The sequence below is a fragment of the Gossypium hirsutum genome, chromosome A06, assembly GCF_007990345.1.
Source record: "Gossypium hirsutum isolate 1008001.06 chromosome A06, Gossypium_hirsutum_v2.1, whole genome shotgun sequence".
In the NCBI taxonomy this organism is placed as follows: domain Eukaryota; kingdom Viridiplantae; phylum Streptophyta; class Magnoliopsida; order Malvales; family Malvaceae; genus Gossypium; species Gossypium hirsutum.
This window is the reverse complement of record NC_053429.1, coordinates 43108213-43180301: the sequence shown is the minus strand read 5'-3', so window position 1 is coordinate 43180301 and position 72089 is coordinate 43108213. Positions and strand designations below refer to the sequence as shown.

Here is a 72089-nt window from a genome sequence, read left to right as displayed (position 1 = left end):
TGTTTCTTTCCAAAAACTGAAAGAGAAGAAGAGTTGGGGAGAAAGGAGACTTTCGGTCATTGAAGGAGAAGAAAGGTTAGTGAAAGGTATTGGATTTTTGAAATTTAAGCTTGTTGTAGGTTAATCATCTTGTTTCTTACTTAGCCCATGCCAAAAAAAAATTGAATCTTGATGGATGAATGGCACATTCGGTTATGGTTAATGAGGAAATAATTTGATTTTAGCCTTTAAACTTTGAGGAAGAAATTGTTGTTGCAAGAAGTTGGGCTTATTGATAGTATAAATTTTTATTGCACTTATGGTAATAGCCGAACATGTAGTTGTTTAAGGTTTTGAACAAGTGCCGTTTAGGTGCTCTAGATTGTCTACATTAGATGTTCAATCATCTAAGGGTTCGGCATTGTGCATTCTTGTTAAGAGTTTGATTTGAAATCATGAGATTTTGTTGACTTGTGTTTAGATGACATTCGGTCATGGTCTACAGGTGTTTGTTAATCCGGTTTAAGTGCATAGGTGCTAAATACTCTGTATTGGAAATTTTGATGTATAAGTAGAAATTAATTAAGATGATATTGGGTAAATTCTTAGCTTAGTTGTGTTAAGTATTCGGCAATAATTATAATAATGAATATGAGAGTGTATATAAATACGTGATTGTGCATAACTTAAGTAATCGACTAAAATATGAAAATTTCATAAGTATATATATACTTATATGTATGTTAGTGCCTTATGTATACATCTTGTGTCATGGGGACATTCGAAAATAAATATGTATTAAAGTTATATTTGTAGTTGTTTAATGTGACTTACCAAGTACACAAATTTGAAAGCGAAATGGTGATAGACTTAAGTGGTAAATTGATTCAAATGAATTGGTTCTAAACTGTATATGGATGCCGTATGATTGTGTTTGATTGGGAAGTAAATTGTTTGATTTAGCTCAAGAGCTTAGAGGATCAAAGTTGGATAAGGGAAAGGAAAAGAAATCGAATAGCCATTGAAATCGTTCGACAACATCCGAGGTAAGTCTTTAAGTAATGGAACTTAGCTTATGATTTGATAAAGCAATTATATATATGCATATATGTGTGAATGTTAATCGGGGTTTAAATTCAAGCTTGGTCTTGAAGGGCTTTTGAGCCAGTGTCATAATCCGAGCTTGGTCTCGAAGGGCTTTTAAGCCAGTGTCATAACCGAACCAAGTTTCGAAGGGCCTTCGGGCCAATGTCATAATCCGAGCTTGGTCTCGAAGGGCTTTTTGAGTCAGCGCTAAGAATCGGGCTTAGTTCCGAAGGGCATCTGTGACAGCATAATATTGAGTTGAAAACTCGTAAATATTCATACGAGAAATCATATAATACATGTTGAAACACTTTTAAACAAATGTGCTACTTACAGTAAGATAACTAGGTAAGTAATTTACTCTCGTTGAGAATATGATTATGATAAATTATGACTTTGAAATTGGTAGGGATGCTTAGACCATTGTTTAAAATCATTCGAACGTTTATGATCTGATTATGATGTATGAGTTCCGAATTAGAGAGTTCAACTTCACAAATGTGAGATGTAGGTGTATATGCATGAGATTGACACGGAAATGTGAGAGGAACATATTCGGCTATAGAATGAATTTAGTTGGATATATATATTGCTTCCACCTTTGTGATATGAATGATAAAAGTAGTACCTTAGTTATTTTCTATTCAGCCAAAGGATGAAACAAACAAACTTAGATATTATTATGCCATCCTTTTAAATGATTTCATTATTTAAAACTTACTAAGCATCGAAATGCTTATTCTTTTGCTTTAATCCTCTGTTTTATAGATTTTGTTCGTCAGCTATCGTACTCGGAAGCGTCAAAGTCGAAGTCATCCACACTATCTAAGCCCCTTTTTGGTACTCTTCAGTTGAACTTGATAATTGCATGTATAGGGCTGACCCTTGTTGTTGATTAAGTATCTTTTGGTAATGTATATTCGTATAGCCATGCGAAAATGGCTTGTATATTTTGAGTATAACATTATGATCATTTTGTATATATGGTCTTATGATATGGTTATTAAGTGGTGTGGAAGTGTCTGGTAATGATTAGCCATTGGAATGGCCAATCATGGTCCTATTGGTGCTACGTATGTCATGGCTAATCGTGATTATACTTGGAAATAATGTATGTCAAATTACTAGTTGATTCATGGAAAACTATGAAATAGGTAAAAAAAATTTACCTTAAAATAGATGCTGACAGCAGCAGTGATGTTAATTTGAAAAATCACTAAAAATAGTAGAAATGGAATTAAATAATGAATAAATTATGTAATCGAATCTTGATGAGTATAATTTCATATGAAAGAAACGAAACGACCATATGAGCCGTATTTTATGAGACGTTTAAGTTTTCGTGAAACAGGGTCAGAGCAATTTTTGGATCCCCTGTTCTGACTTTGGAAATTCGCCATAAATTAACCAGAGATAATTAGAAGTCATGATTTATATGTACAGATTCCTTTTTGAGTCTAATTTCATTAGAAACAAAATTCATAAGTATTAAAGCCCTATACGGGGAGATATCTAAGTCGTAATGCATGAAGATCAGAGTAGTCGAACCCTGAAATAGGGGAGACTTTAACTAATAAACTGTACTAATTGGCCTGATCAAAATTTCTAGAAAAAAATTAGTAAATATATGCATGAGTCTAGTTTCAGGAAAAATTTACGGAATTGGATTTCGAGTTTTGGAACTCGAGATATGATTTTTAGAGTGACTGTGATGTAGTTAGCCAGCTCGTCTGGAAATTTAAAAAAAAAGAATTGTATGAGCTGTTTAAGTAAGGAATTAAGTCCATTAGCACCCCGTGTTCGACTCCGGAAATGGTCTCGGGTACGGGGTGTTACATTTAATTGGTATCAGAGCTACGGTTTAGAAGATTCTAGGACTACCGTAATACGTAGGGGAATAGCTATACATGCCATTATGTGTTTATCTGATAGTGTGGTGATTTCTGACAGTTAAAAAATGTGTTTATTTATAGTAATGGATCCTGATCCCAACCGAGCGGTAGCTGATGATGTTGAGAGTGTAGCGCCTGCTCTCGCACATGGGACGGCGCCGGTAGACTCTCAACCTATTGCTAGTAATCAGAATGATGAAGCTAGGCAGGCTTTTTATAGCGTGAGGAATGATTGGTTCAATCAGTATATTCGAACTAATACGGTTGTCCAACAACCCCCACCCCCGACTAATACAAACCCTGCACCTGTAATATCTCCTGGGGTTGACCCGTCGAGGTTGAACAAGTGCCCGGTTGATAGGATTCGGAAGCATGGGGCTACTGAGTTCAAGGCTACTGACAGTGATGATGCTGAGCAGGCTGAGATTTGGCTTGATAATACCGCTCGTGTGTTCGATGAATTAACGTGCACACCTGATGAATGTTTAAAATGTGCTATATCTCTGTTACGTGATTCTGCCTACTATTGGTGGAATACTTTGGTTTCCGTCGTGCCGAGAGAACGGGTTACTTGGGAATTCTTTCAAACCGAGTTTCACAAGAAATATATCAGTCAAAGATTCATCGATCAGAAACGGAAAGAATTTCTTGAGCTTAAGCAGGGTTCTATGTCAGTTACTGATTATGAGCAAAAGTTTGTCAGACTTAGTAGATACGCTCGGGAATGTGTTTCGTCCGAGGCTATCATGTGTAAACTCTTCGAGGACGGGTTGAACGAAGATATAAAACTGTATGTTGGCATTCTTGAAATTAGAGAATTTGTAGTACTTGTCGAACGAGCTTGCAAAGCCGAAGAGCTCAATAAGGAGAAAAGAAAAGCTGAAGTGGAAGTAAGAGAATTTCGTAAGAGGTCTTCGGGAAAGCCCTTTCAACAATCATCAAAGAAATTTAAAAGTGATCCAGGCCGATCTAAAGACACTTTGGGCTTTTTCAGACGAGATCGTGATCGACCCCCTGTGAGTACGCGAGTCACTTCGGTTGCCAGTGTTGGAAATGATCGTCGGGACAGGACGGAGTGTTAGTATTGCGGTAAATGGCATTCAGGGAGTTGTAGATTCCATGACTGCTCCTGTTATAAGTGCGGATCAGCTGACCACTTTATCAAGGATTGCCCGAGACTGTCTGAACAGAATGTAAATCAGAGTGGGAAACTGGGTGCTACTACTGCTCGAGGTAGACCATCTAAAAATGCGGGGAATGCTAGTGGTGGTCAGAAAGGATCTAGAGATGTTACCACCAGATCTGAGGCTCGTGCTCCTGCTAGAGCTTATGCTATACGTGCACGCGAGGATGCTTCTTCGCCTGATGTTATTACCGGTACATTCACTCTCTTTGATACTGATGTGATTGCTTTGATTGACCCTGGTTCTACTCATTCTTATATATGTGAGACGTTAGCATCCAGTAAGACTTTACCTATTGAGTCTACTTAGTTCGTTATTAGAGTGTCGAACCCCTTGGGTCATTATGTGCTTGTTGATAAGGTGTGTAAGAAATGTCCCCTAGTAATTCGAGGTTCCTGTTTTCCGGCCGATTTGATGCTTTTACCGTTTGAGGAATTTGATGTTATCCTCGGGATGGATTGGTTGACCGTACATGATGCAATTGTAAATTGCAAAAGTAAGACCATCGATTTGAGATGTGCAAATAATGAGATAATCCGAGTTGAGTCTACTAATTGGAACGGATTACCAACAATAATATCCTCGATGTTAGCTCAAAAATATGTGAGAAAAGGGTGTGAAGCGTATCTTGCATACGTACTTGATAATAAAGAATCAGAAAAGAAACTTGAATCGGTACCAGTGGTTTGTGAATATCCGGATGTTTTTCCCAAAGAATTACCGGGGTTACCACCTGTTCGGGAGGTAGAGTTTGGCATCGAACTTGTACCTGGGACTACACCGATTTCGATAGCTTCGTATCGTATGGCACCAACGGAATTAAAGGAATTGAAAGCTCAGTTGCAAGAGTTGATGGATAGAGGTTTCGCTCGACTGAGTTTCTCACCTTGGGGTGCACCAGTATTGTTTGTGAAAAAGAAGGATGGAACCATGAGGTTGTGCATTGACTATCGTCAGCTGAATAAAGTGACAATAAAGAATAAATATTCGTTACCGCGTATTGATGATTTGTTTGATCAACTAAAGGGAGCCTCAGTGTTTTCAAAGATAGATTTGAAATCGGGTTATTATCAGTTGCGGGTTCGAAATTCAGATATACCCAAAACCGCTTTTAGAACGAGATACGGTCACTATGAGTTCTTAGTGGTGCCGTTTGGACTCACTAATTCCCCTGCGGTATTTATGGATTTGATGAATCGGATCTTCAGACAGTATCTGGATCGGTTTGTAGTTGTGTTTATTGATGACATTTTGGTCTATTCGAGAGATGAAACCGAACATGCTGAGCGCCTGAGATTAGTGTTGTAGATTTTACGGGATAAGCAGTTATATGCTAAGTTCAGTAAATGTGAGTTCTGGTTGAGAGAAGTTAGCTTTTTGGGTCATGTAGTATCTGCATCGGGTATTCGAGTTGATCCGAGCAAAATTTCAGCCATACTTAACTGGAAGCCTCCGAGAAATATTACTGAGGTTCGGAGCTTTTTGGGACTTGCCGGTTACTACAGACGGTTTGTAAAGGGTTTCTCGATGATAGCCACACCAATGACGAAACTACTTCAGAAAGATGTTAAGTTTGAATGGACAGAAAAATGTCAGAAAAGTTTCGATCAACTAAAAACTTATTTGACTGAAGCTCCAGTACTAGTGCAGCCCGAATCAGGCAAAGAGTTTGTCATTTACAGTGATGCATCCTTACTTGGGTTGGGTTGTGTATTGATGCAAGAAGGTCGAGTTGTAGCTTATGCGTCGAGGTAATTGAAGCCACATGAGAAAAATTATCCAACCCATGATCTCGAATTAGCTGCCATCGTATTCGCTTTGAAAATATGGCGACATTACTTATTTGGTGAGAAGTGCCATGTATTTTTGGATCACAAAAGTCTCAAATATTTGATGACTCAAAGAGATTTGAATCTGCGACAAAGACGTTGGCTTGAGTTGTTAAAAGATTATGAGCTTGTCATTGACTATCACCCGGGAAAGGCTAATGTGGTTGCGGATGCTTTAAGTCGTAAATCACTGTTTGCTTTACGAGTGATGAATGTACACTTTTCCGTTCTATCCGATAATGTGTTAGTAGCAGAATTAAAGGCCAAACCATTGTTGATTCATCAAATTCGTGAAGCTCAGAAAGTCGATGATGAATTGGTTGCAAAACGGGCTGAATGTGTTTCGAATATGGAATCAGAGTTTCAAATTGATGATGACGATTGTTTGAGGTTCAGAAGTCGTTTGTGTGTTCTAAGAAATTCAGAACTTATCTCGACGATTCTGAACGAAGCTCATTGTAGCCAAATGTCAATTCACCCGGGGAGTACGAAAATGTACAACGATCTGAGAGGTCAGCTTTGGTGGCATGGTATGAAACGAGACATATTCGATTTTGTTTCGAAGTGTTTAATATGTCAACAAGTGAAAGTGGAACATCAAGTGCCTACAGGTTTACTTCAGCCAATCATGAGACCTGAATGGAAATGGGATCGAGTTACGATGGACTTTGTATCTGGGTTGCCATTGTCGGCAAGTAAGAAAGATGCGATTTGGGTTGTTGTTGATAGACTGACTAAGTCGACTCATTTTATTCCCGTACGTACGGATTATTCACTGGATAAACTGGCTGAATTGTATGTTTCTCAGATTGTAAGATTACACGGGGTACCTATTTCTATTGTGTCGGATAGAGATCCGAGATTCACCTCGCGATTTTGGAAGAAATTGCAAGAAGCTTTGGGTACCAAGTTGCATTTTAGCACCCCTTTTCACCCCCAGACTGATGGTCAATCCGAGCGGATAATTCAGATACTCGAGGATATGTTGAGATGTTGCATCCTTGAGTTTAGTGGTTCATGGGAACGGTATTTACCTTTGATTGAATTCGCTTACAACAATAGTTTTCAATCAAGTATTAAGATGGCACCTTACGAGGCTTTGTATGGTCGTAAATGCCGTACACCGTTGTTTTGGACCGAGCTTAGGGAAAGAAAAATCTTCGGGGTTGATTTGATTAAAGATGCTAAGCAGAAAGTAAAAGTAATCAGGGAAAGTCTGAAAGCAGCTGCAGATCGTCAGAAGTCGTACGCGGATTTGAAACGAAAAGACATTGAGTATCAGGTGGGAGATAAAGTGTTTCTTAAAGTTTCACCTTGGAAAAAGATACTCAAATTTGGCCGTAAGGGCAAATTGAGTCCGAGGTTCATTGCGCCGTATGAAATATCCGAACGAGTTGGTCCAATTGCATATAGATTGATTTTACCCCCTGAACTTGAAAAGATTCACAACGTTTTTCATGTTTCAATGCTTCGACGTTATAGATCTGATCCTTCGCACATAATTAATCTATCAAAGGTTGAAATTCAATCCGATATGAGTTATGAAGAAGAACCAATTCGTATCCTAGCTCGTGAAGTGAAAGAATTACGAAACAAAAAGGTTCCTTTAGTAAAAGTGTTATGGCACAAGCACGGGATGGAAGAAGCTACTTGGGAACTCGAGAACTCTATGAAAGAATGATATCCTAACTTGTTCAGTGGTAAGATTTTCGGGGACGAAAATTTCTTATGTGGGGGAGAGTTATGACAACCCTAATTTGACCCTAGTCGGAAAGTGGTTTTGGGACCACGAAACCGAGTCATAAAAATAATTAACAGTCATATTTGATGCTTATTATATATGAATATGCATGTGTGAAAAATTCATGCTTAAATTTTGTATATAGTATGTGAAATTTATTAAATAGGACTTGTATGAGAAAATTTAGAAATGTGCTAGGCAAATGCTAAAGTGGCCTATTAATATATGTTGGAAAGTGCTTGTACTTGCATGTCAAATTAGCCAAACTATAGGTAGTGGCCGGCCATGCTACAAATTATATAATCAAATATGAATTTTCTATTAACTTTAATTAGCTAGATGCCATATTATCATGGAGAATGTAATAAAATAGTAGGTGGGTGAAAACAAAAAAAAAGTACTCACCTTGTTTCTTTCCAAAAACCGAAAGAGAAGAAGAGTTGGGGAGAAATGAGACTTTCGGTCATTGAAGGAGAAGAAAGGTTAGTGAAAGGTATTGGATTTTTGAAATTTAAGCTTGTTGTAGGTTAATCATCTTGTTTCTTACTTAGCCCATGCCAAAAAAAAAATTGAATCTTGATGGATGAATGGCACATTCGGTTATGGTTAATGAGGAAATAATTTGATTTTAGCCTTTAAACTTTGAGGAAGAAATTGTTGTTGCAAGAAGTTGAGCTTATTGATAGTATAAATTTTTATTGCACTTATGGTAATAGCCGAACATGTAGTTGTTTAAGGTTTTGAACAAGTGCCGTTTAGGTGCTCTAGATTGTCTACATTAGATGTTCAATCATCTAAGGGTTCGGCATTGTGCATTCTTGTTAAGAGTTTGATTTGAAATCATGAGATTTTGTTGACTTGTGTTTAGATGACATTTGGTCATGGTCTACAGGTGTTTGTTAATCCGGTTTAAGTGCATAGGTGCTAAATACTCTGTATTGGAAATTTTGATGTATAAGTAGAAATTAATTAAGATGATATTGGGTAAATTCTTAGCTTAGTTGTGTTAAGTATTCGGCAATAATTATAATAATGAATATGAGAGTGTATATAAATACGTGATTGTGCATAACTTAAGTAATCGACTAAAATATGAAAATTTCATAAGTATATATATACTTATATGTATGTTAGTGCCTTATGTATACATCTTGTGTCATGGGGACATTCGAAAATAAATATGTATTAAAGTTATATTTGTAGTTGTTTAATGTGACTTACCAAGTACACAAATTTGAAAGCGAAATGGTGATAGACTTAAGTGGTAAATTGATTCAAATGAATTGGTTCTAAACTGTATATGGATGTCGTATGATTGTGTTTGATTGGGAAGTAAATTGTTTGATTTAGCTCAAGAGCTTAGAGGATCAAAGTTGGATAAAGGAAAGGAAAAGAAATCGAATAACCGTTGAAATCGTTCGACAACATCCGAGGTAAGTCTTTAGGTAATGGAACTTAGCTTATGATTTGATAAAGCAATTATATATATATGCATATATGTGTGAATGTTAATCGGGGTTTAAATTCGAGCTTGGTCTTGAAGGGCTTTTGAGCTAGTGTCATAATCCGAGCTTGGTCTCGAAGGGCTTTTAAGCCAGTGTCATAACCGAACCTAGTTTCGAAGGGCCTTCGGGCCAATGTCATAATCCGAGCTTGGTCTCGAAGGGCTTTTTGAGTCAGCGCTAAGAATCGGGCTTGGTTCCGAAGGGCGTCTGTGACAGCATAATATTGAGTTGAAAACTCGTAAATATTCGTACAAGAAATCATGTAATACATGTTGAAACAATTTTAAACAAATGTGCTACTTACAGTAAGATAACTAGGTAAGTAATTTACTCTCGTTGAGAATATGATTATGATAAATTATGACTTTGAAATTGGTAGGGATACTTAGACCATTGTTTAAAATCATTCGAACGTTTATGATCTGATTATGATGTATGAGTTCCGAATTAGAGAGTTCAACTTCACAAATGTGAGATGTAGGTGTATATGCATGAGATTGACACGGAAATGTGAGAGGAAAGTATTCGGCTATAGAATGAATTTAGTTGGATATATATATTGCTTCCACCTTTGTGATATGAATGATAAAAGTAGTACCTTAGTTATTTTCTATTCGGCCAAAGGATGAAACAAACAAACTTAGATATTATTATGCCATCCTTTTAAATGATTTCATTATTTAAAACTTACTAAGCATCGAAATGCTTATTCTTTTGCTTTAATCCTTTGTTTTATAGATTTTGTTCGTCAGCTATCGGACTCGGAACCGTCAAAGTCGAAGTCATCCATACTATCTAAGCCCCTTTTTGGTACTCTTCAGTTGAACTTGATAATTGCATGTATAGGGCTGACCCTTGTTGTTGATTAAGTATCTTTTGGTAATGTATATTCGTATAGCCATGCGAAAATGGCTTGTATATTTTTAGTATAACATTATGATCATTTTGTATATATGGTCTTATGATATGGTTATTAAGTGGTGTGGAAGTGTCTGGTAATGATTATCCATTGGAATGGCCAATCATGGTCCTATTGGTGCTACGTATGTCATGGCTAATCGTGATTATACTTGGAAATAATGTATGTCAAATTACTAGTTGATTCATGGAAAACTATGAAATAGGTAAAAAAATTTTACCTTAAAATAGATGCTCACAGCAGCAGTGATGTGAATTTGAAAAATCAGTAAAAATAATATAAATGGAATTAAATAATGAATAAATTATGTAATCGAATCTTGATGAGTGTAATTTCATATGAAAGAAACAAAACGACCATATGAGCCGTATTTTATGAGACGTTTAAGTTTTCGTGAAACAGGGCCAGAGCGATTTCTGGATCCCCTGTTCTAACTTTGGAAATTCACCATAAATTAACCAGAGATAATTAGAAGTCATGCTTTATATGTACAGATTCCTTTTTGAGTCTAATTTCATTAGAAACAAACGTCATAAGTATTGAAGCTTTGTACAGGGAGATATCTAAGTCGTAATGCATGAAGTCAGAGTAGTCGAACCCTGAAACAGGGGAGACTTTAACTAATAAACTGTACTAATTGGCCCAATCAAAATTTCTAGAAAAAAATTAGTAAATATATGCATGAGTATAGTTTCAGGAAAAATTTACGGAATTGGATTTCGAGTTTTGGAACTCGAGATATGATTTTTAGAGTGACTGTGATGCAATTAGCCAGCTCGTCTGGAAATTTAAAAAAAAAGAATTGTATGAGCTGTTTAAGTAAGGAATTAAGTCCGTTAGCACCTCGTGTTCGACTCCGGCAACAGTCTTGGGTACTGGGTGTTACAGGATGGTAGTACATATGATTTTGGGTTGAACAATGATAGGGTTCTATGCTTCTGAGGACAGGTTTGTCTCTCTAATGACTTTCATTTGAGGCAATTTATTCTGCAGGAAGTGCAAAGTAGCTCCTATACTATGCATCCTGGCAGAAACAAGATGTATCGTGATTTGTGTGAGTTATATTGCTGGTCGGGGTTGAAATGGGAGGTAACAGATTTTGTTTCTGGGTGTTTGACGTGCTAACAGGTTAAAGCTGAGCATCAGTTGCCTTTGGGTTTGCTTTAACCCATTAAAATTCCCCCATGAAAATGGGAACGGGTGACTATGGACTTCATTAGTGGGTTACCCTTAACACCCACTAAGAAGGATTCTGTGTGGGTCATCGTGGATTGGTTGACCAAGTCTGTCCACTTCATTCCTGTTAAGACATATTACTCCATTCAGAAGTTGGCTAAGTTATATGTTTCTGAGATCATGAGACTTCATTGGGATCCAGTTTCGATTATTTATGATAAAGATCCTCATTCCACTTCTCGATTTTAGAGGAAACTTCATAAGGCTCTAGGTTCGAGATTAAACTTCAGTACTGCGTTCTATCCTTAGAATGATGGTTAATCTGATAGGGTGATTCAGATATTGGAGGTTATGCTTCGGAGTTGTGTGATTGATTTTCGAGGTAGTTGGGAGGAGTTTCTATTATTAGCCGAGTTCGCCTATAATAACAGTTACCAGTCCAGTTTTCAGATGGCACTTTACGAGGCTCTATATAGCCATAAGTGTTGTACTCCATTGTGTTGGAGTGAGTTGGGTGAGCGACAGGTTTTGGGTCCTGAGTTGGTTTCCGAGACTGAGGATAAAGTTACACTAATTCGAGATTGTTTTAAGGCAGCTTCTAGTAGATAGAAGTTTTATTCATATTTGAAAAGGAGGGATATTGAGTATTCTGTGGGTGATTATGTGTTTCTTAAGGTATCTTCGTGGAAAAAGGTCATTCGATTTGGACGTAAGGGCAAGTTGAGCCCTAGATTCATTAGGCTGTACTAAATTTTGAAACACGTAGGACCGATTGCTTATCAGTTAGAGCTACCTTCAGAGTTGAACCATATTCGTGATGTGTTCCACGTCTCTATGTTGAGGCAGTATCAGTCGGACCCATCTCATATTGTTTTTGTTGAGGAGATTAAGGTAAGACCGTATTTGAATTTTGAGAAGGAGCTAGTTTAGGTTCTAAATCGAGATGTTAAGGTCTTGAGGAGGAAGTCTATTCTATTAGTGAAGGTTCTCTAGTGGAATCATGGCACAGAGGGAGCCACATGGGAACCTGATGACTCGATTCAACAACAGTATCTACATCTATTAGAATCAGGTAAATTTCGGGGCTGAAATTTTTTTAGGGTGTAGAGTTGTAACTCCCCAAAATATGAATTCTTGTTTTGTTAAGATATGTCATAATTAAGTGTTTGTCCTAGTGGTTAAAAGTTTGAGTATGTGTTTGAGGTCTAGTCTTCGAGTTTTAGAGTGAGCAAAGTGAGAAGGTTTTGCTATATTTTTGTTTTTTTGTTCAAGTTGGCCTATTAGTGGTTGGGTTTGAATTAAATTAGGTTTTTGAGTAATCTGATAAGAACTGAGTAGTTGGGCTGGCTTTTGTTTTATTTTATTTTTAGTACTTTATTTATTTTCTTTTTAAAAAAATCTGAACAAATCCCCTAACTCCCTTTTCAGTTTTGCACGTCCCATTTGTTTCCAATTTTTTTTTCATTTGGTTTTCTACCCAAATTATCTCACATTTTGTACCCAAATTATCTTGCTTTTGCTCCTTTTCTAAAACCATTATTCATGCCGTCATATACTTTCCATGTTTTAGTGTTTCATTTCTTTAATTTTTGTTCTTTTTTCTTTTTTTCCAATCTTTATTCTTTTATTTTGATTCTTGATTATTTCTTGGTTTAATTTTCCATTACTTTCATTTTCTATCATTTGTTTACATCTTAGGTGGTGGTTGTGGCATTTGTTCATCCGGTAAGTTGTGAAATTTTGAAGGGTTGGGGTTCTTTTCGTGTGGGTTGAGTTCTGGCAGTGGAATCGGGGTTTTAGTTGTGTTTAATTATTTTGTTTGTGTGTTGTTAGGTGAGGATCGAGAGCAATTGGTTGTTCCTCAGACGTTATGAATTTCGTGTAGTGCTGCTCGTATCGGTAAGTGCACGGGGGTGTGTTTAAAGGATGTTGTGAATTCGTTGTGTTTGATTCTCGATTAAATGGTGTTTTATTACTGAAATTAGTCATTTAGGTTGAGAAATTTTGTTGTTAATTTGTATGGCTTCGTCAATTTAGGTGCTAGAATATTCAATTTTGGGCGTGCATCGGGTTCTTGATCAGATGTGTATCGAAAAACACGAAACATAGCAATCAGTGAAAGCCGAAAAAATTCATTGTTGATGCCACACAACCATGTGCCAGGTCGTGTGGTAGGCCGTGTGTGACACATGGTCTGGGTTGTTTGGGTTGTGTGGACCACACGAGCATGTGTGAGGCTGTGTAGGCCACATGGGCTAGCCATTTGGGGCGTGTGGGCTCAAAACTATCAAATTTCCCTAAGGCCGTACACGTCGTTCCATCGACTGTGGACCTTCCGTAGGGTTGGCTGTGACTAAATGTAGTATAAAACATGAAATCTAGTCATCTATTAGTATAAATTCTTATGTCTGTAAGTATATTTGAGTTGCCATGTGATTAGTAATCTCAAAAAATGTTATATATGAAATTTGTATTTGATATGTCATGTGCGTAAAATTGTAGCATGTATGATTTCTATTTTGACTATATCTGCTTTTGGGATGGGTTATATTACGTGGAGGAAGTATTTCTGTAAAAGGCAATAATTTGCCTATCTATCTAGTAGCGCAGCTGCAAGTATTCTGTAAAGTGTCGTATCGACAATAAGCGGTGTGTAGGGTTGAATGGGTGTTTCATACCCCATATGGTGTGTTGGGATGGTCGGAGTTGGTGTGTAGCGGATGGGGGTAGGATTATATGTTTGTATCTGTATTACTCTGATATGATTCTTTTTCTGTTAAATATGTCTGTTATGCATTAACTATTTAAAGTTATTCGGTATACACTGAGTTTTAAAAACTCACTTTCTGTTTGACTGATATTTTCAGGTAATCCTCAGACTTAGGCGGGTCGGTACGATGGGAGCTCAGTTATATAAGTTTAGCTTTTATTTTAATTATTTTAATTTGGGATTGAAGTGTTTTGTAAATTTTGGACTTTTTGGACTATTTGGGATTTTTGACATTATTTATCGTTTCTGAATTATACTGTTTAAATGATTTATCAACTACGATTGTTTTCTGCAAAAAACAAGAGGTTTCAAATATCAAATTGTGTTTTCAAAAATATAACTTTTTTTAAGAGATCCACTAGAAAATCATAAGTTTTTTTTTTGAAACATAACAACGGTTTCAGTAAAATTGTTAAAGAAGATACGGTTTTCAAAGATCTGGGATTTTAAGAGTTATTGTCGGTTTTCAAAATATACGAAAATTAAATTGTCAAACATTCTATGTTGTAACTCCAGATTCGGCCATAACGTCTAGGTTGGGTTTAATGATATATAAATAAATTTTAACTATAAACCCTCTCTATAACACTTATTTATAGGGTAAGTATGAACTATAAAAATATTTTCTAGTCAATGTGAGATTTATAGTATAAATGCTTGAAATGGAGACAACCATGTGTCAAAAAATTATAATGTGAAAATGATGTTTATTTCCTTATTTAGCTAGAACCTAGTAATATATAATATATATGATAAATAGTATAATATATAAATAATAAATAAAAATATATATTATTATATATAAATAACTTTAAACTCTAAGCTTTCTCTCATGAATTTCTTCAACTGAAGAAACTCTAGAAAAACTATTTAATAGTGAAAAATTTGACACTGTTATGAAATAATGAAAAGAAAGAACAAACTGAAGAGAAAATATCAATACAAAGAAGTAATACAATAGAAGATAAACAAGAGAACTTTTTATTTCATTTATTGTGCATCTCTACAAGCCTTGTACATGCCTCTATTTATAGACCTTCTAACATAATACAATCCCTTAAGTTACAAAGAATAATTAGAGGTTTAATTACTATATAAAACCCTCATAATTCTATTGGGGGGCTGCTACAAAGGAGGTTACAACTTTGAGAGTTATCGACATCCATAATAAAGTAATATTTATAACACTCCCTCTTGGATGTCCATTAGCGAAAACTGTACCTCATTAAAAACTTTTATTAGGAAAAACCCTATGGGATAAAAACCTAATGAAGGAAAAAGAGTACACAATCTCCTATTACAAGTTGCCTCATTAAAAACCTTTATTAGGAAAACCCAATGGGACAAAACCTTGGTTAAACAAAAAGAGAACAACGTGTTTTTTACTCCCCTTAATGGCGACATCATTTTATATCTTTGAGTCGATGCATTCCAATCTTGTTTCGTAGTCTTTCAAATGTTGAAGTTGGTAATGCCTTAATAAAAAGATCTACTAAATTATCACTAGAACGAATTTGTTGAACTTCTATATCACATTTCTTCTCAAGATCATAAGTGAAGAATAATTTTGGTGAAATATGTTTCATTCTATCACCTTTGATATAACCACCCTTTAATTGAGTTATACATGCTGCATTATCTTCGTATAAGACAGTTGGCATGTTTTCCTGTAAAGGCAAATTACATATCTTCTGGATATGCTGGGTTAATAACCTTATTCAAACACACTCTTGGCTTGCCTTATGCATTGCAATTATTTCAGCACGATTTGAAGAGGCAGCAGCTAATGTTTGCTTTGTCGAACGCCATGATAAGGTAGTACCTCCATATGTAAATAAATATCCTGTTTGAGATCGGTTTTTATGTGGATCCGATAAATATCCAGCATCAGCATAACCAACTAATAGGGATTTTGAATCATTTGAATAAAATAACCCCATATCAATGGTCCCTCTAAGATATCTAAATACATGTTTAATTTCATTCCAATGTCTACGTGTTGGAGAAGAACTAAATCTTGCTAACAAGTTTACAGCAAAAGATATATCAGGTCTTGTGCTGTTTGTAAGATACATCAATGCTCCTATGGCACTTAGATATGGTACTTCAGGACTAAGAAACTCTTCATCATTTTCACAAGGACAAAATTGATCTTTATTCACATCTAACAATCGTACAACCATCAGGGTACTCAATGGATTTACTTTATCCATATAAAATTTATTTAAGATATTTTTCGTATAAGTTGACTAATGGACATGAATTCCATCTTCTAAATGCTAGATCTACAGGCCAAGACAAAACTTTGTTTTTCCAAGATTTTTCATCTCAAATTCTTTCTTTAAATAATTTACGACATTTTGAAGCTCTTCAGGAGTTCCAATAATATTTAGATCATCAACATAAATAGCAATTATCAAAAAATTTGATTCAGACCTTTTTATTAAAACACATGGACAGGTTGGATCATTTTTATAACCTTCTTTTAAAAATATTCACTAAGACGATTGTACCACATACGTCCAGATTGTTTTAATCCATATAAACTTTTCTTTAATCCGATTGAGCAATTTTCCCGGAAAACTCTATATCCTTCAGGGATTTTAAATCCTTCTAGGATTTTCATATAAATTTCATTATCAAGTCTACCATACAAATAGGCTGTAACAACATCCATTAGACGCATGTCAAGTTTTTCACATACTGCCAGACTAATAAGGCATCTAAACGTGATTGCATCCACTACAGGAGAATATGTCTCTTCATAATCAATGCCAGGCCTTTGCGAAAATCCTTGTGCTACAAGTCATGATTTATATGTTATGACTTCATTTTTCTCATTTCGTTTTCACACAAATATCCATTTATATCTTACCGGCTTTACATATTTAGGTGTTTGGACTATAGGTCCAAAAACCTCAAGTTTAGAAAGTGAATTTAATTTTGGCCAATCTATTCAATTTCTACACTCTTCAATAGATTTAGGCTCAGGATCCTCATTTTCTTTTGTTATTTCAATAGCAATATTATAAGCAAAATTATTTTCGACAACTATTGTAACACCTCTAACCCGTATCCATCGTCGGAGTAGGTTACGAGGCATTACTGGACAAATCACAAACATACATCATACATTACTCACATCTAAATTCATTTTCACATAAACATCAATCAAATATAATCACATTGTCCCTTATAAGGCACTACAAGACCTTAAAACATGCTTAGAAGAGGTTTAGGACTAAATCAATAACATTTGAAAACTTTGAGAAACTTATAAAATTTTCAAGCATAAAGGGATCACACGCCCGTGTGAATAGGCCGTGTGCCTCACATGGCCACCAGACACACCTGTGTCACAGGCTGTGTGAAAACAGGGTATACATACTGACTTGCATCACGCGCTGAAGCCACGCCCGTGTGCCATAACTGTGTGAAATCTGGAGGGTATACTCACGCCCATGTGCAAGCCCGTGTGCCACACACGGCCAATAGACACGCCTGTGTGTCTAATTCGTGTAACTTAGTGACTTTTTTTAACTAGGATACAGGGGTCACATGGTCAATTCACAAACCCATGTGCTCAATCGTGTGGCACGAAAATAGGCTTGTTTTAAGCCATTATTCCCACCTATCAATTATGTACCTAAAAGCATTCATTTGGCATCATTTTCACATACAATAAGCAACCAAAAATGACCATTTCATGTACATTTCATGCCATTAAAATTTCATCCATTTCACTACTCAAATCCACAACCAAAATCATGTTAAATTAGTATGCCATAACCTTAACTTCTATATGCATTTTCTCATTATCTTATTAACTATTTCATGTCATAAAACATACCAATTCATCATCTTAAAACTATGCCACAACATTCCAGTTTTCAAGAAATAATACACCAATTGATAATTTGCTAATTGAGCAACCATATAACCCTCACAACAACCATAACAAACATGCCAAAACACAAGGCAATAAATACATCACATATCACTTACCAAATTCATAAATCTAGCCAACTCAAATGGCCAAATACACACCAATATTTACATCATATACAAGCCAAATCTCATGGCTATATCATAACTCAAAACATATCATCATATCACTAGCCTATGCATGCCATATACCATATTTACAAGCATCCAAAATACCAACAAGTAGTCGATAGTGTGATGACGGTTCCTGTTGATCCCAATGTCTGAGCTAGCTTTGGTAATCTATAAAATAGGGAAAGAACACACAAAGTAAGCTTTAAAAGCTTAGTAAGCCATATACACATAAAATTACCACATGATTCAACATCATTTCCATCAAATAGGAAAACTAAGAACAAGCACATATAAGTTCACAAACCTTTCCCAATGTGTACCTATTCAATATCACATATGAATTCATCAAATACTTCCCTCTTCAATACTCGTATGAATCTCGTACATACCTGAGTCACTTAACTCGTTCACACATTATGTCTCGACTTGACTTTGCCCATTGAACCTTTCGGAATTGTTAAGGATACTCAGAAATCACATATAGCTCGTACAATGCCATATCTCAAATATGGTCTTACATGTTATCACATATCGATGCCAATGTCCTAGACATGGTCTTACATGAAATCATATAACGATGCCAATGTCTCAGACATGGCCTTACATGTAATCACAATACAATACCAATGCCCTAGACATGGTCTTACATGTAATCACATCTTGGTAATCCTAATGTCATGACATTCATATCCTATACTATTCCTAAGGCCTGTACAGGACTTTCAGATATCATAACTTCGTGGATTCTTGCTCGTATTTGCTCGTTCAACATTCATAGCAATTCAATGAAAAATAAATAGTTATAAATCAATTTAAAGACATTTATTTGCATATGAACTTACCTCGTATTCGAGATAAACGGACTGGATAGACTATTCGACAACTTTTGATTTCCCCCGATCTAAATCTGATTTCTTTCTTTCTTGATCTATATGAATTCAAATTTAGCTTATTTAATCACCTATTCATTTAATTTCATCCAAAAATACCTATTTGGGCATTTTTATACTTTAGCCTCTAAAGTTCCATATTTTTACAATTTAGTCCTTACTTAACAAATACACAAAATTCACTCAATTCAATTTAACCCATGCTTGGCCGAATTACCATAGTGCCCTTAGCAGTCCATATTTCACATTTATTTCACATTTCAACCCTTCAATTTACAATTTTCACAATTTAATCCTATATAGGCTTTTTCGTCAAAAATCACTTTACAAAACATAAAAATCTATCAACAAATATACATTTTTCATCATCAAACATTCAAAAGCTCAAGCATTCATCAATGGCATTTCACAAAATCATCAACACTTTCAAAAATTAAAGCATGGGCTAGTTGGAACACTAAGCAACGATCACAAAAACATAGAAATCATCAAAAATCGAGCTCAAAACATACCTTAATCAAGAAAAACAAGGGCCGAACCCAAAATGCTTCCAAATCGTTATTTTATTTTTTTTATTCGGTTAAGATGGAGAGAAATAAGATGATTTTGGCTTTTTTGTTTTATTTAATCTAACTTAATACATAGTTTACCATTTTACCCTTGGTTATTAAACCATTTAATCATGAATTATAAGGCCAATAATGTCCATTCCCACTATCAATGGTCTATTTAGAACATAAGGACCTTTGGTTTAATAAACCATGGCAAATAGACACCTTAAACAAGTAGAATGCAACTTTGCATTTTACGCGATTTAGTCTTTTTTTTTCAAATTGAGCTATTAAACGATAAAATTATTTCACGAAACATTCACATGTAATCATTCACATGCTATAAACACTAAAAATAATATTAAAATAATTTTTTGACATCAAATTTATGGTCCCAAAACCACTATTCCGATTTAGCTAAAATCGGGCTATTATAATTATATTTTTCGGTTCCATCTTTTTCCTCAAGTAACATAACTTATTAAGATTTCTTCATTATCACCATTTTTAGGTACTTTAACATCTTCTGGGGTTTTTCGATTAGTTATATCTTTGGCCACTTCTTGGGCACTTGCCTCCACAATATTATCATTTTGAATAATTGCTCATTTCCTTTTAAGAGGATTTTTATCTTTGGAACCGATTGGCCTTCCACGCTTCAGGCGTGGATTACTTTCTTTTGCACGAACAATTTTCCTTATTGGGATATCAATTCGTATTGGAGCATTTTCAACTGGTATGTGAGGTTTTGTAATTCTCTTTAGGTCAGTAAATGAATCTAGCAATTGATTGGCAATGTTTTGCAAATGTATGATCCTTTGAACTTCTTGCTCACATTGACTTGTGCGATGATCTAATTGAGATAATGATGATCCATTCCATGTAATTTATTTTACCAGTTGTATTTTCTCTCCCCCTAATGTTAGGAATGTTGTTTCATCAAAATAACAATCAATGAATCATATAGTAAATAAATCTCTAGTTAATGATTCAACATATTTAATTATAGAAGGAGATTCATAACCAACATATATTCCCAACCTCCTTTGAAGATCCATATTTTTGCATTGTGGTGGAGCAATTGGAACATATACTGCACATCCAAAAATTCTAAAATGGGAAATATTTGGCTACTGACCAAAATCCAATTGTAATGAGGAGTACTTATTATAACTTGTTGGCCTTAAACGCACAAGTGCTGCTGCATGCAAAATAGTAAAAGTATGTGGTTCAACAAACTTCTGATTTGTAGTAACATGTGACTCAATTGCACTAATTTGTGTATAATATAAACCTGATGAAAAAGCAGGTAGCCTTTCCAAAATATATTTCTTTCCACATTCAACATTTGTAATATATAGATATTCAATATTTTTCTCATTCATAGTCTCAATATGATATTCATTAAGACGAATATCTTTAAAACTCAATAAATTTCTTTGAGAGTTAGTGGAATATAAAGCATCTTCAATGACAAATTTTGTACCTTTAGGTAATAATATAATAGCTCTTCTAGAGCCTTCAATAAGTTTTGAACTACCCGATATTTGTATTAACATGGGCATTACTCATTGTCAAATGAGAAAAATATTTTTTATTTTTGAGTATCGTATGTGTTGTAGCACTATCTACAAGACACACGTCTCCATTGATTTTGGGTCCATCGAATTTTTTTTGAATATTTATATTCTTCATAAAAACAAACAAAATATAATATGAGAAACATTGCAAATATTTATTAAATATATAAATTATTCTTTATGCAAGAAAATAAAATATAATTAAAATAATATAAAAATGTCAAAATAACATCAATTTTTCTAATGATTCTCAAAGAAATCTACCACATGTAGGCGAGTTATATTATTAAGGTCATTAAATTTATCACCCTCGTAGGCATGGTCAGTTTTAGTATTATAGTGAATATCTTCGTCTTTTACCTCAATTTGATCATTTTGGGATATAAAATTTGTCTCCATATCCTTTCCCTTCTTTTTAATGGATGCTTGATAAAATTTCACTAAATGCTCAAACGTACGACAGGTACGTGGCCAATGCCCTTTCATACCACATCGGTAGCATATATTCTCAGCAGTCTTTGAAGGATTATTTTGCCCACTTATTTCTTGTCTTTCATTGTTATTCTTTTTCTGGTGGTTAGAATTATCATTGTTATGACCACCATGATAACAATTACTAATACATCCTTGATCACGTCCCACACTACGTCCACGACCACAGCCGTGACCTCTATATTTTCTATTTTCATAATTATTGTGTACTGCTACATTCACTTCAGGGAATGGTGTAGAACCAGTGGGACGAATTCCATGATTTTTCATCAACAGTTCATTATTTTGTTCAGCCTCCAAAAGGCATGAAATCAATTCAGAATACCTTTTAAAACCTTTTTCACAGTATTATTGTTGCAGGAGCACATTAGTAGCATGAAAGGTTGAAAATGTTTTCTCTAACAAGTCCTCATTAGTTATGTTTTCTCCACATAATTTTAGTTGAGAACTAATTTTGAAAATTTCTGAATTGTATTCACTTACAGTCTTAAAAGCTTACAACCATAAGTGCATCCAATCATAACGAGCTTTAGGAAGTATCACCGTTTTCTGATGGTCAAATCGTTCTTTCAAATTTTTCTACAACTCAAGAGGGTCTTTCACAGTGAGATATTCCACTTTTAATCTTTCATGTAGATGATGACGGATGAAAATTATTGCTTTTGCCTTGTCTTGATTAGTTGATTCTTTATCTACTAATATAGTATTTCCTAGATCTTTAGCATTTAGGTGAATTTTAGCATCTAATACCCATGACAAATAATTCTTACCTGAGATGTCTAAGGCTGCAAATTCAAGTTTGGCAAGATTTGACATTATAATCACTTGAATCAAAATAAAAAAATATTAGTAAAATAATCAGTATTCTCAGTCGTAAAATAATTCAATTATATATACCAAATTTGCTAAAAAATAATATGTATGTCAAATATTGGCATAGAGAGGAATAGTCATAATAATAACTTAACACAAATTATATTAATTGAAATTTCGTTTAAAAAAAATATGTATATATAATTATCATTATTAGATTTTAACGGGAGTTATACGGGAAAATTATATAAAGTCCAAATTGTAGCACCCCTAGCCCGAGTCCGATCGCCGGTTTAGGCTATGAGGTATTACCGAGCCAAACAATTAATTTTTTTTGTCCATATAATCAATCAACAAAGACAGAAATTAAGCTGAGTACATACTGATCTTTAAGTTATATAAATGCCATTTTCATATGGCTAAAATATTTACAATACAAAACATAACCGCCACCGGCCTAACCTATAAATGCAATACCCAGGGCCAAAATATAACTGTACCAAAAAGATCGATAGTATGATGAACTGCTGATGATCCCCGAGTCGGTGGCCAAAATTGACAATCTATAAAACAAAGAAATAAAATAAAACAGAGTAAACTTTCGAGGTTTAGTAAGTTTTAAGTGTTTCAAACAATTAAAAACGTATCATTTAAAATCTAACATTAAGTATCACAAGAACCCAAATTTAATTTGTAAATTACTTGGCCAAAAACTCACAAGTACATTAATTATAACCTATTGGCCGAATATATATATACATGAATACACAAGAAAATTCTCAGTACATATTTCACTATACTATATGGTTCATAAAATTTCTTTAAGACACATGCTTTTACAATGACATACATTGACCAAATAAGTCATTCTCTTATTCATAAATACGGTATTCATTCACATACATATACACACACTCACATATATATATACCATTCTTTGATACTAATAATTCGTTTTGAAGTCAATTCACTTATGAGTACGTAATACGTACCTTAGCAGGTATAACATATATAATACTTACTCGCACGGATATTCAATGTTGTAATCATACTTAACTTACTGACACCGGTCCTATCAAGTCTTAGGACTCGAAACACATATCCAGCACAGCCTGCAGGTTTTTAACCCGAATGTTATTCCAGCACGAAGCCTATGGATCTTTAAGCCCGGATACAATTCCAGCACGAAGCCTGCGGGTCTTTAAGCCCGGATACAATTCCAGCACGAAGCCTGCGGATCTTTAAGCCCGGATACAATTCCACATCAAATAACATGTTTTTTTATCGTATTCTAACACATTTTATAGAACATTTCACATTATTAGTAGCCATTGGCTACATTCGGACATGATCTTCTTATGAACACCATTATTTCATTTCAGCTTAAAATCATGCATGAATTTCACACGTACCTTTCATCAATCAAGCTTAACCCTAATTTACCATTCAACTTAATTCAAATAGAACCAAAAAGATCAAAATTCATGTAGTATATATATGTCAAGGCATTATAAATTTTATACTAAAGGCGATTACTCAAAACTTACCTTGTATCTTTATGAACAAATTTCGGGTTGGCTATTCCGCGACTTTAGCTTTTCCCTTATCCGAGGTTGCCCCTCTATGCTCTTGAGCTTTAATTCAATAAATTTTAAACTAATCATTAATCAATTATTCAAGTATTACTTTCAGAATATAATACATATATATTCGACTTTCACACATACAGATTATAGTAAGCTTATAAGAAATCAATAAGCAATTCATTAGCAAAATTTTTCTTTTATCAATGTTTACTAAATAATCACAATTTCACTATAAGCTGAATTCCTGAGCAACAGTCATTAAATTACTTATAACTGGAGCTACGAAACTCCAAATCAGTTTCCGTAAATTTTCCTTGAAAGTAGACTCATTTATATTTTATCCATAAAATTTTCATAATTTTTAGTCTAGCCAATCAATACCATATTTTTCCTAAAGTTTCCCTTGTTTCACTGTTTGACAAATCTGACCATTCTTCACTACGAAATAAATTTCTCATTGTACAGAAATCAAAATATGTTTTCGTTTATTTCATTTAAAACTAGACTCACTAAGGAGTCTAAGCATATAAAATTTATTCTATGACCATTTTTATACATTTTATAATGATTTTATAAAACAGAACAGGGGATCTAGAAGTCATTTTGACTCTGTCCCACATTACTTCAAATATTTCATGATCGGTAATTCTTTTACTTTTACGGTTTCTATTATAGAAAACTAGACTCATTAAGCTTTAATTACATAATTTATTCGGCTTCTAATTCAACTCCTACAATTTATGGTGATTTTTGAAAATCACCTTACTGCTGCTGTCCCAAGTAGATTATTACCAATTCACTCTTTCACACATTCTTTGCATACATATTATTTAAGCATGTATCTCACCAATCAATTTCATCATATATATATCTATAAATTTACGTATACATAATATCAATACCACATTGTGCTCAAATCATTTTTCAAGTTCAATTTCACCAAGCTTCAACCTAACTTAACCTATAATAGTTCATAACACATTTAAAGCACATACCTTACTAAATTTTATCATAGTCCACAATCAGCCATAGTACATTCAGCCATAGCATAGACACAAATACGTTTAACTTGATTTCTTCATGAAAAATTAAGGCTATAACCGAATAGTCTTTAACCATTTAAACTACAAAACACAATTTATAACTTCAATTTTACAAGCTTATATCATAAGAGTTTCTCCATTAAAATTTTCAATGTATATTCGGCTATAACACAAACACTTAATCTTTACAATTACAAATTCAAAAACTTAACATACTTTTATAATCTCAACCAAATAGAGTACTTTTATTGATTCACAACAAAACATCAACATAACATTTCTAAATGAAAAATCCTCTCATGACCGATTGCTCCTATAGCTACCAAAATGAAAATTTGCACATGGGTTATGGAGGAATTAAGAAACTATCCTAAAACACACAAGAAATTTCTATCAAAACACTTCAAACATACCTTAATCAAGGCTAGGAAGGGGTAGCCGAGTGTTTGTTTTCCCCCCTTCTCTTCTTGAAATTTTCGGCCAAAGAAATCAAAGGATGAACCAACTTTGGTTTCTCCTCCCCACTAAGCCATTATTTTTTTATTTTTATTCTTTAATTCATTTAGTTTAAATTAATGTTAATATAATATACATATAATATATATTAATCAACTACATGGCCGGCCACTAAAGAAAAATGGATAATTTGACATGCAAGTCCATTATTTTTTTTAACATGCATTAGTAGACCATATTTAAAATTACCTGTCACATTTCACAATTGTCTCACATAAGTCCTATTTAATAAATTTTACATACAATTGACAAAATTAAAGCAAGAAACTTTCACACATGCAGGTTCACATACAATAAGCATAAGATATAACGGTTAATTATTTTTGTGACTCAGTTTTGTGGTCCCGAAACCACTTTCCGACTAGGGTCAAAAATAGGGCTGTCACAACTCTCCCCCACTTAAAGAATTTTCGTCCCCGAAAATCTTACCAGTGAATAGATTTGGGTATCGTTCTTTCATAGAGTTGTCGGTTTCCCAAGTAGCTTCTTCAATCCCGTGTTTGAGCCATAACACTTTTACTAACGGAACCTTTTTGTTTTGCAACTCTTTCACCTCGCGAGCTAGGATACGAAACGGTTCTTCTTCATAACTCAAATCAGATTGAATTTCAACCTCTGATAGATTAATTATTTGCGCTGGATCGGATCTATAACGTCGAAGCATCGAGACATGAAAAACGTTGTGAATCCTTTCAAGTTCAGGGGGTAGAATCAATCTATATACGACTGGCCCAATTCGTTCGGATATCTCATACGGCCCCGATGAATCTCGGACTCAATTTGCCTTTACGGCCAAATCTGAGCACCTTTTTCCAAGGTGAAACTTTAAGAAACACTTTGTCTCCGACCTGATATTCAATGTCTTTTCGTTTTAAATCCGCATACGACTTCTGACGATCTGAAGCTGCTTTCAAACTTTCACGGATTACTTTTACTTTCAGCTCAGCATCTTTAATTAATTCAACCCCGAAGATTTTACTTTCACTAAGCTCGGTCCAAAACAACAATGTACGGCATTTACGACCATACAAAGCCTCGTAAGGTGCCATCTTAATGCTTGATTGAAAACTATTGTTGTAAGCGAATTCAATCAAAGGTAAATACCGTTCCCATGAACCACTAAACTCAAGGATGCAATATCTCAACATATCCTCGAGTATCTGAATTATCCGTTCGGATTGACCATCGGTCTGGGGATGAAAAGCGGTGCTAAAATGCAACCTGGTGCCCAATGCTTCTTGCAATTTCAACCAAAATCGCGATGTGAATCTCGGATCTCTATCCGACACAATAGAAATAGGTACTCCATGTAACCTTACAATCTGAGAAACATACATTTCAGCTAACTTGTCAAGGGAATAATCCGTACGTACAGGAATAAAATGAGCCGATTTTGTCAGTCTATCAACAATAACCCAGATCGCATCTTTCTTGCTTGACGACAATGGCAACCCAGCCCAAGCAAGGATGCATCACTGCAAATGACAAACTCTTTACCAGATTCAGGCTGCACAAGCACTGGAGCTTAAGTCAAATAAGTTTTCAACCGATCGAAACTTTTCTGACATTTTTCTGACCATTCAAACCTAACATCTTTCTGAAGTAGTCTCGTTATTGGTGTGGCTATCATCGAGAAACCCTTTACAAACCGCTTGTAGTAACCAGCAAGCCCCAAAAAGCTTCAAACTTCAATAACATTTCTCGGGGGTTTCCAATCAAGTATGGCTGAAATTTTGCTCGAATCAAATCGAATTCCCAATGCAGATACTACATGTCCTAAAAAGCTAACTTCTCTCAACCAGAACTCACATTTACTAAACTTAGCATACAATTGCTTATCCCGTAAAATCTGTAACACTAATCTCAGGTGCTCAGCGTGTTCAGTTTCATCTTGTGAATAAATCAAGATGTCATCTATAAACACAACTACAAACCGGTCCAAATACTGCCTGAAAATTCGGTTCATCAAATCCATAAACACTGCAGGGGCATTAGTGAGCCCAAACGGCATCACTAAAAACTCGTAGTGACCGTATCTCGTCCTGAAAGCAGTTTTAGGTATATCTGAGTCTCAAACTCGCAACTGATAATAACCCGATCTCAAATCTATCTTTGAAAACACTGAGGCTCCCTTCAATTGATCAAACAAATCATCAATACACGGTAACGGATATTTATTCTTTATTGTCACTTTATTCAACTGACGATAGTCAATGCACAACCTCATGGTTCCGTCCTTCTTTTTCACAAACAATACTGGTGCACCCCATGGTGAAAAACTCGGTCGAGCGAAACCTCTATCTGTCAACTCTTACAACTGAGCTTTCAATTCCTTTAATTCGGTTGGTGCCATACGGTACGGCGCTATCGAAATTGCTGTAGTCCCAGGTACAAGTTCAATACCAAACTCTACCTCCCGAACAGGTGGTAACCCTGGCAATTCCTCGGGAAAAACATCTGGATACTCGCAAACCACTGATACTGATTCAAGCTTCTTTTCTGATTCTTTATTATCAATTACGTACGCAAGATACGCCTCACACCCCTTTCTTACATATTTTTGAGCCGACATCGAGGATATTATCATTGTTGACAATCCGTTCAAATCAGTAGACTCAACTCGGATTACCTCATTATTTGTACATCTCAAATCAACGGTCTTACTTTTGCAATTCACTACTGCATCATGTACGGTCAACCAATCCATACCGAGGATAACATCAAATTCATCAAACGGTAAAAGCATCAAATCAGCCGGAAAACAGGAACCTCAGATTTTTAAGGGGCATTTCTTACACACCTTATCGACAAGCACATATTGACCCAAGGGATTTGACACTCTAATAACGAACTCAGTAGACTCAACAGGTAAAGTCTTACTGGATGCTAAAGTCTCACATACATAAGAATGGGTAGAACCAGGGTCAATCAAAGCAATTACATCAGTATCAGAGAGAGTGAAAGTACCAGTAATAACATCAGGCGAAGAAGCATCCTCGCGTGCACGTATAGCATAAGCTCTAGCAAGAGCACGAGCCTCGGATCTGGTTGTAGCATCTTTAGACCCTCTCTGACCGCCGCTAGCATTCCCCGTATTCCTAAGTGGTCTACCTCGTGCGGTAGTACTCGGTTTCCCACTCTGATTCATATTCTGTTTAGACAATCTCGGGCAGTCCTTAATAAAGTGGTTGGCTGATCCGCATTTATAACAGGAGCGGTCATGAAATCTACAACTCCCCGAATGCCATTTACCACAATACTTGCACTCTGTCCTGTCCCGACAATCATTTCCAACACTGGCAACTGAAGTGGCTCGTGTACTCACAGGGGGTCGATCGTGGTCTCGCCTGGAAAAGCTCGAAGTATTCTTTGATCGGCCTGAATCATCTCGAAATTTCTTCGATGATTGCTGAAAAGACTTTCCTGAAGATCTTTTATGAAATTCTCCAACTTCGACATCAGCTTTCCTTTTTTCTTTACTAAGTTCTTCGACTTTGCAAGCTCGCTCGACAAGTACTACGAACTCTCGTATTTCTAGAATGCCTACAAACATCTTTATATCTTCATTCAGCCCATCTTCAAAACGTTTACACATAATAGCTTCAGACGATATACATTCCCGAGCATATCTACTAAGTCTGACAAACTTCCGTTCATAATCAGTAACTGACAGGGAACCCTGTTTAAGCTCAAGAAATTCTTTTCGTTTCTGATCAATGAACCTCTGACTGATGTATTTTTTTCGGAATTCAGTTTGGAAGAACTCCCACGTCACCCATTCTCTGGGTACAACAGAAACCAAGGTGTTCCACCAATAGTAAGCAGAATCACGTAGCAAGGATATATCACATTTCAGGCATTCCTCGGGTGTGCAAGATAGTTCATCAAGTACTCGAATAGTGTTGTCCAACCAAAATTTAGCTTGCTCGGCATCATCACTATCTGTAGCTTTAAATTCAGTAGCCCCGTGCTTTCTGATTCTGTCAACCGGAAGCTTATTTAACCTCGTCTGATCACTTACCGGAGGTATTGTAGGTGCAGGGGCGTATTATTCAGAAGTGGGGGTTGTGGAACAGCCGTATTAGTTCGAATGTATTGGTTGAACCAATCATTCAATACACTATAGAAAGCCTGTCTAGCCTCATCATTCTGATTGCTCGCAACAGGTTGAAAGTCCATCGACGCTGTCCCATGCGCGGGAGCAGGCGCTACACTCTCAACATCATCAGCTACCGCTATCCATTACTATATGAAAACACATTTTTAACAGTCAGAATTCATCATACTATCACATTAATACTATATGGCATGTATAGCTAGACTCAAACACTCTACGTTAGTCCTAGAATCAACTAAACCGTAGCTCTGATACCAATAAAATGTAACACCCCTAGCCCGAGTCCGATCGCCGGTTTAGGCTATCAGGTATCACCGAGCCAAACAATTAAATTTTTTTTTTGTCCATATAATCAATCAACAAAGACAGAAATTAAGCTGAGTACATACTGATCTTTAAGTTATATAAATGCCATTTCCATATGGCTAAAATATTTATAATACAAAACATAACCGTCACCGGCCTAACCTATACATGCCATACCTAGGGCCAAAATATAACTGTACCAAAAAGATCGATAGTATGATGAACTGCTGATGATCCCCGAGTCGGTGGCCATAATTGACAATCTATAAAACAAAGAAATAAAATAAAACAGAGTAAACTTTCGAGGTTTAGTAAGTTTTAAGTGTTTCAAACAATTAAAAACGTATCATTTAAAATCTAACATTAAGTATCACAAGAACCCAAATTTAATTTGTAAATTACTTGGCCAAAAACTCACAAGTACATTAATTATAACCTATTGGCCGAATATATATATATATACATGAATACACAAGAAAATTCTCAGTACATATTTCACTATACTATATGGTTCATAAAATTTCTTTAAGACACATGCTTTTACAATGACATACATTGACCAAATAAGTCATTCTCTTATTCATAAATACGGTATTCATTCACATACATATACACACACTTACATATATATACCATTCTTAGATACTAATAATTCATTTTGAAGTCAATTCACTTATGAGTACGTAATACGTACCTTAGCAGGTATAACATATATAATACTTACTCGCACGGATATTCAATGTTGTAATCATACTTAACTTACTGACACCGGTCCTATCAAGTCTTAGGACTCGAAACACATATCTAGCACAGCCTGCAGGTTTTTAACCCGGATGTCATTCCAGCACGAAGCCTGCGGATCTTTAAGCCCGGATACAATTCCAGCACGAAGCCTGTGGGTCTTTAAGCCCGGATACAATTCCAGCACGAAGCCTGCGGGTCTTTAAGCCCGGATACAATTCCACATCAAATAACATGTTTTTTTTATCGTATTCTAACACATTTTATAGAACATTTCACATTATTAGTAGCCATTGGCTACATTCGGACATGATCTTCTTATGAACACCATTATTTCATTTCAGCTTAAAATCATGCATGAATTTCACACGTACCTTTCATCAATCAAGCTTAACCCTAATTTACCATTCAACTTAATTCAAATAGAACCAAAAAGATCAAAATTCATGTAGTATATATATGTCAAGGCATTATAAATTTTATACTAAAGGCGATTACTCAAAACTTACCTTGTATCTTTCTGAACAAATTTCGGGTTGGCTATTCCGCGACTTTAGCTTTTCCCTTATCCGAGGTTGCCCCTCTATGCTCTTGAGCTTTAATTCAATAAATTTTAAACTAATCATTAATCAATTATTCAAGTATTACTTTCAGAATATAATACATATATATTCGACTTTCACACATACAGATTATAGTAAGCTTATAAGAAATCAATAAGCAATTCATTAGCAAAATTTTTCTTTTATCAATGTTTACTATATAATCACAATTTCACTATAAGCTGAATTCCTGAGCAACAGTCATTAAATTACTTATAACTGGAGCTACGAAACTCCAAATCAATTGCCGTAAATTTTCCTTGAAAATAAACTCATTTATCTTTTATCCATAAAATTTTCATAATTTTTAGTCTATCCAATAAATACCAGATTTTTCCTAAAGTTTCCCTTGTTTCACTGTTTGACAAATCTGACCATTCTTCACTACGAAATAAATTTCTCATTTTACAGAAATCAAAATATGTTTTTGTTTATTTCATTTGAAACTAGACTCACTAAGGAGTCTAAGCATATAAAATTTATTCTATGACCATTTTTATACATTTTATAATGATTTTATAAAAACAGAACAGGGGATCTAGAAGTCATTTTGACTCTGTCCCACATTACTTCAAATATTTCATGATCGGTAATTCTTTTACTTTTACGGTTTCTATTATAGAAAATTAGACTCATCAAGATTTAATTACATAATTTATTCGGCTTCTAATTCAACTCCTACAATTTATGGTGATTTTTGAAAATCACCTTACTGCTGCTGTCCCAAGTAGATTATTACCAATTCACTCTTTCACACATTCTTTGCATACATATTATTTAAGCATGTATCTCACCAATCAATTTCATCATATATATCTATAAATTTACTTATACATAATATCAATACCACATTGTGCTCAAATCATTTTTGAAGTTCAATTTCACCAAGCTTCAACCTAACTTAACCTATAATAGTTCATAACACATTTAAAGCACATACCTTACTAAATTTTATCATAGTCCACAATCAGCCATAGTACATTCAGCCATAGCATAGACACAAATACGTTTAACTTGATTTCTTCATGAAAAATTAAGGCTATAACCGAATAGTCTTTAACCATTTAAACTACAAAACACAATTTATAACTTCAATTTTACAAGCTTATATCATAAGAGTTTCTCCATTAAAATTTTCAATGTATATTCGGCTATAACACAAACACTTAATCTTTACAATTACAAATTCAAAAACTTAACATACTTTTATAATCTCAACCAAATAGAGTACTTTTATTGATTCACAACAAAACATCAACATAACATTTCTAAATGAAAAATCCTCTCATGACCGATTGCTCCTATAGCTACCAAAATGAAAATTTGCACATGGGTTATGGAGAAATTAAGAAACTATCCTAAAACACACAAGAAATTTCTATCAAAACACTTCAAACATACCTTAATCAAGGCTAGGAAGGGGTAGCCGAATGTTTGTTTTCCCCCATTCTCTTCTTGAAATTTTCGGCCAAAGAAATCAAAGGATGAACCAACTTTGGTTTCTCCTCCCCACTAAGCCATTATTCTTTTATTTTTATTCTTTAATTCATTTAGTTTAAATTAATGTTAATATAATATACATATAATATATATTAATCAACTACATGGCCGGCCACTAAAGAAAAATGGATAATTTGACATGCAAGTCCACCCATATTTAAAATTACCTATCACATTTCACAATTGTCTCACATAAGTCCTATTTAATAAATTTTACATACAATTGACAAAATTAAAGCAAGAAACTTTCACACATGCAGGTTCACATACAATAAGCATAAGATATAACGGTTAATTATTTTTGTGACTCGATTTTGTGGTCCCGAAACCACTTTTCGACTAGGGTCAAAAATAGGGCTGTCACACAAATGACGTGAACTTCACTATGAACTCGTAGAAGCTCGTGTTGATAATGTGTTATGAAATAATGAAAGGAAAGAACAAACTAAAGAGAAAATATCAATACAAAGAAGTAATACAATAGAAGATAAACAAGAGGACTTTTTATTTCATGTACAAGCCTTGTACATGCCTCTATTTATAGACCTTCTAACATAATATAATCCCTTAAGTTACAAAGAATAAATAGAGGTCTAATTACTATATAAAACCCTCATAATTCCATTGGGGGTTGCTACAATGGAGGTTACAACTTTGAGAGTTATGGACATCTATAATAAAATAATATTTATAACAGACACTTATTTATAGTGTAAGTGTGGGCTATGAAAGTGCTCTCTAATTAATGTGGGATTTATAGTATAAGTGCTTGAAATGGAGAGTAAATAAATTGTAATGTGAGCATGATGTTTATTTCCTTATTTAGTTAAAATCTTGTAATATATAATATATATGATATATATTATAATATATATAAAATAATAATGTTATATATATAACTTTAACTATAAGTCTGCTCTCATGAATTTATTCAAATGAATCAACTCTAAAAAAAATATAAATAGTGAAAAAATGGCACTTATTTATAATGTAAGTATTTCTCTTGCATATATTATATATTATTATATATAAATACTATATATTACTATATATAAATACTATATGTTACTATATGTAAATAATAAATAACAATATATTATGTAAAAATAATACATAAATAAATTTTAACTATAAAACCTCCCTTATAAATTGCTTCAAATAAAAAAATTTTAAATAATTTAGGTAAATAGTGAGAAAATTAACATTTATTTGTTATGTAAGTGTGAGATACAAAAGTATTTCTAGTCAATGGAATATTTATAATATAAGTGTTTGAAATGGAGACCGGCACATGACAAAAAATTGTAAGGTGAACATAATATTTATTTTGTTATTTAGCTAGTATAATATATATATATATATATATATATAATATGATTTAGCTAGAACCTTGTAATTTATAATATACTAGTATACATTCAACCCACACTTCGGGTCGGGTTAATTGTTTTTGGACTAAATTATAAAGTAAAAAATTGATGGTTAAAATATGCTCCAAATCTTTATAATTTTCGTATATTTGGAATTTAATGAACATACTTTTATCAGAGAATTTTTACCATATTAACGTTTCTAAAAAATTCACTCAACATTTTAACCAGAATAAAATATTTAGACTAATGACATTATAAAAGTTGAATTACCAAATTATCTAAAAAAATAAAAGTATAAAAATGGAATTTTAAAATTGAGAAAAATATAAGGACCAAAACTAAAATTTGACAATTATTATATAATCTTAAGGAAAAAAAAGTTGTCCATTTGAACCGGTGTTAGATAAGGAATGTCTTACAAAATTCCTGTCCCTTTTAAAGAGCGTATTTGATAGCAGTCTTAACTTGATTTAGGAGTAAATGCATTATTCAACATCTTTAAAAATATAAATTAAAAATTTTAAGTAAATCAAGTATGAATTCACAAGTAGACATGTGAATTAACTCGTTTAAATACATCATTTAAAATTAAATTTAAAATAATAAAATATATACTCTCCTTATAAAAATATATTATTTAAAAATCAAAACTAAAAGATAATAAAATAATTTTCTGTTATTAATTATTTTTCTAAGCTATTTGAAAATAAATGATAAATTGATTTGTAAGTCGGCATATACAAACACCTTAAATACATATTTTAAAAATAAAATGAATTAACAAAATATTTTTATTAGATTAAATACAGGGTTAGTATTTGGTACATTAGTAATATATTTTTTTTATTCCATAAACTACTTTAAAGAATTATTATGTGTCTTTTTTTAATATATTTTTTAATATTTTCTTATTTTCTTATAACACACTTGTCAACCCATTAATACAGCTTGTGGAGTCTAAAACTCCACTGACAATGTACTAAATATTTTTTCTCAAATATAAATGTTAAATCAATGCTTTATTCTAGTTATAATGGTGAGGCTGAATTTAGAAAAAAATGCATTCTAACTTATAATGTTAAGATAAGGTTTTTTTTTATGTATTTTGGAAATGTGTTTTTAAGAAAAATTTTATTAGCATTTTAACTGAAATAGTTGAAGAAAATAAATAGTGTCATTGTAAAAGTTGAGAATTAAATTATATCAAATTAAAATATAATTATTAAATTTTAAATGCGATCGTAATTGAAGGACCAAAACTGAAAATTTACCACCCTCTTTTTAGTGGAAAAAAGAAAAAGAAAACCCAATAAACGTGTCATGAAGTTAAGCCTTATGTACATTACATTTCTATCTTAACTATGTTACTTTTCTATCTATACTATTATTTATGAGCGAAAGTTAAAAGGCCTATTTTGCGGTGTTTAAAAAAAATTTTTTGGCTCTAAAAATATTTTTAGAAGAAAAATTATGTTAAATAAGTTGTTTTTTTATGAACTTTTTAGCTTTTTAGATTTGTAAAAGTGTTTTTCAAAAGTACTTCTGAACAGAAGAAGCTAAAATTTTTAGCTTTTCCTATCCCAAAAATACTTTTAGTGCTTAATTACTTTTTCACTCTTCTAATAACATAGTACTTTCCCTTTTTTTTTCTTAGTGCTTAATTACAAATGTGTTAAAATCATTAATTAAAAATTAAAAAATATTTTTTAAAATAATAATTACAAATATTTAAAGGTTATATTTAAATATTTAAAATATAGTTTATATATTCTAATTAAATTTTATAAATAATTAATATTTATTGCTTAAAAATATTTAAAATTTATATTTCATATATTAAAATACTAACAAGTTATAATAAATTTTTTATATTTTTCTAAAATATAATAATATTAAATAATTTAAATATTATTTAAATGCATATTTGTTACTTGATAATAACATGTCTAAAATGGACATTTTATTCCACAAAAGCACTTTTTGACAACAATGCTAAACACTCAAATTTTAAATCAAACTTTTCAAATTTTAAATATTATTTAAGTGCTTTTGAGAAGTACTTTTGTAAAGTTTGATTTAAAATTTCAGTTTTTAGCATTGCGATCAAAAAGTACTTTTAAGGAATAAAATGTCCATTTTAGACATGTTATTATCAAGTAACAAATATACATTTAAATAATAGTTAAATTAGTTAATATTATTATATTTTAGTAAAAATATAAAAAATTATTATAACTTGTTGTTAATATTTTAATATATGAAATATAAATTTTAAATATTTTTAAACAACAAATATTAATTATTTATAAAATTTAATTAGAATATATAAACTATATTTTAAATATTTAAATATAACCATTAAATATTTTTAATTAGTATTTAAAAAAATATTTTTAATTAATGATTTTAACATATTTGTAATTAAGCGCCAAGAAAAAAAGGAAAGTACTATGCTATTGGAGGGGTGAAAAAGTAATTAAGCATTAAAAGTATTTTTGAGAGAGGAAAAGCTAAAAATTTTAACTTCTTTTCAAAAGGTGCTTTTGAAAAGAACTTATGAAAAGCTAAAAATTTCAACCAAAAGCAGCTTGTTTAGCACAGCTTTTCTTCCAAAAGTGCTTTTGGAGTCAGAAGTGCTTTTTTTTTTGGTAAACAAAACGATTACATAGGATGATTCATGGGGGAGTTATCAGCAAAATTATCTTCTTGCAAAATATCTTTAACCCTGGTAGGAGGCGACTCGAAAATACGCAAGGAGTAACCACTTGACAGTGATATTTTAGCCAAAGCATCAGCAACCCAATTGGTTTCTCTGTGAACATAAGTCAAGAACCAATTTTCTTCCGAGGCCAGAATTTGTTGTCTCCTCTTAATAAGTGCATTTTTTGAACCACCAGCCTTGCTTTCACTGATCGAGATCACGTTTTCGAGATTATCCGATCGAATGATGACCTCATTATAGCCTTGTTTCTGAACGATAAGCAAACCATCCAGCAAACCCCAAAGTTCAACAGTCGCGGTAGAGCATTTCCCCAAGAAACGAGTAAAACCTAGGATCCACTCCCCTTTATTGTTGCGCAACACACCACCTGTAACACCCCTCACCCGTATCCAACACCGGGACAGGGCTCGAGGCATTACCGAAACTTTTTCATTCATAAACATACAAAACCGGGTCACCAAATTTTGTCCAAAATTTAAAACTTCTAGAACATAAGCATATCATTCCTTATACAAGCCATCGAGGCCTATAACGTACATTAAGGCGGTTTAGTACAAAACTGAAATCATTCGGTAAACTTTGAGCAACTTAATAAATTTCTAGCTTTGGAGTGTCACACGCTTGTGTAGGTGGGCCGTGTGGGCTTACACGCTCGTGTGGCCTAGGGCATGTCCATGCCTTTAACCAGTGGGCAACACTGACTTTTGGGCACGGCCAAGACACACGCCCGTGGGCTCACCTCTTGTCCAAAACTTGAGCATTCTGTTAAAGTAACACGGCCCAGACACACGCTCGTGTGTCCTACCCGTGTGCTAATTTGACTTAAAGTTTTAGGTGCAGGGGACACACGGCCATACCACACGCCCATGGGGATAGGCCGTATGTCACACACGGCCTAGATACACGCCTCTGTGTCTAACCATGTAGACCTTAATAAGCTATTTTCCAAGCCTTTAGTCACCCCTTTCTACTACTTGTGCCTAATGGTTACCAAGTTTGAGAGAAAGCATGATTATACACTTGTAAATAATCTTAATGAAAATAGTTGTATGGAAACCTCATATCATTGGGTTCATACATAAGTGGTTATTTCCTATTTAGTGTCATGGGTTCCCATATTACATTAATCCATCCGAAATTGGCTCATTCATGTGATTCATTGCCAATTTATAGCAACCCGTCATTTGTAATTAAAACCATGCATAAAATCGTAGGTCATGGCCTACTTAAATTAAGCCAATTTTCATGGCCATATACAAAGAGATAAACATATTTTTACATGCCTTTGCTGGGCAAATCAAATGACACATATAACAAAATATTCAAAAATACTATACATGCCATTGAACAAAATAAACAGAGTCTTTATACCAAAGCTTATTTAGTTAATAGTGTGTTGTTTCTCCAACAGTCTTCCAATCCTTATGAGTCCTCGAGCTCTGTAAAATCGGGAAAAGAGAGGGGTAAACATTTTCATGCTCAGTAAGCTCGAATAACCGAAGAGTAAACTTACCGAGTAATTAGCATACATCCGTACTTAAATCATAAAATCATCCAATATGAAATGATTTCCTATCACATGCACTCAATCAATGAATTTGTCACATAATCATGTATCATGTAATTTAACTAGATGAGCTCATCATCCAAAATTTCATTCATACATGTGCCCTACGTTAATCTCGTTGAGTTTCTAGGAAATCTCGGTAGAATACTCATTATCCATCAATTCATGCAAATGATCTTTCCATATATGCACTCCCGCGAACCTCACATCATATGGCGGGATTACCAGTCCAGGCTAAATCCCCCATATTATTTGAACTCATATGGTGATGTCGGGATTGCCAGTCCAAGCTAAATCCCTTATAATGACAAACACTCTTAATGAGCTCGGATCTGAGTTACCAATCCAGGCTAAATTCAGATCCTAATCGGATTACCCGTCCGGGCTAAATCCACAATGCACTCATATTCTTCGGGAGGCTTGATCATTCAAGGAACACCTGTCCAGGTTAGATTCCTTTCCATACTCAAGATCATGGATTACCCGTCCAGGCTAAATCCTTACTGCAACACATGCAGGATCTTCTTTCACATGTAAAACATGGTTTATCCATTGAATTCCCTTTTAACCTCAACCGAGACGATTATCAACAAGTCATTATCAAAGATGCATTTCATGCATTTTCATGCCATTAATAATGAAATTATCATGCATTCATAAACCATACAATCATGCATATTAGGGTTTAATTTAAGTTATTCGAACTTAACTGGTAACAGTTTCAGAGTTATGTTTCCGTTATTCTGAAACCTTGCGTTTACCTCGATCGGCCTCCGAAATTTGTTTCTCGGGGCCTATAACAACAAATTTAGCTCATTAATACCCCACATTATACATTTCAAGTTTAATATCTACCCTTGGTCCAAATGACCATTTTGCCCCTAACCTTTGACATTTTTTACGATTTAGTCCCTTGGCTCGTATAATGAAACACATGCAATTTCTATCTTACCCAAGCTTAATCAAAATTTTTTCTCTCTTATGGAAACCAACATTTTTCATTATTTTCCTCATTTCTACCACACATTTACATCTTTTGCAAAATAGTCCCTATAAGGGTTTCTCATGAAAACCAACTTGGAAAAGATGTTTAACACACATTTATCTTTCATATTCCTCCATAATCCATAAAAATACCAATAACTCATGCATGGGTAAATTTTTGAACATGAAACCTAGCATGAAATATGGGTAGAAATGGAGAGAGCAAATTACCGAGATTTCAAAAATACAAAGAACATGAAAAGCGGGGCTTGGGAGCACTTACTATTGAGCTTAAAAATTGAAGAAACCCTAGCTATGGTGTCCTCCAAATTTCAGCAGCTATGGGAAGAAGATGAGCATATTTTTTCTCCATTTTTCCCTTTTTATTTCATTAAAATGACAAATGACCAAAATGCCCTTATGCCCTTTCTTTAAAATTTCATCCATGCAAGCCCATTTTTGTCCAAAAATTTAGAATTTGGGAAAATTGATCTCCAAGGCCTTCTAATTCATAATCTATAGCAATTTCATACAAATTGTTTCTAGAATCCAAGTTTCCAATTTATTCAATTTAGTCCCTAATTTCCAATTGGACACCTTATACTTATAATTTCTTCATAAAACTTTAACACATGCATATACTCATATTCTAGGCCTCATAATAATCATAAAATAAATATTTTTGATGTCGAATTTGTGGTCCCAAAACCACTATTCTGACTAGGCCCTATTTCGGGATGTTACATTTCTCCCCCCTTAGGGACTTTCGTCCTCAAAAGTCTTACCAAAAGATAGATTTGGATATTGGCTTCTCATGGTTTCTTCTGGCTCCCATGTGGCTTCTTCTACACCATGTTGATGCCATAAAACTTTTACAAGAGCCACATCTTTATTTCTCAACTATTTAACTTCACAAGCCAATATCTTAACCAGTTCTGTAACACCCCCACGCCCGAAACCGTCACTGGAGTCAAGCTTGAGGTGTTACTAAACTTATCTTACCTTTTAAAAAACTCTAAACCACTTATTTTAATTTTCGGAATAAACTATTTTTCTGCATCATGGTTGCTTAAAAATTCATTTCTAGAGTTTCAAAACTTGAAATTAAGATCCGTAAATTTTTCCTGAAACTAGACTCATATATCTATCTACTAATTTTTTTCTAGAAATTTTTACTTAGCCAATTAGTACAGTTTATTAGTTAAAGTTACCCCTGTTTTAGAATTCGACTGCACTGGCCTCTACTTACTACGAACCACTTTTCTCTCTGTAAAAAAAATCATATGACTGTACTGTTTGTTTCTATTAAAACTAGATTCAATAAGGATTCTAACCATATAAAGTACACCACCTAATTAGTTTTGTAAAATTTATGGTGAATTTCTAAAGTTGGAACAGGGGACCCAGAAATCGCTCTGGCCCTATTTCACTAAAACTCAGATACCCTATAAAATACAAAACCTTTACCTATTTTTCTTATTCCATATGAAAATAGACACAACGAGCTTTAATTTCATATATTATTCACCATCAAACCATCTCTCTACAATTTCTTGTGATTTTTCAAAATCCCATTATTTCTGATACTTGAATCTGTTTTTAAGTTACTTTCACATTTTTCTTAGTTTTCATGTGATAGTTACTACTTAATCATACATACTATTAAACATGTATATCATCAGCCACTCTATTAGCTAATCACTAGCAAGTATTTACACATCATTCATTGATCATATCATATCAAAAGAAACCAAGTTCCTATACATGCCATACACAAAACGAAACGTCTAACTATACCAATGTGATTTCTTCGATAGTGTGATCGGGTCTCCGACATTTCCTTCGATCCCCGAGTGGCTTGATAAAAACTATAAGAAAAAGAAAATAAAGAGAGTAAGCACTAGGCTTAGTAAGCTTACAAGCAAATAAATTACAACATTCAACATAATGAATAATTATACATAATGTCACCTAGCCTCATAAACTTTCTTTACTTCTCATTTTCTACCTTCTTCTTTACTCACTTACCTTCTTTCTTACCTGACCTTTCACTATTCATAAATATAATCTACCTTCCCTTTTGCTGATAATTCACTGTAATTTAACGTGTACAATGACCCGTTGAACCACTCGGAATACTAAGGATACTAGGGTCGTTCCTGTCTATCAATATCCTGCCAATGCCATGTCTTCGACATGGACTTACATGAATTATTCCTGTCTCCAATGCCATATATATATAATAAGGGCTTACATGGCTCATTCCTGTCTCCAAAGCCATATAACTGATATGGACTTACATGGCTCATTTCTGTCCTGTCCTGTCCTGTCAACCCCAATATCCTAACATTCCTAAGGTTCAAACGGGGTTTCCTAATGCTTTTTCTCTGTCACTTCGCCTTTAATTCGACTTTAAATATTTAAACAAAATAAGTATATAAATGCTGGAAATTGACAATAATAATGTAAAATAAAAGAATATTGCATTTATTTACTGTAAACTTACCTCGATACAAAATGTGACTAAACTTTACAATTTAGTCCTTTACTTTTTCTTTTCCCCAATCTACTCCCGAATTACTCCCGAATTTCACTCTTCTTGATCTATAATAGCAAATTTAACTTATTTAATATTCACATTTATCAAAACAGTCCTTGACCCAAACTTTGGCAAAATTACATTTTTGCCCCTAAACTTTCACATATTTGCACTTTTTCCCCAAGGCTCGTAATTTAAACTTCATCCTATTTTCTTATGTTTTATGACATTCTGATCATTTTTCCCTTCTATGACAACATCAAATTCACACTCTAACATGTACTTATGACTATTAGGTATTTTTACCGATTAAGCCCTTTTACTCGTTTTCACTTAAAACCGAGTAGCACAAGTTGTCTAACATAATTTAAAACTTCATGTTCTATTGTAAAACATCAAAATAAACACTTTTCACCTATGGGTATTTTTCCAAATATGAACCCTAACTTAAATTATTGCTAGCATAAGCTTTATCGAGCTATTGGGACTCCGAAAACGTAAAGAACATTAAAAACGGGGCTTGAAATCACTTACTATGGAGCTTGAAAGCTTGAAACAAACCCTAGCTATGGAGAACCCTTGAAATTTCGTGCTAATGAAGAAGATGATGAATTTTGTGTTATTTTTCCCTTTTTATTTCATTTAATATCCAAATGACCAAAATGCCCTTCCTTATTAAACTTTCAAAAATTCCATCCATGTCCTATTTTGTCCATGAACTTAGAAATTGGTCAAATTGTTATTTAAACCCTCCTAATTAATATTCCAAAGCAATTTCATACTAAAAACTTCTAGAATGCAAGTTTTGCAAATTATTCGATTTAGTCCCTAATCTCAACTTAAGCACTTTATGCATAGAATTTCATCACGAAATTTTCACACAATCATGCAATCATATCATGAACCTCAAAATAATAATAAAATAAATTTTTCTACCTCAGATTTGTGGTTTCACAACTACTGTTCTGTTTAGGCCCTATTTTGGGATGTTACAAGTTCTTCTCCACAGGTCATGTCCGGTCAAATTTTGATCTCAGTCAGCGAAATTACATGAGAGGAGTCTGATCGGTATCTCTTTAACATGGGCACATGGAACACATCATGAATCTTTTCCAGTTCGGTGGCAATGCCAAACGATAGGTTAATAGTCCAACTCTTTCGGTGATCTCATACGGTCCGATAAATCGTGGACTCAATTTACCTTTTCGACCAAATCTCAATACCTTTTTCCATGGAGATACTTTCAAGAATACTCTTTCTCCAACTTGAAACTCAATTTCTTTTCTTTTCAGATTAGCATAAGACTTTTGTCTATCTGATGCCGCTTTTAAATAATCTCGTATCACTTTAACTTTTTCTTCAGTTTCTTTAATCAGATCAACTCCATGAATCTGATTTTCCTTGAGTTTTGTCCAGTACAATGGAGTTCAACATTTCCTACCATACAAGGCCTCATAAGGCGCCATCTTCAAACTTGTTTGGTAACTATTGTTGTAGGCAAATTCTACTAATGGTAGATATTTTTCCCAACTACCTTGAAATTCAAGAATGCAACAACGCAACATGTCCTCGAGAATCTGAATCATCCGCTCAGACTGACCATCGGTCTAAGAGTGAAAAGCTGTCCTAAAGCTCAACTTTGTACCCAAGGTTTCTTGTAACCTCTTCTAGAATCTCAAAGTGAACCTTGGGTCTTTATCCAAAATAACTGATAGTGGTGCTCCGTGCAATCTTACTATCTCAGAAATGTACAAATCGGCCAATATATCAAGGGAATAATTCGTTCTTACCGGGATAAAATGAGTCGACTTTGTCAGTTTGTCCACTATAACCCATATGGCATCTTTCTTTTTGGGAGTCCAAGGTAATCTTGTCACGAAATCCATGGTAACTTTGTCCCACTTCCATTTGGGGACCATTATAGGCTATAACAAACCTGAAGGCACTTGATGTTCAGCTTTAACTTGCTGACATACCGGGCATCTCAATAAAAATTCAAAAACGTCTCTTTTCATGCCATTCCACCAGTACATTTTCTTTAAATTGTTGTACATCTTGGTACTTCCCGGGTGAACTGACAAACGACTGTTATGTGCTTCTTGCAAAATCTTCCGAATAAGTTCATTTTCTTTAGGTACACAAACCCTATCTTTGAACATCAAACATCCATCAGGACTAATTCGGAAATCGGTCTCAATACCAGACTCACATTGAGCCCTTTTTGCTTGCAAGTCATCATCATTAAACTGAGCATCACAAATTTCCTGCAGAAATGTCGGCCTAGCCTCCAGCTTGGCCAGAACTGAACCATCATCAAGCAATGTCAAACGAGTATCCATGGCTCTCAAGGCATACAGGGATTTTCTACTCAATGTATCGGCAACCACATTCACCTTTCCCGAGTGATAGTCGATAATCAAATCATAATCTTTAATTAATTCTAACCATCTCCACTGTCTCAAATTTAATTCTTTCTGAGTCATCAAGTAGTTCAAACTCCTGTGGTCCGTGAATATACGACAAGTCTCACCATACAAATAATGTCTCCAAATTTTTAAGGCAAAAACAATAGCAGCAAGCTCTAGGTTGTGGGTTGGATAATTCTTCTCATGAGGCTTCAATTTTCGTGAAGCATAGGCTATCACCTTGCCATCTTGCATAAGCACACAACCCAATCCATTTAAGGATGCATCACTGTAGACCACAAATTCTTTTTTCGGTTCAGGTAGAACTAAAACAGGAGCTTCGATCAGCAATGTCTTTAACTTTTCAAAACTTTGCTGACACTTCTCTGTCCATTCAAACTTAACATCTTTCTGTAGCAGCTTTGTCATCGGAGTCACTATCATGGAAAATCCTTTTACAAACCTTCAATAATAACCAGCTAAGCCCAAAAAGCTTCTAACCTCAGTTACATTCTTAGGCGATTTCCATTCAACAATTGCCAAAATTTTACTTGGATCAACTCGAATGCCTTCACCCGAAACTATATGACCTAAAAATCCAACTTCCTAGAGCCAAAATTCACTCTTGCTAAACTTAGCATACAGTTGCTTTTCCCGCAAGGTCTGCAACACAGTTTTCAGATGCTTCACATGCTCTGTCTCATCTCTAGAGTAGATCAAAATGTCGTCAATAAACACAATGACAAACTTAGCCAAATATGGCCGAAAGATCCTATTCATTAGATCCATAAACACGACCGGTGCATTCGTCAGCCCAAACGGCATGACAAGAAATTCATAATGGCTATACCTCATTTTGAAAGCTGTCTCGGGTACATCCGAGCCTTTAACTCGCAACTGATAATAGCCAGACCTCAAGTCTATCTTGGAGAATACGGTGGCTCCTCTCAATTGGTCAAACAAATCATCGATCCTTAGCAAAGGATACTTATTCTTAATAGTCACCTTATTCAGTTGTCGATAATCGATACATAACCTCATCAACCCATCTTTCTTCTTCACGAACAACACGGGGGCACCCCAAGGTGAAAAAATTGGCCTTGCAAATCCCTTATTAGTCAGCTCTTGCAATTGTGCCTTCAACTCTTTCAACTCAGTTGGTGCCATTCTGTACGGAGCAATAAAAATGGGAGTCGTCTCTGGCATCAACTCAATACCAAACTCTATCTCCTTTTCAGGAGGTAGTCCGAGTAATTCTTCCGGAAACACATCTGGATACTCACTTACTATCGGCACAGACTCAATCTTTAATGCAATTTCCTTAGTGTTCATCACAAATGCAAGGTACGCTTCGTATCCTTTCCTCATATATCTCTGGGCAACCATTGCTGTGATTACAACCGGCTACAAACCCAATTCTCTTAATTTGACCTGTAGAACCTTACCATCCGGGCATCTTAACTTAATATATTTACTACTACAATTCACAGTTACACTATGAAGGGCTAACCAATCCATACCAAGTATTACATCAAATTCATCAAACGGTAACAACATAAGGTTAGCCGAGAAACAACAACCTTGAATCGTCAAAGGACAATTCTTACAAACTTTATCAACTAGGGCTGATCTACCTAGTGGATTCGACACTCTAATAATATCTTCCGTATGTTCAGCAGGTATGTTCATACTAGACGCCAATCTCATGCAGATATATGAATGCATCACCCCAGGTCAATTAAAGCAACAACACTTATATTAAAAAGAAAGAAGGTACCCGTAATAACATCAGGAGCAGCGGTTTCCTCTCGAGCACGTATCGCATACGTTCTTGCCGGGGCTCGAACCTCTGGTTTTGCAGCGTCTTTAGTTATGACTCGACTGCCACTAGCACTCCCAGGGTATCTCGGAGGTTTACTTCGAAGAATAGGAGCACTCGATTTTGGGGTTACATCCACTCCTTTTTCAGCTCGTTCTGGGCAGTCTCTAAGGAAGTGATCAAGAGAACCACATCTGAAACATGCACCGCTCTTCATTCGGCACTCACCGAAGTGAAATTTTTTGCAGCTCTTACACTTCGGTTTTTGATCATTTACACTCCCTACACTAGTCTCTATCGGGGAGGAAGACTTTTGACCTCTTCGTTTAGAGCTTCTCGATCTACCCGAATATCCCACTGACGAAGTGGAGCGTTCAAGAAGGCTTTTAGCTTTTTTCATGGAGAACGAGAGTGTTTTACCGCTAGACCTCTTGCTCGTAACTCGAGCCTCTCTCTTAGCTTGTTTTCTTTCATTATTAAGTTTCTCGGACTTCTTGGCTCGATCGGCCAATGCGGTGAACTCCCGTATTTCCAAGATCCCAATCAACAACTTGATATCCTCATTCAGACCTTTCTCGAAGCGTTTACACATTTCCAATTCTGTTTGGACCCACTCGATTGCGTACTAACTTAGTCGTACGAACTCTCTCTCATATTCTGCTATAGTCTTGTTACCTTGTTTGAGTTCCAGGAACTCCTTTCGCTTCGAGTCCAAAAACCATTGGCTAATATATTTCTTCCTAAACTCTGCTTGGAAGAAATCCCAAGTAATATTTTCTTTCAGCACTACCGAGGATACGGTTTTCCACCAATTGTATGCAGTGTCCTTCAAAAGGGACACAAAACACTTCAAACATTCCTCGGGTGTGATGAAAAATCATCTAACACCCGTATAGTATTTTCGAGCCAGAACTTGGCTCTTTCAGCGTCATCATCAATTTAGCTCTGAATTCTTCAGCCCCATACTTTCTCACCGGTGCCATACCTCGTGGCACATCCTCATCAGGTTGGTTAGGGGGCGGGGGTGGTCTTTGTATATTGGGGCAATTTCTTAGACAATCCCCAAACCATTCATCCATCATATCAAAGAAGGCAACTTGGGCCTCTTCTCGGCCTTCTTACATCAGCCTTCTACTACTACTAGATACAGCTCGTTGTACGGAAGCTAGAGCATGGCTCTCGGCTCCCTCGGACTCATCTTGTGCTTGATTGGAAGACATTTACTATATTCAAAACAATTTAAACAATTAGGAGACGTCATACTATCAACATTCGAGTAATGGCATGTATAGCGAACCTTTAACGTCCTCTACGGTAGTCCTAGAACCGACTAAATCGTAGCTATGATACCAATAAATGTAACACCCCTCACCCGTATCCAATACCGGGAGAGGGCTCGAGGCATTACCCAAACATTATCATTCATAAACATACAAAATGGGTCACCAAATTTCGTCCAAAATTTAAAACTTCTAGAACATTAGCATATCATTCCTTATACAGGCCATCGAGGCCTACAACCTACATTCAGGTGGTTCAGTACAAAACCAAAATCATTTGATAAACTTTGGGCGACTTAAAAAATTTCTAGCTTTAGAGTGTCACACGCCCGTTTAGGTGAGCCGTGTAGGCTCACACGCTCGTGTGGCCTAGGGCACATCCATGCCTTTAACCCGTGGGCAACACTAACTTTTGGGCATGGCCAAGACACACGACCGTGGGCTCACCCCGTGTCCAAAACTTGAGCATTCTGTTAAAATAACACGGCCCAGACACACGCCCGTGTGTCCTACCCGTGTGGTAATTTGACTTAAAGTTTTAGGTGCAGGGGACACACGGCCATACCACACGCCCATGGGGTGCAGGGGACACACGGCCTAGACACACGCCCGTGTGTCTAACCATTTGGACCTTAATAAGCTATTTTCCAAGCCTTTAGTCACCCCTTTCTACTACTTGTGCCTAATGGTTACCAAGTTTGAGAGAAAGCATGATTACACACTTGTAAATTATCTTAATGAAAATAGTTGTATGGAAACCTCATATCATTGGTTTCATACATAAGTGGTTATTTACTATTTAGTGTAATGGGTTCCCATATTACATTAATCCATCCGAAATTGGCTCATTCATGTGATTTATTACCAATTGATAGCAACCCATCATTTGTAATTAAAACCATGCATAAAATCGTAGGTCATGGCCTACTTAAATTAAGCCAATTTTCATGGCCATATACAAAGAGATAAACATATTTTTACATGCGTTTGTTGGGAAAATCAAATGAAACATATAACAAAATACTCAAAAATACTATACATGCCATTGAACAAAATAAATAGAGTCTTTATACCAAAGCTTGTTTAGTTAATAGTGTGTTGTGTCTCCAACCATCTTCCAATCCTTATGAGTCCTCGAGCTCTATAAAACAGGGAAAAAGAGGGGTAAGCATTTTCATGCTTAGTAAGCTCGAACAACTGAAGAGTAAACTTACCGAGTAATTAGCATACATCCGTACTTAAATCATGAAATCATCCAATATGAAATGATTTCCTATCACATGCACTCAATCAATGAGTTAGTCACATAATCATGTATCATGTAATTTAACTAGATGAGCTCATCATTCAACATTTCATTCATACATGTATCCTACGTTAATCTCGTTGAGTTTCTAGGAAATCTCAATGGAATACCCATTATCCGTTAATTCATTCAAATGATCTTTCCATATATGCACTCTCGCGAACCTCATATCATATGGCGGGATTACCAGTCCAGGCTAAATCCCCATATTATATGAACTCATAAGGTGATGTCGGGATTGCCAGTCCAGGCTAAATCCCTTATAACGACAAATACTCTTAATGAGCTCGGATCTGAGTTACCAGTCCAGGATAAATTCAGATCCTAATCGGATTACCCGTCCGGGCTAAATCCACAATGCACTCATATTCTTCGGGAGGCTTGATCATTCAAGGAACACCCGTCCGGGTTAGATTCCTTTCCATAATAGATATCATGGATTACCCATCTGGGCTAAATCCTTACTGCAACACATGCAGGATCTCCTTTCACATGTAAAACATGGTTTATCCATCAAATTCCCTTTTAACCTCAACCGAGACGATTATCAACAAGTCATTATCAAAGATGCATTTCATGCATTTTCATGCCATTAATAATGAAATTATCATGCATTCATGAATCATACAATCATGCATATTAGGGGTTTACTTTAAGTTATCCGAACTTACCTGGTAACAGTTTCAGAGTTATGTTTCGGTTATTCCGAAACCTTGCGTTTACCTCGGTCGGCCTCTGAAATTTGTTCCTCGGGGTCTATATCAACAAATTTAGCTCATTAATACTCCACATTATACATTTCAAGTTTAATATCTACCCTCGGTCCAAATGACCATTTTGCCCTTAACTTTGACATTTTTTACGATTTAGTCCCTAAGCTCGTATAATGAAACACATGCACTTTCTATCTTACCCAAGCTTAACCGAACATTTTTCTCTCTTATGGCAACCCACATTTTTTATTATTTTCCTTATTTCTGCCACACATTTACATCTTTTGCAAAATAGTCCCTAGAAGGGTTTCTCATGAAAACCAACTTGGAAAAGATGTTTAACACACATTTATCTTTCATATTCCTCCATAATCCATCAAAATACCAATAACTCATGAATGGGTAAATTTTTGAACATGAACCCTAGCATGAAATATGGGTAGAAATGGAGAGAGCAAACTACCGGGATTTTAAAAATACAAAGAACATGAAAAATGGGTCTTGGGAGCACTTACTATTGAGCTTGAAAATTGAAGAAACCCTAGCTATAGTGTCCTCCAAATTTTGACAGCTATGGGAAGAAGATGAGCATATTTTTGCTCTATTTTTCCCTTTTTATTTCATTAAAATGACAATTGACCAAAATGCCCTTATGCCTTTTCTTTAAAATTTCATCCATGCAAGCCCATTTTTGTCCAAAAATTTCAAATTTGGGCAAATTGATCTCCAAGACCTTCCAATTCATAATCTATAGCAAATTTATACAAATTGCTTCTAGAATCCAAGTTTTGCAATTTATTCAATTTAGTCCCTAATTTCCAATTGGACTCCTTATACTTAGAATTTCTTCATAAAACTTTAACACATGCATATACTCATATTCTAGGCCTCATAATAATCATAAAATAAATATTTTTTATGTCGAATTTGTGGTCCTGAAACCACTATTTCGACTAGGCCCTATTTCGGGTTGTTACACCACCTGCAGCAGAAAGATCGGACACAGAGTGAACAACACCATCAGTTTTAAGAACTACATATGTACCCGAGTTCTGACGAATTGGAAGCTGCTTTTGCTGCGAATCTATCCCTTCATTGAAGGTGTAAAGAAAATGCTTTGCCCAACTGTAAGAAGCAATGATAATATCCTTCGGACTCAAGCCATTTCCTTAAAAAATAATCAAATTCTAATTCTTCCAAATACGCTAAAGAATGATCCCAAAGAGGCAAGGCCAAGAACAATCACTCTGCCTATTGGAAGAATGAAGTTGCAAATTCGAAGTAAGCCAATCAGTCATAGAAGCAGAGAAAAAATTACTAAGCTGGGTAATAGGAAGGATCTGATGCCAAATTTCCTTCGCAAAAGAACAGTCTTTAAGAATATGCATAGCATCCTCCATGGAATGACCATAAAGTTAACACGACGCGTCCTGATCAATACCCCTTCTAACTCTCTCCGAATTGGTTAAAAGTCTTTGTTTAAGAATTAACCAGAGAAAATGTTTCACACGATGCGGACCTGGAATTTTCCAAATCTTTCTTCATTTCATCTCTTGCGGATGCCAAGATTCCTCTTTCAAAGCATAGTAAGCACTCTTCACAGAAAAAACTCCAGACGTCGTTCTTGACCAAGAGAGATTATCCGACCTAGCCTGAATCATGGGAGGAAGAATGCTAATGATGTGCTCCACCACATCTTCAGGTAACCACAATCTAAAAAGGGCAAGATTCCACTCCCCATTAGGCAAAACCATCTCACTAACAATGGTATTAGGATAAAAAAAGCTATGCCCCGAAACATAGTTTTTGAGGGGTCCTTTATTAGGAACCTAGCAATCCTCCCAATACCAAATAGTCTTACCATTACCAATGGACCAAATCATAAAGCTACGTAACAAGGGCCAAACTCGGGCAATAACTTTCCACATATAAGAACAACTCTCCTCATTATAGAGTCAGGCATACTATCCTTCATTCTATACTTACCTCTGAGAACCTGAACCCAAAGAGTTCTAGTCTTAGAAATAAGATTGTATCCAAGTTTCATCATAAAAGCACTGTTCTGATCACTCAATCAACGAAAACCAAGACCCCCACTAATTTTAGGCTGACAGAGGTCTTCCCATTTAACTAAAGCTATCTTACTTTTGCCTTCCACAGTGCCCCAAATGAATTGTCTTGTTAGACCTTCAATGGCGTCAAAGACTCCCTTAGGCACAAGAGAAGATTGCATGAAATATCTTGGAATAGATAATAGGACGGAATGTGCTAAGGTGACCCTTCTAGCAAAAGAGAGACGTTTGGCATCCCAACTCGAGAGTCTACTACGAACTCCATCCACAAAAAAATCCAAAATACTCTTGGTAACTCTTCTATGAAAAAGTGGAACCCTGAGATAATGACCTAAGTCATTGACTTTTTGAAAACCAAGTATGTCATTGATCTCATTTCTTGAAGATATATTAACCCCCGTAAAAAAGAACACATTTGTTTTCCTAGCATTAACTTTGTGACCAGAAATCTTGCAAAAATTACTAAGAAACTTCGTAAAGAGACCACTGTGCACCACGTCGGCTCTGCTAAAGATCACCAAATCATCAGCAAAAAAAAATGCAAAAGACTCGGTTTAGAACATGAAAGCCGAATAGGACTCCACTCTCTTGCTAAAATGCTTCCGTGAAATTTATGACCCAGCCACTCCATGCATAAAACAAAAAGATATGAAAACAAGGGACACCCTTGGCGAATACCCCTTACTGGCTTAAACTTCTGAGTTGGCACACCATTCCATAGAACCTGCATAAAAGAAAGCATGATAGCATTCATAATAACTTTAATCGAATGAGAAGAAATACCTGCTGTGATGAGCGAAGCCTCCACAAAGTCCCATCTAACCCTATCATATGCCTTTTCCAGATCAATTTTAATAGCCATCCACTGGAGACTCTTCTTAACTCTCATAGAGTGCAAGACTTTTTGAGCGATTATGACATTGTCAATAATGCTTCGTCCAGCAATGAAACTTGCTTGCTCTTGGCCAATGATCTTCGGAAAGATGATCTTAAATCTATTAGCAATAATCTTCATGACTAACTTGTACAGCACAGAACAAAGACTGATCGGCCTGAGCTGAGAGAACCACATATGTCCTCTCCAATAGTATCCTATTAATTCTGAAAAAAAACCAGCTTGAAACCCATCACTACCAGGGGTTTTAAAAAGTGCCATGTCAAAAAGAAAAACCTTTATTTCTTCATTCGTAACATTTTGCTCAAGAAAATCCACATCTTCTGAGTTTAAGCCAGGAAAAGCACTTCGAGGCAAATTTCCTACCGAGCCAGGGTCTTCCCCATAGAGTTTTTGAAAGAAATTGACCGCTTCCGACTTGAGGGTATCTTGATCAAAAACCCAATTCCCATAAGCACCGCGTAAAGCCGTGATTTTATTGAACTTCCTCCTCTGTAAAGTACGTATATGGAAATAACTAGTGTTTCGGTCCCCCAGTTTCAGCCACTCACATCTCAATTTTTGTTTCCAGAGTATCTATTCATGATAAAGAATGCTTTCAAGCTCCCCCGGATCACAAATTCTTGATGCCGAAGAGAATTAGACCATGAAAGATCCACGACACGTTGCACATTGGAGAGCTTGTACATCAAGAGACGCTTCCTCTGGCTAATATGACCATAAACACAATTATTCTAGTTCTTGAGCTTGTCTGTGAAACCAGCAATTGCATTAGACATGTTCCTATCAAAACTCCAATTTTCCTTGATGAAATCATAGAAATTATGATGCTGCAACTAGCCAGCCAGAAATCGGAAAGGACGATTAGGAACATTCCTAACTTCAGAGTAAAGATTAAGGAGGAGTGGACGATGATCAGACTTAATCCAAAAGTGCTTTTTTCAAGCACTGCAGAACGGGCCCTAAGTCTTATGGACACTACTTTTCTATATACTGTGTATAAATGTTTTATTGAGTTAGTTTCATCCTTAGCTAAATTATTAATTCGGTTAGAAAATTATGAAAATATTTTTTCATAATTAAAATAAATTAAACTACTTGAGGTAACCCATTAAAATATGCATATAATGGGATTTGAACCAACATCAGTTAGATTAGTAAAATTTTAAATTTATCACTCAATTAAAACTTTATTTCAATATATTTTATACATTTTTATTTTAATATGCACAAGTTATTATCTTCATTAGTTGTATATTTATACTTACTATTAATAAAACACTGACTGAGTTAGTGTTACAGGTTAATCGGATACCAACTCAGTTAGGAATTACAGAAATATCCTTCCGTAATTAAAGTGAGTCATATATTTTTGAGGGTATTTTAGTCTTTTCATTTCAACAAAAATAATATATATACATATATTAGGATTTGAACCCACACTAATAAGATTAGTAAAACCTTAAATTTATCATTCAACCAAAGCTTTATTTTAATATTTTTATATAATTTTTAATATTTACAATTTATTATCTTTACCAGTTGTATATATCATAAATAATGTTGTTAATTGGGTTGTTGTCACAAGTCAACTTGATACTAACTCCCAGTTGATGACAAAATCATGATAAATAATTGAAGTGCATTTAGTTTTTTTTTTTGTTGCATGCATGTATTATTGTTTATATGATGTATTTATGTGTTTAAATTTCATTATACTCATAATTTAATCTAATTTTTTATTTTAATATCGTCCATATTTTATATTTTTATTATGATTAATTTATTTCAAGTCATACATTTTAATTATTTATTTATTTTTATTTTTTAAACACCCATTTGTGTTGTAAATTTTTTTCACATGCATGCACGGAATTTTTAATATAGTTTATAGATATGATAACACAAAAATTGTAAATAATAATAAATATTTATTATAAAACATATTATAATCCATAAATAAACATTTAAACATTTAAATATAAAATTTATTAATTTTAAATTAAGATCGTAGTAGTATATAATTTTTAAAAAATAAACAGAATAATTTTTAATTTATATACGCAAAATAAACAATCTAGTTATAAAATATTCAAATTATTTATTTGATATTAAAAAAAAAGTTATCAATTTAATCTATTAAATTAATAAACCAACTGTATCAAGAAAAATCGATTTAAATAATGTATAACGGGTTTTATCAGTTTAACTGTCAATCTATTTTCGATTTCATATATTTAACTTTCAATTCAATTTCAAACAAAATACTCGTGCTAATGAAATAAAATCTATAACTGTATATTAAAGTAGTGTCCAAATCATGTGTGTTTTTTTTACACCTGTCAGAAAAAACAGACAAAGCTTTTCTTTTTTTTTTTGAGATTTTAGAATACTGGTATAATTTCAGTTTTAATCTTTAAAATATGTTAAAATTTTAAATATATATCTATTTATGTACCTTATTCATGTTAACACGTGGCACACATACCATGTTTTTTTCATTTAATAACAATGGTTAATCTTCAGTTTTGGTCCTTTTAATATGCTTAAAATTAAGATTTAAACATTATACTTTAATTTTTAACATAATTTAGTCTTTATATTTTTATAATGTTGTTGATTAATCCAAATAGGTAATATATTTAAATTTTCAATTAAAATGTTACATGATTATATATATTTTGAAAGCGGATTTTTAAATCCAAAAAGTTGAGGGATTAAATTGTTGAAAATAAAAGTAAGAAGACTAAATTTCAAATGTATAAAATATAGAGACTTAGAGTTATGATTGTTTGAACTAGATTGGATTGATCGGGATATCGATTCAAAGAAAGGCGTAAGATCAATTGAGCTATGAATTGGTATGAATCGATTAAACCAGACTAAAAATAGATTGAGTCAGAATTTTTTTATATTTTTAATGATTTATTTAATCAAATCAAACAAACCAGTGGTATAACCAATTCAACCACCGATCCGTTTCTAAAAATTTTGCTTAAGATATATTTTAATCTTTAAATTTTAACTCTATAATTTGACACAAATAAATAATCAATTCAACGCGAAGCGTGAATAAACCATACTAGTGTCAATAAAACGGTTGGTTTCAAAAATAAAAAAATGGTTTATTTGTAAATGACTTAACGTACAACGACTAGACCTGTCCATAGGTCAGGTCGTGTTCGAGCTAGGCCTTGATAAAATTTTAAGCCCTTTTGATAGGCTCGGGCCTGACCCAACTTGAAAATGAGCTTAAACTTTTAGTCATGCCTAGTCCAAATAAAAATGCTAAAACCAGGCTGAGCGTATTAATTTTAAAAAAAATATAATATATCAAAACCACTAAAAATATTAAAATAAATATTTTTCAACAAATTAAAAATAAATTAAAAAATTATACTTAAATAACACTAACATAAGTGTAATATAATAAGTAAATGTCTTTAAAATAATAATAAAATTAACAATAAAATAAGAATTATATATATATATATATCCAAATAATAACAATAAAATAATAACAATATAATTATAAAATAATAGTAGAGTAATGAGAAATAAGAAAACAACTAAAAAACAATAACAAAATAACAAAATAATAGCAAATTCTGATGGCAAAAATAAGCCAGGTCGAGTCCGTGACAAGCTCAACTCACGTTTGAAACGAATATATTTTTTTATTCTTTATACTATTTTTTAATTTAATTTAGTAAATGCTTTATTTTTTTTTAGCATACAGTCCCCAAGCAAATATTCTGCTGCTTCTATATTCTTCCTGTGGCAATAATTTCTTTTAAAATAAATTATTGCAAAAAAGACTAACAAGAAAACAACAGAGTTGCAAAGACAACCAAGTCACTGGCTACCGAGAGTTCAAACAAAGACAAGCTGCCATTAGAGAGGTTTCTTAACTCTGAATCTGAAACAGTTTTCTACGTTTTTTTTTTATTAAAGTACTGCTTTCTACTTATTATGTAAGTTGATGTTTTCGTTCTTTTATTACTATGTAAATTATATTTAATAATGTAAATAGAAGAATATTTTTTATCAGCTGAAGCTCTATAGCTGTGTGTTTTTAATTTTATTTTTTATAGCAGCTTGGAAACTTGGATCAGGTACTTTAGAACTTATTTCTCTTGATTTTTTCATCTGGGTAATATTATTTACCATTATTATGTGGAGTTTGGGCACTGGGTAGTTTAAAATTCAACTTTGGGGACCTTTGCATCTGGGCATTTTGGAACCAGACTTTTCTTTCACAGCTGCATTGCTTTCCATTAGTGGTTTCTTTTTCAAAGATATTTTAGCTTCTTTTAAATTTTTGTTTTGCAAGACGTATAAAATACTTACCTTGGTGAGCAAATTTACATGCACATTAGATTTATACCGCTGTGGAGTGTCGATCTAATAACTCATGCTAATTGTAAGATTTCGCTTGACATAATGTTTGTCAAAATCATGTTCACTGAAGATTAATGTACTTGGTGAATGTTATGTAGTGTTTTATTTATTTTTCTGTAAGTAGTCAAAAAAGGTCCACTAAAGTTTATCCTGTCCTATAATACATGGAGGTCGATTTCTTGACAATGTGCTTTGAAAAGGTCACATGTGAAAGTGATAGTTTATCCTTCTGTTGCTGAACATGTAATACTATTTTGCAGCTTTGAGCGACAGCACTACAAACCCAATTTCTTTTTCCCTGAATATTTGTAGATTTCTTGTGTTTTTTTATGATTTCTTTATTTGTTTCATTTTCCCTTAAATTCTCATCATTGGCTGAATTTGACTATCATATGCTATACCCGATTGTTACTTTTGTTTGCAGAACATTTAGTGTCTAAGCTCTGGGGGAGTGTAAACAGCACAAGACTGCTCGTCTAGGTTGGAGTTTTTTATTTTTTATTTTTATGCTCAGATGAATCCTGATAGATGTTTTGGAGGCTCGCTTCTGGTTTTAATTGGCCTGTTTACCAATGTGCTAGGTAATCTATAAATTATTGAGGGTTTCACTTTTAAGCTAAATTCTATTCGAAGCTCTGTATATTATTTTGTCTGCTGTTTAGATGAGGCTTTAGAAATTTAGAGTTTTTACCTCTTGGGTTTGCTCTTCCTATGAGTCTCAATGCATCAGCTGTAAAAAATATAATCATTATAAAGGATAGTCCTTGTTAATGAGCAACTTTTTATTTTTATTTTTATAATAACCACTGTTGGTACATTTTATGGATCTAATTCCACCAGTGATTATCAATGTAAAATTGAAACCATTTTAGTCATAATTCAGTCTGTGGTTTCTTTTCCCAGTATTTAGAAGGTGCCTATCAGACATGCCTCTAAAGATCAAGAGACCATTGAAATCAAAGTGCTTATGTTCTGTTTGTTTTCATTTCCTTTTGTTTTCTGTTTGTCCACCACATGGACTCTTTTGGACTTTTTATCAGTTTATGCCTAAGAATGTTTTCTTGAATCGTGGAGAATGATTGAGACAACTATTGAGACTTTATAGCTAGGACAGATAGTTCATTGAGTGTTGTTAATATTTGCGGGAAGGAAGTAAATCAACTGATGGTTCCACTATTTACTGCATTGGAGATCACACTTGAAGCAAATGGAAACCAAAAAAAGAAAAGAAGCACAATGGAATTGTCATACCGTCATGAATTTACCTTTAGTAATCCAATTGGGCAATTTGTTTTTCATTATAGTTACACGGGTCTTCTTAGTGTTATGTAATTTATATAAAAACCGTGTAATCATGTTTGTGGTCGGTTTTTACTGAAATAGATCATTGATTTTATAGGTGCATTCATTGGGATAAACATTGGTACTGATGTTTCCAGCATGCCGTCAGCTTCTGAAGTTGTTTCTATTATCAAAACCCATCGAATCACTCACGTACGACTTTATGATGCTGACTCTCACATGCTCAAAGCACTTGCAGACAGTGGGATTGAAGTTACAGTGGGCGTGACAAATGAGGAAGTTCTTGGAATTGGAGAATCCGCATCAGCTGCAGCAGCCTGGGTCAGCAAAAATGTAGCATCCTATGTGCCTTCAACCAACATTACAGCCATTGCTGTTGGCAGTGAGGTTCTTACATCAATTCCTCATGCTGCCCCAATTTTAGTTACTGCTATGAATAACCTCCATAAAGCTCTTGTGGCTTCTAATCTAAATTTTCAAGTTAAAGTTTCGAGCCCCCAATCCTTGGACATCATCCCCGAGCCTTTCCCCCCCTCTACTGCTGCCTTTAATTCCTCACCGAACTCTACAGTATACCAGCTTCTTCAGTTTTTGAATAACACTAACTCCTATTTTATGTTAAATGCATATCCCTATTATGGTTACACTAATGGAAATGGCATTTTTCCAATTGATTATGCACTTTTCAAACCACTCCCCTCAGTCAAACAAATTGTTGACCCAAACACTCTCTTCCACTATAACAGCATGTTTGATGCGATGGTTGATGCAACCTATTATTCTATGGATGCTCTCAATTTTTCTGGGATCCCTATTGTTGTCACTGAAACAGGATGGCCTTGGCAAGGTGGACCCAATGAACCTGATGCCACTGTTGAAAATGCTGGGACCTTCATTAATTATTTGATCCGGCGAGTTTCCAATGATTCAGGCCCTCCCAGTCGGCCGAATATTCCCATCAACACATACATTTACGAATTGTTTAATGAAGACAAGAGACGTGGGCCTGTCTCTGAGAAGAATTGGGGGGTGCTTTATACGAATGGCACTGCTGTTTTTCCTTTGAGTTTGAGTGGTTCTAGTCAGATTATGGGAAATGTTACGACAGTTTTCTGTGTTGCAAAAGATGATGCCAGTGAAGATAAGTTGCAAGATGGGCTTAACTGGGCATGTGGGCAAGGCCAGGCCAATTGCAGTGTTATACAATCAGGGCAGCCATGTTATCTCCCAAATAACATCAAGAACCATGCATCTTATGCTTACAATGACTATTATCAAAGAATGCATACTGTTGGTGCAACATGTGATTTTGATGGGACAGCCACAATTACCACTAATGATCCAAGTAAGTATGACAAGTTTTCTCATCGTTATCAATCTTAATTTTATCTATAATTTTGATCTTTTAAAATACTTGAGAAAAATTTAACTTTCAGTTTTTGCTAGCTGGGTTATAATGACCTAATATCAATACCTAGGTTTGCTTTAAAATTTAAAAGGAAGTAGGTATTTTTTTTTATAGTTCTCCATTCGAACTAAGCTTTGATGGGGGAATCATTGTAGGGAAAGAAACCTAACATTTTAGAGCGACAAAGCTGAATATTTCATAGTCCTAATATTACAATCAAAGAGAAAAAAAAAGAAGGAAAAACATTAAGTTGAGTAATTAGTGATTGTATGCTCTATGTATCTAGTTATTAATGTTGGCACATAATTAAATTAACCTTGCACAAATAAATTATGAAAAGTTAGAAGAGTGAAGAGACTTGAATATGAAAAGTGAAAAAACTTGAATATGAATAGTGAAGAGACTTGAAGATGAAAAGTTAAGAGGCTTGAATATGAAAAGATACACACATGCATGAATAGTCACAACTCCTAGCATATAGTGATATAGATGAATAGTCACTTACAACTCCTATATAAAGAGTTGTATGTGATGAAGAATTAATTAACTTTTTGTGCTTGAAATAAAAGATTATTTGAAAGAATTTTTTCATACAAAATTTATTTCTCTTCTCCATTATATTCTTTATCATTTTCTTTGTTTTATTTCTCCAAATATTAATCATTCAACTACAAATTGGTATCAGAGCCTTGTTCGATCGAAATGAACAATTCTATTCTTCTTTCTTCCGTTCCCCAATTAACCAAAGAAAATTATGGCAAATGGAGTATCCAAATGAAGGCTCTTCTTGGATCTCTAGAAGTTTGGGAGATTGTTGAAAAAGGTTATAATGAAGTTGAGGCTGAAGAAGAGGAAGGATTAACACAAGTTCAAAAAGAGAGTCTAAGAAAATCAAGGAAGAAAAATCAGCAAGCCTTATTTTGGATATATCAAGGAGTTTAATCATATGAAGCGGCTTGGGAAAAAATAGCTTGTGCCACCACGGCAAAACAAGCATGGGAATTTTTACAAAATTCATTCAAAGGAGATGAAAAGGTGAAAAGAGTTCGGTTGCAAACTCTTCGAGGAGAGTTTGAAAGATTGCAAAAAACAGAGTCAGAATCAGTTTCTGATTACTGTTCACGGGTTTTGTCCATAGTCAATCAATTAAAAAGAAATGGTGAAACTATGAATGATATTCGTGGTGTTGAGAAAATCCTCCATTCTTTAGATTCCAGATTTGACTACATTGTGGTTGCCATTGAAGAATCAAAGGACTTGAGTACCATGACTATTGATGAACTCACAGGTTCGTTGCAAGCCCATGAAGAAAGATTAAACAAGAAGAAAAAGGAAGTAGATGTAGATCAAACACTCCAGTCAAAGTTGTCTCTAAATGAGAATAAGGGAGATTTTAAAAATCAAAGAGGGAGAGATCGTGGTCGTGGAAGAGGAAGAAATTTTAGAGGAAGAGGCTCAAATGCTCGTGAAAGAGGTGAAGATGTAAGCATGGAGAATGGATGGAAAGAAGCCAACCAAAGTCAAAATTTTAGAGGATCACAAAGAGGACGTGGACGTGGAAATCAAAGAGGAAGAGGTCGTGGCTATTTTGAATGTTATAATTGTCGCAAACCTGGTCATTTGGCAAGTGAATGCTGGTACAAAAAGAAGAGAAAAATGAAGCTAATATAGTACAAAATAATCAAGAGCAAAAGCAAGAAACTTTGTTGCTCGTATCTCATGGTGGAGAGATTGATGATGTCTGGTACATAGACAGTGGTGCTAGCAAGCATATGACAGGTAACAAAAATTTATTTTCGAAGTTCTTTGAATCTGATTGTGGAGAAGTAAAAGTAGGAGATGGCAAAGCTTACAAAGTTAGCGGTGTTGGTGAGTTGGAGTTCAAAACAAAGCAAGGAAGGGTAGAGAAAATGTCTGAAGTTTATTTTGTTCCTGGTCTTAAAAATAATCTGCTTAGCGTTGGGCATCTCTTGAAGAAGGGGTATGATATTCATTTCCGAGACATGGCTTGCTATTTATCAAAGAAAAATCAGGTTGTTGCTAGAGTTGGAGTGGCATCAAATAATCTTTTCTTCTTACCCTTCAAAATCAGAATATGTCTTGTTTTATTGGTGCTCATAAAGGAATTTCAAAGTTATGGCATGATAGATATGGACATTTAAACTATGGAAATTTGGAGATGCTTTCAAGGAAGATGATGGTTAGAGGTTTACCAAAAATCGATCGGCTTGATGATGTTTGTGAAGCATGTCAACTTGGAAAGCAACACAAAATTGCTTTTCCTTCTCAATCCTCGTGGAAAGCAAGAAGACCATTGCAACTTATTCACTCAGATCTTTGTGGTCCAATGACAGTTTCATCTTTAGGAGGTAATCGTTACTTTATCTCTTTCATTGATGATTACTCAAGAAAGTTATGGGTGTATTGTGTCAAAGAAAAATCAGAGGCTTTTCAGAGATTCAAAGATTTCAAGGCAGAAGTGGAGAACTTTACTGGGTTTAAAATTAACACCTTGCGTACAGATCGTGAAGGTGAATATTTTTCAAAAGAATTTGAGAAATATTGCCGAGATAGTGGCATCCGGCATGAAATGACAGTCCGCCATACACCTCAGCAAAATGGTCTGTGTGAAAGAAAGAACAGAACAATTATGGAAATGGCTAGATGTCTTCTTAAGAAGAAGAGGTTATCAAGAAGATTTTGGGCTGAAGCTGTTTCCGGTGCAGTTTATCTTATAAACAGATCACCGACAAGAAGCTTGGAGAATTGCACACCACATGAGGCGTGGTATGGTATAAAGCCTAGTGTTAGTCATCTTAGAGTATTTGGGAGTGTTGCCTACTCTCATATTCCAGATGCAATGAGAAGCAAGTTGGATGACAAGTCAGAGAAATGCATTTTCATTGGCTATAGTGAAAGAAGTAAGGCATACAAGTTGTATAATCCGGTGACAAAGAAGATTGTGATAAGCCGAGATGTTCGGTTTGATGAAAATTCCATGTTTGAAGATATGGAAGTTGAAAAGGAAAATTTGCCAATTTTTCCTTTTGAACTTGAAGAAGAAGAAGAGGCAGTAATTGAGAATGCTGAAGATGATGCTCAAGTAGAAAATCCTCCTGCTTCCCCAAGTTCTTCATCAAATTCTTCTTCATCCAGCCCGATCCGAAAAACGAGAAGCATCCAAGAGTTATATGATGTAACGGATGAAGTTGTGCAAAATGATGCTGTATTCTTTGCCTTCTTTGCAGGAGAAGATCCAATTTCTTTTGATGATGCATATCAAGAAGAAATATGGAGGAAAGCCATGAAAGAAGAGATTTGCTCAATTGAAAACAATGATACATGGGAACTCTGTAACACCCCGAACCCGAGACCGTCACCGGAGTCGAACACGAGGTGTTAACAGACTTTTAAAAATTTTCCAGACACTGCCAATCTGCGTAGTAGTCGCTTTAAAAATCATATCTTGAGTTTCACAACTCGAAAATCAGTTTCGTGATTTTTCCCTGAAACTAGACTCATATGCCCATCTACATATTTTTTTCTAGAATTTTTGGTCAGGCCAATTAGTACAGTTTATTAGTCAAAGTCTCCCATGTTACAGGGATCGACTACCCTGACCTTTGCGCATTACGACTTGGATATCTCCTTGTACAGGGCTCCAATACTGATGCCGTTTGTTTCTATAGAAACTAGACTCAGAGAGGAATCTATACATATATGGTATAACTCCTAATTATCTCTGGTTAATTTATGGTAAATTTTCAAAGTCGAAACAGGAGATCCAGAAACCGTTCTGGCCCTGTTTCACGAGAACTTTAATATCTCTTAATATACTGTTCATATGATTGTTTCGTTACTTTCATATGAAAATAGATTCATCAAGGTTCGATTACATAATTTATTCACTATTTAATTCCATTCCTACAAATTTTTGTGATTTTTCAAATCCACAACTCTGCTGCTGTCAGCATCTGTTTTCAAGGTAAACTTTACCTATTTCGTGGTTACCATGGACCAACTAGGGTTTTGTCATACATAGGTCCACATATGATCATATTTAGCCATTCCAATGGCTGATCATTTGCCCAACACTTCCATTCCAAACCATAGTCACATCATGAAACCATATATACATACATAAACACAAATGATCTAATGCCATACTCCACTTCTACAAGCCATTTTCGCATGGCTGTACACACATACATCACAAAAAGTGCTTAAAACAACAAGGGTAGTCCTATACATGCCATATCCAGAGTTCAACTAAAAGAGTACCAAAAGAGCGTTGATAGTGTGGATGACTTCGACTTTGATGATCCCGAATCCGATAGCTAACGAACAAAATCTATAAAACAGAGAGCCAAAGCAACGGGGTAAGCATTTTAAAGCTTAGTAAGTTTCAAGTAATGAAATCGGCTTTGACTAAAGTATTACATTCACATAGCTAAATGAATCACTTTATTAATACACATTCTCATAATCATGCTTACTTCACAATTCGTCAACATATATACACACACAAGGTATCAACCCATATAAAAGCCCAAAAGTTCGTTAGTCGATTGAACGAATACTACTTAAAACGAATCGACTTTTCCGAATCACATGCAAACATACCTTATTGTTTGGGTTTGTTGAGCGTATTAATTGAATTTATTACAGCACAAAACGCTCACATTCATACCCAAGTTTCTTTGGAATTTAGCCAGATATTACCACAAGCACAATTGCCTTCGGGTCTTAACCCGGGCATAGCAACTCGCACGAATGCATTCGGGTCTTAGCCCGGATATATCAACTTGCACAATTGCCTTCGGGTCTTAGCCCGGATATATATCAACTCGCACAAATGCCTGCGGGTCTTAGCCCGGATATATCAACTCGCACAAATGCCTGCGGGTCTTAGCCCGGATATATCAACTCGCACAAATGCCTGCGGGTCTTAGCCCGGATATATCAACTCGCACGAATGCCTACGGGTCTTAGCCCGGATAAAATCACTAGCACAATTACCTTTGGGACTTAGCCCGGATAAAATTCAAATGCTCATGCACATATATATCAACAATCATGACACATCCATATTTCACTTTCGTTACTAAGGCTCAAACACAAAGCATTCATTAAACCTTTCCAATTTCGGCTCAATAGCCACACACAAAGAGCATGATTTCAATTGGCTTTATAACATAGTCTCTATGCACATTTGACTATCCATCATAGGATGACTAATCATTTCAATATAATTCAAGTAGGGTCATTACTCGAAGACTTACCTCGGATGTTATCGATCGACTTCAATGGCTATTCAATTACTTTTTCCTTCCCTTTATCGGATTTAGTTCCCCTTTGCTCTTGAGCTTAAGTTCAACAAATTTTAAAATAGTCATTAATCGACTATTCAAGTATTACTTTCAGAATAATATATAAATTGATTCGACTTTCACACACATAGATTATAGTAAGCTTTATAAAAATCAATAAATAATTCATTAACAAATTTTCATTAATGTTTACAACAAAATCACATATTCACTACGAGCTGTTTTCCCTGAGCAGCAGTCACTAAAATATTTATAACTGGAGCTACAAAACTCCAAATCACTTGCCGTTAATTTTCCCTGGATATAGACTCGTATATCTTCCATCCATAAAATTTTCAGAATTTTAGGCTTGGCCAATCAATACCAGATTTTTCTTAAAGTTTTCCCTGTTTCACTGTTTGACTAATCTGACCACTCTTCACTACGAATCAAATTTCTCATTTTACAGAATTCCAAATGTGTTGTATTTGATTTCATTTGAAACTAGACTCATTAAGGAGTTTAAGCATATAAATTTTATCTTATAATCATTTTTGTACAATTTATAATGATTTCCTAAAAACAGAACAGGGAATCTAGTAGTCATTTTGACTCAGCCCCACAATACTTCAAATATCTCAAGATCGGTAACTCTTTAGTTCTTATAGTTTCTTTTGTAAGAAAATAGACTCTTCAAGCTTTAATGACATAATTTACTCAGCTTTTAATTCAACTCCTACAAATTATGGCGATTTCCAAAATCACCTTACTGCTGCTGTCCCCAAGCAGATTATTACCAAATCAAATACTAACATTTGCATTTCACCTTAATAGCTAGCTTAGCAAACCTTAATTTAACATATAATTCACACATATCACATTCCAAGCATTCACTCTATTCTATCACTTAAGGTACAAACATTACTCAATAACTTCCTAATTCAAGTACACATTCGGCCTTGGTACATAATAAGGTAGTCGATTCCTTTCCCTTTAGCACCCATTGCTCACATATGATTATTTGTATAGCTCAAACACTCATCTATCTTTATCATGAAACAACAAAATTTACCATTGTCAAATACCATAGCCGCATGTCATTAAACCTGAACCACCATGAAAATTTTACTTATCACCTCATACCTTATTATCAAATTGAACTAATTATGCTTATAAAAATAATATCAAAACCGAAACCTTTTGATAATTAAGCCTCTAATTATTTATTACAATTACCCAAACAAAATTTTCTCACATTTAACACTTATATACCAATCAATTGTTGAAGACAAACAAAATCTCATTTCCTCCCTTGACAACCACAACCGAAAGCTCAAACCAACATCTAAAATTCCAAGTTTTCAAATGGGCTAATATGGAACTAGCTAATTGACTTAAACTAAACTTAAAATTTCAAAAACTAACAAAATTTTTTACTAACCTTCTCAAGCTTCAAGTGACCGAATGTTTCCCTCCTATCTTCCTCTTTACAATCGGCCAAGAAGAACCAATGATACAAGCTTTGTTTTCATTACTTTTCTTTTTTCTTTTATTCTTTATTTTATTCATTATAACTCCAATAACCCAATTTCTTATTATAATATCAAATTCAACAAATATATTGCCCATCATCAATCCATCTTGGTCGGCCACTATAAGGGAATTGGGCAATTTGACATGCAAGTCCACCCTTGTGTTGACATGCACTAATAAGCCCTTTAAAATTAGCCTATCATATTTCACCATGTCTCATGTTGATCCCTATTTAATAATTCCTCATGCAATTGGCAAAATTAGGGAATGAAACTTCCACATATGCATGTACACACACATAATAAACATAGAACATAGCAATTAATTATTTTTATAACTCGGTTTTGTGGTCCCGAAACCACTTCCCGACTAGGGTCAATTTTGGGCTGTCACAAACTCACAGATTTACCGCCGCACAAGAATTCAATTGGAGTCAAATGGGTGTACAAGACAAAGATGAATCCAAATGGCTCTATCAACAAGTACAAGGCAAGACTGGTTGCAAAAGGATACAAGCAAAAGGAAGGAGAAGATTTTACAGAGGTATTTGCTCCAGTTTCAAGACTTGAGACAGTTCGGTTACTTATTTCTCTTGCTGCCCAAAACAATTGGAAAATGTTCCAAATGGACGTAAAATCTGCGTTTTTGAATGGTGTTCTCAAAGAAGAAGTCTATGTTGATCAACCACCAGGGTTTGTCAAAAAAGGAGAAGAAGAAAAAGTTTACAAGTTGAAGAAAGCTTTGTACGGGTTGAAGCAATCACCCAGAGCATGGTACAGCCGCATCGATTCTTATTTTCAGAAGTGTGGATTCCAGAAATCTCCATATGAGCATACTCTCTACATCAAAGGCAATTATCAAGGAAGATTCATGGTTGTAAGTCTCTACGTTGATGATCTTATTTTCACAGGAAATGATGTGAAGATGTTGAAAGAATTTCAGCACTCAATGATGGCAGAATTTAAGATGAAAGATTTGGGAGAACTTCATCATTTTCTTGGCATTGAAGTTCATCAATCCGAGAAAGGAATTTTTATTTCACAAGAGAGCTACGCAAAGGAAGTTCTAAAAAAATTCATAATGGAAAATGCGAATCCAGTCTCTACTCCATGCATTACAGGTCTGAAGTTATCTAAAGAGGGTGAAGGAAAGCTTGTCAATTCCACCATATTCAGAAGTTTGGTTGGGAAGTTGATGTATCTGACTTCGACAAGGCCTGATATCGTGTATGCTGTTAGCTTGGTAAGTAGATTCATGGAGAAACCTTACTCCAATCACTGGGAGGCTACCAAGAGAATATTGAGATATGTGAAGGGAACCATTGATTATGGAATTTTCTATAAAGCTAATACATTAGTTGATCTCATTGGTTATACGGATAGTGATTTAGCAGGAAGCATTGATGATAGCAGAAGCACTTCTGGTTATGTTTTTCACCTTGGTAGTGGTGCAGTTTCATGGAGTTCAAAGAAATAATCAATTGTGGCGCTTTCGACTACAGAAGCTAAATATATCGCTGCATCTTATGCAGGATGTCAATTGATTTGGTTAGTGGAATTTTGGAAAGTCTTAAGCAGAAGCAAAGCAAGTCAACAATTTTGTTTTGTGACAATAGTTCTACTATTTCGGTCACAAAAGATCCAGTTCTTCATAGAAGGACAAAATACATTCGCATTCGATATCACTTCTTGAGGGAACTAGTGAATAATGGTAATGTTCAAGTTGAATATTACAAGACGGAAGATCAGATGGCTGATATCTTCACAAAGCCTCTAAGTGGACAAGTCTTCAAGAAAAATGTTGAAAGGTTGGGAGTTCAAAGCAAGTTTAATTTAAGGGAGGCATTGTTGGCACATAATTAAATTAACCTTGCACAAATAAATTATGAAAAGTTAGAAGAGTGAAGAGACTTGAATATGAAAAGTGAAAAAACTTGAATATGAATAGTGAAGAGACTTGAAGATGAAAAGTTAAAAGGCTTGAATATGAAAAGATACACACATGCATGAATAGTCACAACTCCTAGCATATAGTGATATAGATGAATAGTCACTTACAACTCCTATATAAAGAGTTGTATGTGATGAAGAATTAATTAACTTTTTGTGCTTGAAATAAAAGATTATTTGAAAGAATTTTTTCATACAAAATTTATTTCTCTTCTCCATTATATTCTTTATCATTTTCTTTGTTTTATTTCTCCAAATATTAATCATTCAACTACAATTAAATGTGGATATTCTTGTTAGTATTTCAAATTGTGACAGTAACAAGTATGCTGAATACTATTTCTGGGTTTTGTCTTATTTTTGCCAGTGGCTCTTCTCTTGTGTTTAAAGTTTCACTCAGGCTCCTAAAAGATTATCGTGAAAACTTAATAATAATAATAATAAACCAGGTTGGTCAATGATACAGCATTAGTACTATCATCATAGTACTATGTTGTATCTATTAGGTTAACTTCAATGGTTCTTCTGGAGTAGGAAACCTAATCAACAACAAAGTCCTCAAGATTTTCATTCTTTCTTTCCAGAATGAAGTAACCATTGCAAAGGCTTCATATTTACTATGGAATGTTTTATATCTGTTGCACATGATTTACATGTGTTTAGTGTATCTTTGAGTGTTGTTTTCCCCAACATGTTTACTATGTCTGAAGATAGGATGGAATTCTTGGCTTTTTCATAAGCCTATCTTTTGCCACATCAACCATATTGCATGCTATTGCTGTCTTGCTATTTAATTGTCATATATTCTGCCTTCTTAATGTCATGATATCCAGCTTTGTCTTTCTTAGTTGGCTGATTACTTTATTGGTGTATAACTTGTGCAGGTTATAGGTCCTGTATATTTACGGGAAGGTGAGGTTCATTATCTTTTAGAGTTAAATGTTCCATTTTAACAAATACTTATATAGGATCATGACTTTCTTCTTTTATTGAAGCAGTTCTAATTCGAGTGCCAGGGAAGGGCTTTTGCCTCCTGGAGCATTTGGTCCCGTAAGTCCATTGGGTGAGAGTATGAAGCTTTTAGTGTCGAAGGTTCGATATGTAATCTCAGCCGCTTGTCTTTTGATAATCTTGCTATGACATTGGAAACCTTGTTCGTGCCGAAGATCATTATGTAATGAAATCCGCGAGCAAAGCTCCATGATAGCTGATGGTTACTTTTGCCTTTGATGGAGCAGGGTGGTATTCAGTTGTTAATCTTGGTTCCTCTTTATCTGCTCTAGGGTTCATTCCGTCATTTGATCTTGAAGGATAGCAAGCAGGCACCCATTTCTAGTCATGATTTTTGGGATATTATAACTAAACTTGGATTTTTTTCTTTTAAAAAAATTAATTTTAAGTGACAATTAACAATGGAAAAATACGATTCTAGCTCGCTGCTTTTCATTTGCTTGTTTGTACAATCAGCACTTAAAACCATTAATTTAGAAACTTGAGAGTGGACCGGTGGAATTAGAACTAGTGGCCCGGTTTGGACCAGTACTATATATGAAACAAGGTTTTCTTTAAAGTAAAATTTGGTTCCAACAAGAAAAATGCTTTATTTTCAATTTATTTATTTAATTTAGTATGTGATGAGATTTACTTATTTATTTGTATTTTTTTTACTCTCAAACTATATAAAAAAATTATTTTAATCCATTTTTTTCTTCTTAATTTAATTTTTGTCAAATTATTAAAAATTTAACTTCAGTTAAATTTATTGATTCACCATGTCAACATTTATCTAAATAAAATATAGGACATAAAACTTAATCCTAATTTAACTCCTAGTAAATATTTTATAAATAATATTTAAATAAAGCAATGAAAATATATATTAAAATAAAATAATTTAAAATTTTAAAAATTTGTATGTCAAATTATTATTTCCATGCCCAAATTTTATTTGACTTCATATTTTCATTTGTTCTAGCAAAGATTTAAACCATGGGCTAGGTAGAACTCAAGCTAACAACTAAAAACATGCATGAATCTCATGGAACAACATCAACATACCTTAGTCTAATGAACCACCATAGCCGATTTTCTCCAAGCTCTTTCCCTTCTTTTTCTTTCTTCTATTCAGTCAAGTTGAACAACATGAGAACTTTTTTCTTTTTTTTTTCTTCAAGTCACGGCAATGGGGGAACAACCACACACATTTTTTTTTGTTTCTCCTCCTACTAACACTAATATTTTATTGCCCATGTTCTTTATTTTATTATTCCTAACATAAAGCATTAACCCAACATGTTTATGACATGTTTTAGCCATAACATTTTGTCCACCCTCATGCTCATGGCCGGCCACTACTAATTAGGGGGGAAATTGACATGCAAGTCCACCCTTTTGATTACATGCACTAATAGATCCATATAGATTAACCTATCATATTTCAAAAGTGTCACACATAAGTCCTATTAACTAAATTCACATGCAATTAACTAAATCGAAGCTTTAAACTTTCACACATTCATATTCACATATTTTAGACAATAAATATCATATTTAAATAATTTGGTGACTCGGTTTAGCGGTCCCAAAACCGCTTTCCGACTAGGGTCACATTAGGGCTGTCACAACTCTCCCCCACTTAAGAAATTTTTGTCCCCGAAAATCTTACCGGCAAATAGGTTTGGGTATCGTTCACTCATAGAGTTCTCGGTTTCCCAAGTAGCTACTTCGATTCCGTGTTTGAGCCATAACACCTTTAGAAACGGAACCCTTTTGTTTCACAACTTTTTCACTTCACGAGCTAGGATACGAATCGGTTCTTCTTCATAACTCAAGTCAGATTGACTTTCAACCTCTGATGGACTAATTATGTGCGAAGGATCAGATCTGTAACGTCGAGGCATCGAAACATGGAAAACGTTGTGAATCCTTTCAAGTTCAGGGGGTAACAGCAACCTATATGCAACGGGACCAACTCGTTCGGAGATTTCATACGGCCCAATGAATCTCGGACTCAGTTTGCCCTTACGGCCAAATCTGAGTATCTTTTTCCAAGGTGAAACCTTAAGAAACACTTTGTCTCCTACCTGATACTCAATATCTCTTCGTTTTAAATCCGCGTACGACTTCTGACGATCGGATGCCGCCTTCAGACTTTCATGAATTATTCTTTACTTTCTGTTCAGCATCTTTGATTAAATCAACTCCGAAAATCTTACTTTCACAGAGCTCGGTCCAAAACAATGGTGTACGGCATTTACGACCGTACAAAGCCTCGTAAGGTGCCATCTTAATACTTGATTGAAAACTATTGTTGTAAGCGAATTCAATCAAAGGTAAATACCGTTCCCATGAACCACTAAACTCAAGGATGCAACATCTTAACATATCCTCGAGTATCTGAATTATCCGCTCGGATTGACCATCGGTTTGGTGATGAAAAGCGGTGCTAAAATGCAACTTGGTACCCAAAGCTTCTTGCAATTTCTTCCAAAATCGCAAGGTGAATCTCGGATCTCTATCTGACACAATAGAAATGGGTACCCCGTGTAATCTCACAATCTGTGAAACATACAACTCAGCTAGTTTATCCAATGAAAAATCCGTGCGTACGGGGATAAAGTGAGCCGACTTAGTCA

General features: G+C 34.5%; 2 protein-coding genes across 9 annotated transcripts; one reads left to right on the top strand and one right to left on the bottom strand.

The window, feature by feature from the left end:
• Nucleotides 1-36911: 36911 nt before the first annotated feature.
• Nucleotides 36912-53241, bottom strand: LOC107963340 (uncharacterized). The gene is made up of 8 exons (XM_016899887.1): nucleotides 53170-53241; nucleotides 52481-53044; nucleotides 52323-52381; nucleotides 51671-52161; nucleotides 51572-51581; nucleotides 51149-51298; nucleotides 50563-50710; nucleotides 36912-37220 (listed from the first exon to the last, which is right to left on the bottom strand). The coding sequence occupies exons 1-8, from the start codon at nucleotides 53239-53241 to the stop codon at nucleotides 36912-36914; spliced, it is 1803 nt and encodes a 600-aa protein (XP_016755376.1).
• A 3014-nt stretch (nucleotides 53242-56255) lies between these two features.
• LOC107962938 (glucan endo-1,3-beta-glucosidase 4) lies at nucleotides 56256-69867 on the top strand. 8 transcript variants are annotated; one of them, XM_016899504.2, is made up of 5 exons: nucleotides 56256-56454; nucleotides 57378-57534; nucleotides 58353-59600; nucleotides 69339-69366; nucleotides 69453-69867. In XM_016899504.2, the coding sequence occupies exons 2-5, from the start codon at nucleotides 57468-57470 to the stop codon at nucleotides 69592-69594; spliced, it is 1485 nt and encodes a 494-aa protein (XP_016754993.1). In that variant the 5' UTR covers nucleotides 56256-56454; nucleotides 57378-57467; the 3' UTR covers nucleotides 69595-69867. The 8 variants fall into 8 exon arrangements, with proteins under 8 accessions (XP_016754993.1, XP_016754996.1, XP_016754997.1 ...); XM_016899507.2 differs by having other exon boundaries at nucleotides 56293-56454; nucleotides 57378-57433; XM_016899508.2 differs by having other exon boundaries at nucleotides 56293-56526; nucleotides 57378-57433.
• Nucleotides 69868-72089: the final 2222 nt, after the last annotated feature.

Bases quoted from the DNA above. Each gene is read 5' to 3' on its own strand.
- LOC107963340 (XM_016899887.1), bottom strand. From the start codon at position 53,241: ATGTACAAGCTCTCCAATGTGCAACGTGTCGTGGATCTTTCATGGTCT. The intron at 53,045-53,169 runs GTGATCCGGGGG...CGTACTTTACAG, and splicing joins CTCTTCGGCATCAAGAATTT to AGGAGGAAGTTCAATAAAAT. The intron at 50,711-51,148 runs GCATCCGCAAGA...TGCTTCTTACAG, and splicing joins GCTTTGAAAGAGGAATCTTG to TTGGGCAAAGCATTTTCTTT.
- LOC107962938 (XM_016899504.2), top strand. From the start codon at position 57,468: ATGAATCCTGATAGATGTTTTGGAGGCTCGCTTCTGGTTTTAATTGGC. The intron at 57,535-58,352 runs GTAATCTATAAA...TTGATTTTATAG, and splicing joins CCTGTTTACCAATGTGCTAG to GTGCATTCATTGGGATAAAC. The intron at 69,367-69,452 runs GTGAGGTTCATT...TTATTGAAGCAG, and splicing joins TCCTGTATATTTACGGGAAG to TTCTAATTCGAGTGCCAGGG.